Below are 72,089 nucleotides of genomic sequence, written 5' to 3'. Positions count from 1 at the left end.
TTGCGAAGTTGCCTCAAAATTGGTTCATGTTTAAATGTTTCCTATATTTTTTACTAACATTGTGTTCCACCTCAGCGCATTAGCCGACTTAAATGTAAAATCTATAAGTATTGCAGAACTCTGTACAGATCTGCTCAGATATACAGAATATATGTGTATGGATTCATATAGCATCCAACACATTGGACGGATTTGATATGGTATCGAAAATGTGGACTTACAAAGTGGTGAAGGGTGAAATAGAAAAGTCTAAAGTCGGGCCCCGCCCGACTTTAGACTTTTCTTACTTGTTATACCCTTCACCACTACTGTGGTACAGGGTATAATAAGTTTGTGCATTTGTATGTAACGCCAAGAAATAGTGGTCATAGACCCATCTTTTAGTATACCGATCGGCTTAGAATTAAATTCTTAGTCGACTTAGCGATGTCCGTCTGTCTGTCTGTCCGTCCGTCTGTCTGTCCGTCCGTCTGTCTGTATATGTAATTTTGTGCACAAAGTACAGCTCGCAATTTAAGTCCGATCGTCCTCAAATTTGGCAGAGGGCCGTTTCTTGGAACAGAGACTATCGCTATTGGTTTTGGAAAAAATCGGTTCAGATTTAGATATAGCTGCCATATATATTTATCCCCGATTTGGTCATGTTAGCGTGTTTATCAACCGATTTTCTTGAAATACCGTACATCCAAATATTTTATGAATCTCGAAAATTTTGCAAAATATCAGCCAAATCGGTTTAGATTTAGATATAGCTCCCATATATATCTTTCGCACGATATGGACTTATATGGCCCCAGAAGCCAGATTTTTGGCCGAATTTGGTTGAAATTTTGCACTAGGAGTACAATTGGTAGTATAGTCAAGTGTGCAAAATTTGATTGAAATCGGTTCAGATTTAGATATAGCTCCCATATATATCTTTCGCCCGATATGGACTAATATGGTCCTAAAGGCCAGAGTTTTGGCCCAATTTGGTTGAAATTTTGCGCAGGGAGTAGATTTAGCATTGCAGCTAAGCGTGTCAAATTTGATTGAAATCGGTTCAGATTTAGATATAGCTTCCATATATATTTTTCGCCCGATATGGACTTATATGGCCCCAGAAGCCAGAGTTTTGGCACAATTTGGTTGAAATTTTGCACTAGGAGTACAATTAGTAATATAGTCATGTGTGCCAAATTTGATTGAAATCGGTTCAGATTTAGATATAGTTCCCATATATATGTTTTTCTGATTTCGACAAAAATGGTCAAAATACCAACATTTTCCTTGTTAAATCACCACTGCTTAGTCGAAAAGTTGTAAAAATGAGTCTAATTTTCCTAAACTTCTAATACATATATATCGAGCGATAAAACATAAATAAACTTTTGCGAAGTTTCCTTAAAATTGCTTCAGATTTAAATGTTTCCCATATTTTTTTACTAAAATTGTGTTCCACCCTAGTGCATTAGCCAACTTAAATTTTGAGTCTGTCCAAGTCGAGTGATATTTAAATGTATGTATTTGGGACAAAGCTTTATATATAGGATGTGATATGGTATCGAAAATTTAGATCTACAAAGTGGTGCAGGGTATAATATAGTCGGCCCGCCCGACTTTAGACTTTCCTTACTTGCTTTTATTTGAGTTTTACTTTATTGAAGCCAATATTTCTATTTGACATCGTCAATTTTCATAGAAAATTTTGTCAAAATTTTATTTCTATAAAAAATTTTGTCAAAAATTTATTTCTATAAAAAATTTTGTCAAAATTTTATTCCAATAGAAAATTTTTTCCAAATATTATTTCTATACAATTTTTTCCCAAATTTTTCTTTTATAGAAGGTTCTTATTCAACCTAACCTAACCTAACCTATATACGTATTTAATCGGCCTTTTTTAGTTTAATATATACCACGTATGGACTATGTGGTATATATTACGGTGTTAGGAATTTTTAAGACACCTCGATTGTGGTTGACAGTCTTCAGTAGAAGTTTCTACGCAATCCATGGTGGAGGGTACATAAGCTTCGACCTAGCCGAACTTGTTTTCCATTCTTTTCACAATAACAAAAGTTGCTTCACAAAAGACGCTCTATCTCTCAAACTAATTGACTTACAGACGTCAAATTGTGACACGAATCATTTGAAGGTTGGTGATGAACTCTTCTCTACCCAGTTGAGAGTTCATGAAGTTTAGGGAGAACGCCTTTCCCAGTGAAAAAAAGAAACCAGAAGCACTTTCGTTTCTAAAGGCAAGACAACTGGCTTTATTGACGAGTTACTTATAACTAACAACAAAAGAAAACTTAAAAACTATTGACACCAGGTCATATTCAAGAAATTCATGAGAAAAAGATACATATACTAGTAAAGTTAAAGCGAATTCAAAATCTTATCGATACTTCACATCATATGAAAAATCAAACCAATTCAATTAAAAAATATAGATGATAAAAAATAAAATATTAGAAATAGAATGATCTTACATATTGTTGAATTCGGGATTCAACATATTCCCCGACTCATTGTTGGAATGGATCGCAGAGGCATCCTTCAATAACCACTCCAAATTCTGTATTTTGCACCTTCACGTGAGGGTATTTATCTAGAGGGGCTCTCTTACCCTTCAAGACCTTCCAGTACAGGTCACGACCAATTACCCCGTGTATCGGCCCGAAGTCGTGAGGCATAGGGTGTGCCCACATATCACGGACGACACCGCTGGTTTCCAAAAGGAACGGTAGAAGTTGTCGATCTACGGAAGCTGGTATATCCATCTTAAATTCGTCAACCACCGCAAAATATTGGAACCAAGACTTTCCCTTCTTGGTCTTAATTTCGAATACGCCATAGGGGACGTTTTTAACCCATTTAGCGCGATACGGTAGGGTTTCAACTATGTTGAAGCGGACATGGGAAACTTTTACATTCGGATTTAGAGCCATTGTAACCGTGATGACTTTTCCCTTTGCCTCTAAATCACATAGGACGACTGGAGCGATCACCATACAATTTGCCCCATGTGGTTTTTCGGTAGCCTGATACTCCATTGTTTTCCGCACCAGTTTTGAAGTTTGAGTCCCGACACCACTTACAACAACGGTCTCCGGGCTCACTTCGATGACCTCGTCATTGGCTTCTTTACGCTTTATAGCTTCTAAAATTTCCAGTTTGTAGCCTTGGGCGATGTTGTAAAAGTTAACCGGTTTATTGGGGGAGAACTTGGCCAGGGAAGCAATAGGGTAGCCTTTCAAATCTTTTACGGTCGGATTCTATGGCAATTCTTCCAAGGTGGAAGAGCTTGCATTTATGTCGTCATGATGAAGCATCGTGTGGTGACGGCGGCCACATATACTGCAACGATGTTGCGAGGTACACTCGACTCGCTTGTGCCAGTCAGTCAAGCAATTAAGGCAGAGATTAAATTTTTTGGCCGCCTCTCGCCGTTCCTCTGCTAACATCCATCTGAAGTCCGGGCATCTTTTAAATAGATGGTTTCGGTGACACAGTTGGCATCTTCCATTACGCTCCATTATCCTGGCGAGAAAGAAACACAAAAAAGAGAAGAGGAAAAGAAACAAGTATATGTAATGAGTAATTAGTATTCTAAAAGTTGATCGTATGCAATAAATATTTTAATTTGTGTTTGATTGTTCAGGGATATTAGTTTGTTGGGTTGGGAGTACGCATAGTTTGACGATCGGACGCGTAATAATACCGTTTTGAGTTTTAATTTCTGCAACATGAACGTTATTGTCTTTGCCGCATATCACTCTCACGACACGACCGAGCCGCCATTCCGTCGGAGGCAAGTGATCGTCTTTTACGATTACGAAGTCGTTCTCTTTTAGGTTATTTTTTGTCGACTTCCATTTATATCTTCTCTGCAATTCGGTTATATACTCAGTCTTCCACCTGCGGCTGAATGTATGTTGTAAAGTTTGTAATTTTCTCCATCTGGATAAGTACGACATATTCTCTCTTGGAGAATCTTCCGGGGCTTCCGGAGGAGCTGTTAACGGACCACCACGCAAAAAATGTCCTGGTGTTAAAGGTAGTATTTCAGAAATGTTGTCTGTTAATGGTGATAACGGCCTGGAATTCATTATGGCTTCAATGCGAACTAATAACGTACTGAACTCCTCATACGTAAAGTTGAAGTTACTAGTCTGCTTCTTAAGATGGGATTTCATAATCTTCACGGCAGATTCCCATAGCCCTCCCATGTGAGGTGCGTATGGTGGTATAAAGGACCAAGCAAACCCTTGTATACCAAAATTATCAGTTAAACATTTTCCTGATGATTTTAAAAACATATGATGTGCCTGAAGCAGTTTATTACTCGCACCGACAAAATTCTTTCCATTGTCGGAAAACATTGTTTTCGGCAAACCTCTTCTGCCGGTGAACCGCGTAAAAGCTGCTAAGAAAGCCTCTGTGGACATATCTGAGCACACTTCCAAATGCACAGCTTTTGTCGAAAAACAAACAAAAACTGCGGCGTAACCTTTTATAACTTTTGCATTTCTCAAAGTTGAAGTTTTGATGTTGAATGGACCCGCAAAGTCCACTCCGGTATACGTAAAAGGTAGGGAGTAGGTTGCTCGTTCAGGCGTCAGGGACGCCATCATCTGATGCTGAAATTTCCGTTTGAAAATGGTACAAGCCTTGCATGCTCTTATACATTTCCTTATTCCATTTTTAAGTCTAGTAATATAGAAACCTTGACGAATAGCTCTCAACATCACATTGTATTCGGCATGACATAGAATCTGATGTGTATAATTTATTAAAAGATAGGCAAAATGTGATTTCTCTGGTATGATGACAGGATGTCTTTCATCATAACTCAATCCTGAATTTTCCAGACGCCCGCCAACTCTCATGACCCCATTCTTATCAAGGAAAGGAGCTAATGCACTTATGTTGCTTTTACTATTAACGAACTTATTCCGCAGTAGGTAATCATATTCATGGGTAAAATAAATTTGTTGAGCCATCATTATTAAACGATTTTTAGTTCTTTCGATTTCCTTAGTTGAAATATCAACACTCTTGGGACGACAATTAGATTTCTGAAATACTCGTAGAATATAACTCATAACACGTAAGGCACGAGCATATGATGAAAACCTCGAAATTAGACACTCATTTGCAGTTACATGAAAGTTAGACGTTCTTTTGGTTTCAAGATCAGTTGGATCAAAAGTGCGCGTCTTTGGCCAAAGATTCTCTGGAGTTCGAATCCAAGAAGTACCAGTCCACCATAAACAGTTTTCGATCAGATCTTGTGGTAAGCTGCCACGGGTACCCAAATCTGCTGGGTTATCATCAGTTTTAATATGTTTCCAGTTTGCTATATTGGTAAATTGCTGAATCTCCGATACTCGATTTGCTACGAATGTTTTGAGTGTTTGGGGAGATTTTTGGAGCCATCCTAGCACTATCGATGAATCCGTCCATAAATGTATTTGAAATTCGCAGGTCAAAGATTCAATCACAACTTTAACTAAATTGGTGAGTAACAATGCTCCACACAGCTCAAGTTTAGGTATTGTTGCTTTCTTAATCGGTGCAACTCTGGTTTTTGTGACCAGTAAGTTGCTGGAAATATTATCTGAATCATCAATTCTCATGTATATGGCAGCACAATAGGCACGCTCTGACGCGTCGCAGAAGCCGTGGATCTGAACGCGTACACCAGGTGAAAAACATACCCATCTCGGTATTCTCAGATTTTGAAGACTCGGCAAACTCTCTCTAAACGAATTCCACTTTTCTAGTAAAAGTGGTGAGACAGCTTCATCCCAACCGACATTTGATTCCCAAAGCTGCTGCATAAGCATTTTCGCTATGATGACGATTGGACCAAGCCAACCTAGCGGATCAAAAAGGCGTGCGATAACGGAAAGGATCTGTCGTTTCGTGACAATTGGAGAATCAATAATTGGGCCAACCACATAGTAAAAGTAATCACATTTTGCATTCCAGCGAATACCTAATGTTTTGACTGCTCTAGAATCGTCGAATTTTAAAAACTCTTCATCAAGAAGATCCTCCCGGGCTATATCTTGTAGCAAAAATCTGTTGTTTGCAGTGATCTTCTTGAAGGGAAAAGATGCTGTTGACAAAATCTGTATAAGTTGTACCTGCTTCTCTTTGGCCTCATTCAATGTGTAGCCACCCGATAGAACGTCGTCGACGTAGATCTCTTTTTTCAAAATCTCTGACACCTTTGGACTCGTTTCTGCACAATCGTCACTCAACTGTTTCAATGTTCTTATGGCGAGAAACGGCGCGCAATTAATTCCAAATGTAACCGTCTTGAGCTCAAATGATTTAATTGCCTCATCAGAACGAGGTCGAAAAAGAATTCTCTGATAAGCTCGATCAGGTTTATGCACCACGATCTGGCGGTACATTGTTTCTATGTCCCCTGTGAACACAAACTCGTACTGTCGCCAGCGTAGAATAATTTTTACAATGTCTGTCTGGAGTAATGGACCAGGACACAAAACGTTGTTAAGAGAGTAACCACTACCGCTTTTCTTAGATCCATTAAAAACAACCCGCACCTTTGTTGTTTTGCTCTCTGGTTTAACGACCGCATGGTGGGGTAAATAAAAGGAGCTCATCTTCTCTTCGGAATTCTCCAAACATTTAATCTCTTCCATGTGGTCCAATTCAATGTATTCTTGTAAAACACGCTCATATTGGGCTTTCAAATCTGGCGTTTTACTTAACGTCTTCTCCATACGATGATATTGTGCAAGGGCCATATTTCGAGAAGGGCCCAGGTAAATTGTATCAAGAAAATCTTTACGGAATGGTAACCGCACAACATATCTCCCATCTGTTTGTCGATATGTTGTCTGACGATAGAATTCCTCGCAATATTCATCTTCCTCGGAGACTGATGTGGTTTCCTTAACTTCTTCGATTTCCCAAAATCGCTTAAGTTGAGCATTGAGAGCGGCATTCGCAGACTCAGTAACTAAAGTTGAAAACGTGTTAATTGTTGTCGTCGGTAAGGGGCCTGACAAATACCAGCCGAAATGTGACTCTCTGGCCTCTAATCCATTCTCACGATACGAAAGAACACCCTCCAAATTAATAAGTGGCAAAAAAGCACTTCCAATAATCATGTCAATTGCCGCCGGTCTAAAGAAATTAGGATCTGCTAATTTTATATTTTTCAAATCTGGCAAACTTTCTATCCGAATTCGTCTAGAAGGTAAAAAATGCGAAAGTTTAGATACCACAATCGCTCGAATTCGAATTTTAAATTTTGCATCAGTTGATGTCAAATCTACAAGGCACTGATGACTCGAATTTCCAACAACTGTCCCACCTAACCCTGAAATTTGTGTATGATGACAATCCGTTGGTAAAGAGAGACCTTGTTGTATCCGTTTTGTAATAAAACTTTTCTCGGATCCAGCATCCAGTAGGGCTCGTACTGTAAATATTTCTCCTGCATGGTCAATGTTAACAATTGCGGTTGGCAAAATTGTCGTTCCCTCATGTTGAGAAAAATGTGTTAGCACTGACGAAGTTATTGGATTTTCTGGTAAATTTTGTATAGGTTGGACATTTGAAGACGTCGACGACTGCTCCATTGATGATGATGGACTTCTGCGTGCCTGAGTAACATGTGATGAATTTCGATCTTTTGACTCAAGATGAAGTAGTGAATGATGTTTTTTGTTACAGTGAAAACATGAGAGCTTGCTTTGGCACTTTGATTTAAAATGGTTTGGAGATAAACAATTTACACAGAATTTATTGTTATAGACAAATTTCACCCTATCCTTAATTCCCATCGACTTAAATTTCTCGCAATTTCTCAAATTATGATCGCCGTTACATTTTCTGCATTTACCGTCAGGTTTGTTTGAATCTGTTTTGGCATGAAAGGATTGAGATTTAGTTGATGAGGTGTGATTCGATCTTCTCATATCCGAAATAGTTTCCAACATTTCGACTCTCTTTGATAGGAATTCATCCATTTGATTCCAGGTTGGGAGTGTTTTGTGGTCCGACAACGAGTCTTCCCACGCACGTAGTGTCTCCTCAGGAATTTTCGATGAACAATGATGGATCAGGATAGGATCCCAATTTTCTGTCTTTATGTCGTAGGACTTAAAAATAGCCATACTATCATTAATTGTACGTTGAATCTGGCGAACCGACTTTGCATTTTCAACTTGTGCAACCTGAATTCCAAATAATATCTTCATCTGCTGGTGTACAAGGATTCTGGGGTTCTCATACCGACTTTTGAGAGCCTCCCACGCCAGCAGAAAATTCCCATCCACCAAATCAAATCGTTTCACAATTTGGTGCGCTTCACCTCTGGTCTTATTTCTAAGATGGTACAGTTTTTGGGCCGAAGATATTTCGGAATGTGTACCAAACACTCCCCAAAAAATGTCCCTAAAAGCAGGCCATTTTGCATACCCTCCTTCAAAGGGCTGTGTGTCGCACGGAGGTAGTTTTAATGAATGAATGAACGTCGTATCACGTCTGCTTTCATCCAGCTGGGGTTGCTTTTGCGGTCTTGAACTGCTGATTTCAGTTTTACACTCAATGTAGTTAGAACACGCAGTTGTATACTCTTTTTCTGCCATTTCCAGCAAATCTTTGGCGTGTTCATTTTCATCTGCCGTCATCAACCCCTCGTAAGTATTAAGGAACTTACGCCATCTTCGTTCTAACTCCTCTTCATTGACGTCGAGACTCGCGACATTTGTACTTGCTTTGAAAGATTTACAAAAAGAATTCAGCTGATTGAGATCGAAAAGGAATTTACGTCTAGCAGCCATTTTATTTCAAATTTGAATTATTGTTTTAAATTTAGGATGAATTTTTAAACCGATTTTTAAAAAATTGATAAAATACAGATGAGAATTTAAAATCGACGATCGATACTCAACATAATTATTAACTTGAAAAGAATTGACACTGGCTACCAACGCTGCTAAAATTTATCGAGTTCCTTCCTCTTTTATAAATTCAGCTACTACTGGAACAATATGTCACTTTATAATGTAGCGAACTTTCGATATCTCCGCATGAGAATTTTTATTACACGATTTTCTGTTGTGTTTATTCGACTATCGTATATAATTTTGCAAAATAACAGCCATATAAATAAATTTGAAGTCGGCTTTCAAAATATATTTCCAAAATTTCTCGGTCGATGAATGTCCTCGCTTCACACTAAAATTTTTCAAAATTTAAATTGCCAATTTTGTAGCATCTTCATGCAAAACGACGAATTTTTATTTTTATCTGAACAATTCCACGCCAGACCATATCATTGTCCGAAATAATCTCATGATTTTGATTCAGAAATATCGTATAGATTATTCTTTAGTTATCGACAAACATTATTTAAATTTAAACAATCCTACACTCCAGAAAATTGGATTGTAAAGGGTGATTTGTTAAGAGCTTGATAACTTTTTTTAAAAAAAAAACGCATAAAATTTGCAAAACCTCATCGGTTCTTTATTTGAAACGTTAGATTGGTCCATGACATTTACTTTTTGAAGATAATTTCATTTAAATGTTGACCGCGGCTGCGTCTTAGGTGGTCCATTCGGAAAGTCCAATTTTGGGCAACTTTTTCGAGCATTTCGGCCGGAATAGCCCGAATTTCTTCGGAAATGTTGTCTTCCAAAGCTGGAATAGTTGCTGGCTTATTTCTGTAGACTTTAGACTTGACGTAGCCCCACAAAAAATAGTCTAAAGGCGTCAAATCGCATGATCTTGGTGGCCAACTTACCGGTCCATTTCTTGAGATGAATTGTTCTCCGAAGTTTTCCCTCAAAATGGCCATAGAATCGCGAGCTGTGTGGCATGTAGCGCCATCTTGTTGAAACCACATGTCAACCAAGTTCAGTTCTTCCATTTTTGGCAACAAAAAGTTTGTTAGCATCGAACGATAGCGATCGCCATTCACCGTAACGTTGCGTCCAACAGCATCTTTGAAAAAATACGGTCCAATGATTCCACCAGCGTACAAACCACACCAAACAGTGCATTTTTCGGGATGCATGGGCAGTTCTTGAACGGCTTCTGGTTGCTCTTCACTCCAAATGCGGCAATTTTGCTTATTTACGTAGCCATTCAACCAGAAATGAGCCTCATCGCTGAACAAAATTTGTCGATAAAAAAGCGGATTTTCTGCCAACTTTTCTAGGGCCCATTCACTGAAAATTCGACGTTGTGGCAGATCGTAAGTCTATTCATGATGAAATGTCAAAGCATACTGAGCATCTTTCTCTTTGACACCATGTCTGAAATCCCACGTGATCTGTCAAATACTAATGCATGAAAATCCTAACCTCAAAAGAATCACCCATCCAAATCAATTCTATTTAACACTAAATAAATTTTTGATAACTTTCTTTACCACTAACTTCCATTTAAATTTTGAAAATTGTAATGGACTTTACCGTAAATACAAAATTAAAATTATGTTCTTTCAATAACCGGATAATTTTTATCCGGTACAATACCCGGTTATGTTAATCATATCATGCTGTGAGTAGACTCGTATAATTTTGGCCAAACTCTAGTTACGTCAAGCATACTTGTCATATTCACTTGCTTTCCTACATCGATTAGAGAGATTTTTACTTCCTTCTTTATTCAGATCGTGCGTAGTAAAAATCTCAAAAGTTTTACTTTTAATCCAGTTAAAATATTATAATCCACACCATTTTTAATTAATTACATTTTAAGAAAACAAGTTTTTCCTAAATATTTTCGGTGGTAATTATATTTTCAATTGGAGACAGATATAATATTTCTAAATTTTGATTTATCTGTCCAAAAAGGAATTTGAGGATCTATATCCAGGAATATCTCCACATTTTTGTAATTCTGCGGATCGTGTCCAGAAATATACCGCAATATTTCCGCGTTGAGAATTTAATGCATATTTCTTGATATTGGCGGAAAATCAAACAAGAAAAAACACCCTTTGATTTCAGCTAAGCCGCCCATGTGGTGTAATCACGTGGGGCTTACTTGGTTTTAGGGCCAAAATTGTATATGCGAAATCAACCCCAGCATATTGGAAATATTAAGTGGACCAGATCACCAGCCACACATTTTCAATACTTTTCTTTGAAGGTATGCTAATTAAAGAAATTTCATAAATACGTTTTTCTAGTAAAAGTAAATCTGAAAACATGTCTTCCTTCAGGATTTATATTTCGGATCCACCTAACTTGTTCGATTTAACTTGGGTAGCTTCAGGCAGCAAAAAGGATAGGAGAAAGAAAATTCCATCCATATTCATTTTATGGGTCAAATCACCAATGAAAGGTTTGCTGGGTCTCCAAAAACATCCAAAAGAGAGTAGAAATCATTACAATAGCACAAAAGCAATAAGTGAAACACATCAGCCTATTAGAAACGCCAAAAAACAGCAAAGGAGAAGCAGAAATATTTTTTGGTGGTCATAGCAAAGAAGACAAAATCAAAACCAGTCTCTAAGTAAATCAACGAAAGGAACTGCTAAACAAAAATTGCATCATCTCAAAGTTCTATGATCAACAAAAAATAGAGTTAATTTTTTTCAAAAATTCGAAGTGAATATGTAAAACAATGTAGATCAAAATTTATCAGAGAGTTGTCCGAAGTGTAAACTAAATATTACCCAGGGTAAAGTAAAACAAAGTGAAAAAAGAAAGAAATTCTAAATGTTTTCTTCAATATGTAATTGTATTTGGTCATGGTTTAAAAAAATTGCGTGTTAGCATTCTTCGGATTTCAAATTGATAAATGTTGATCTATATTCAATAAGCTATTAAGTGAACATTTTGTTGTGAGTGTATAATCAGAACATTCGATTGTGGTATCTCAGATTTACCAAGATAAGACGCAGATTTCAAAGTATTTTGCGTTTTGTTGTTGTTCCTGTAACATTTTTTTTACAACTTGCAACCTCGACCCAACATCTACGAAAATTGATCAATCTTCGGCAAAAGTTGGTAAGTCCTACTATTTAATGTTAAATTTTCATAAAACGCAAAATAATTTTTTAACAGAGGTATGTTAAAGAACCACAAGAAAAAAATCATTCATTTGTCTTTATTGAATTGGATAGTCAGTCAATGTAAAATTCACAGTTTGAGTGTGACTGAGTAGTGTTATTGCAACTTAATGTAAAGCACAGGTGTCGATTTTCTCTTGTGTCTTTAACATACACACATTTATGTATACCTGCGAGTAAAGCAAAATGGTATAATCTGTTTTGTTTTGATAATGAATTTATGGAGACTACTACACTTTAATTGGTCATGTTCTGTTCATCATAATCTTAGTGAGAATGAAATTTAAATAATTAGATAGTAAATCGTTTTAAAATTCATAAAAAACCCGCAAATATTAATAGGAGTTTTTGAAACTAAAATTTTAAAAATATAAGAAAAGAATAATAAGTCAATGTACCAAATTGATCATATACACCTATTAAAAGAATTGAAGTGTTGATGTATTAACTGAAATTATAAAAAAATTTCTGACGGTTTATGTTAGTTTTCTATGTGAATTATAGTATCAAACAAGTTCTGATGAATTTCCAATCTCGTTTGTATAAATAAAGTTTTTTTTTCATGAATAAACAATAGTTGACGAATATGAATTGTTAAATTTGAACAAGAGTTCTTCTCTATGGCGGTACAGATGAATATCTAGGGGAATAATATAGTGTCTTATTATGGGGTTCTACCGAATTTAGAAAACGAAATCGCCAGTAGGACAAAGAGTTGGGCGGGTTATGAGGCGCGGCTTTCCAAATATCACCATGGAGCAGCCTAAGTTAGGACTTTGTATCAACCAATATGTTTTTCGATTACATGACAGTCGTTATAATCTGGGGCTTTGTAATCTTCTTTTCTTTTTGGTATTTTTTTGTTTTGTTTTATGTAACGACTTAATTTCACATTTTCAATTTTAGAGAAATGTAAAAAAATTATAAAGATTTAAAGGGAGTTAATAAATATTGTTGTGATGTTAGACAGAATATAGTGGAATAGGGATTTGAACTCACCCCAGCCGACTGCTCTGCTAGCTAATTCAAAACTCCCGATTTCCTTTACTATTTCGCTATTGACCCAATCAGTAGTTTGGTTTATCCAAATTATTAAAAATTGAATAATTTGCCCAAATTATTTTCACATACCTGAAAGGTTCACTACAATAATTGGCGCCCAACGTGGGGCTGAAAAGGACGTAAATCCTTTTTCTGCTCCAAAATTTTATTTTTTTTTATAATTAAAGTTCAAATACTAAGGCTTGTGGTAAAAATTTTGTGTTTTTAGATTCTAGTTCTTTCGAATAAAGTTCGTGATTTGATAGGAATTTAGCTATTTGAGGTCATTTAATTCGAATAGGCTAACCACAAATTTATATGAATTTTCTTTCGTAGTACTAGAGCAAATGCACATAATTTATACTTCGAGTTAGTCCTTGTTAGGTCATAGTTTAAGCTGCTTTTGCACTGAGTTATCAGCGCCAACAGATTTATGGATTACAGTGAACTGGCTGGCGGCAAGTCGCTGTCCGATTTCTGTTAGGGATTCCAAATGTGTATTTCGTGGGATTATGCTGGTGTGTCCAGAAGTTGTGAAATTATGTTCTTGCGATGACTCCATAGAATAAATTGGTTGTTTAAAGTCTTTTCTTCCCCAGATTTTTTTCATTTTCGTACTGTCATAGAGAGAACTTGAACTATATAAAATCGTTTTTGAAACTCATATCAATAGTGTAGATACATATTTCCACTATTGTTTTTCATTCTTTTTTAATCGTGGAATTTCTTGAACTGTTTGAGATCAATATTTGATAGATTATGTCTGTCCCAAGGACACCACCACGACAGGAAAATCCTATGGCTCTCGCCACTGGAACTGAATCGGTCAATTTATGTTCTATTTGTTCCGAGGTAATGCTCGATGAACAGGATTGTGTTATCATCAAAGAATGTAGACACATTTTCCACAAGACATGCGTAGAGACAACTCTTGCTAATAGTTCCCAATGTCCGGTCTGCAAAAGATCATGCCAATTATCAGAACTGCAAAAATATTGTTCTAAACAGAATAATAGTCGCGCTTTTGAGTCTCCACACAATGCTTTCGAGACACAAGGTCCGCCAAACGCCCCCTTCTCGAAGACTCGTGGCAAAGGCAAAGCAAGAGGGGCAAAAGCTTATCAAACGCGTAGCAAAGGTTTATTTGCAGATACTTGCATTTTGGATAACACCACTCAAGACGAACAAAGTTTTGATAATAATATGCGTAGGATCACTGAATGCGAAAATTTGGGTGTTACGGATAATAACCAGGGTGTATCGGATAACCATCAGATTACCATTGATTACGGTAGAATTGACCGGTCAATTGAGGAAACTGTAACGAGGATATTGAGTTCGTTAAATATTTCTGCTTTGGCAAGAACGAACCAAAATAATGCGTCCAATAGTAATTATGGTCTGTCAGCTAGGTACGATGTCCGAAATGACAATAATACGGCTCACCGTCATAATTCAGAACAACGCGAGACATTTTCGCCATTGGTGTCTAATTCGAATAACGATGGCCAAAATCGTTCAAATTCTTCGTCGTCTTTTCGGTTGCCTTATACGGTAGACAAAATATCGTCCATCATCCAAGGATGGAATTTACGATTCGATGGATCACCTGATGGGTTGAGTGTAGACGAATTTTTATATCGACTAGAGGCCCTAACATCCGACACCTTTGAAAGTGATTTCACTATTATTTGTAAAAATTTACAAATTTTACTTTCTGGTAGAGCCAAAGAGTGGCTTTGGCGTTACCGAAAACAGGTGACTACTATTCAGTGGGAAGAATTTCGCCATGCAATTAAATCCCAATACGGTGACTATAAAACCTCTTCTGACCTACGTGAAGAAATACGGAACAGGAAACAGAAGGCGGGTGAAACATTTGATTTATTTTTCGATGCACTTTCGGCTATCATTGATCGACTTGATACCCCTATGCCAGAAACGGAAATGGTGGAAACCATAATGCGAAATTTACGACCGGAAATCCGCCAAGATTTACTGTACGTCCCTGTTCGCTCGGTTTCACATTTACGTCAATTGGTCCATAAGAGGGAAAACTTTCTTAACGACGAACATGTTCGTAGAAATATGACAGTTCGTGCAAATAACCCCCACGTGAATCGAAGACAAATATCTGAGCTTGACCACGAAGTGCTTGAGGAATTTAATCCCCCCGAATCTGAAACTTCAATTGCAGCCCTTCGGGCAAATCCAAATAATTCCCAGTGTTGGAATTGTGATGCAAAGGGGCACCATTGGCAAGATTGCTTGCAAGACCGACAGGTATTTTGCTACGGTTGTGGAGCCAAGCGTATCTACAAGCCGAATTGTGAAAAATGCAAATCAAATGCATCAAAAAACTACATAACTTCTGTTCCGAAAAAGGAACAACTGTAGATATTTTTTCATTACCCCCTACTGAAGAAAAGCCATTGTCGAATACGAACAGCGATTCGAATATCAATGAATCGAATATTATTATTTTAAAGAAACCAGATGGAGCTATTTTCGAATCTGACATGGTACAAAAACGAGTTTTATATCCTCGTCTTCCATACCATGAAAGATTACAAAAGTATATACAAAGACGAAACCAGATTTTTGATACAGATTATATTGGAATTCAAAGCAGTGTGAAGCCTAAACGATCTACCCTACGTTTACGGAAATATTACAAACTTCACAGATTGTCTAAGAAATTTCTAGTATCAGCTATCATATCTAATCCTAAAGATATGCGTTATTACGCCAAGGTATCATTTATGAATTTTTCCGAATTAGGCCTAATTGATACCGGAGCTAATATCAGCTGTTTAGGATCGGACTTGGCTCAAACGGATTTTAAGAACTTTCCTAATTTTACTCGATGCAAAAGCTTCGTAAATACGGCTGATGGTAGACCACAGACTGTATTGGGTTGGCTGGATGTTGATGTATCCTTTAAGGATCTAGTCAAACCAATGAAGTTATTCATAATACCTTCTATTACTCAAAGGGTAATCCTTGGAGTTGACTTTTGCAAGACATTTCGATTATTTGCAAATGTAATAGGATCTTTGGATATCTTGTCCTACTCTTCGGATTATCCTCCGAAATTTTTTGACATGACCGACCAATCTGACAACTGTCTTTCAGAATTACAAAATTTCGATGACAATTGTTATCCACTTTCTGAAAGTCAGAGAACTCAATTGGACTCGATTATCTCACTATTTCCCAATTTTGAGAAGCAAGGTCTCGGTCGTACAGGATTAATTAAGCATAAAATTGAGGTGGGAGATTCACCTCCCCAAAAACAGCGTCATTATCCTGTTTCTCCAGCCATAGAAAAATTAATGTTCAAAGAAATAGACCGAATGCTTTCTCTTGGGGTAATAGAAGAGTCGTCGTCGCCATGGAGTTCTCCGATGAGACTCGTGGTGAAACCAAAGAAAGTGCGTTTATGTCTCGATGCCCGAAGGTTAAATAGCGTTACTTTAAAGGACGCTTACCCTTTACCATCGATAGAAGGCATTTTTTCGAGATTACCCAAGGCAAATCTAATTACTAAATTAGATTTAAAAGATGCGTATTGGCAGATTGCCTTGGATGATAGCTCAAAACCATTAACCGCATTCACTGTGCCGGGACGACCTTTGTATCAGTTCGCCGTGATGCCCTTCGGCTTATGTAATGCGCCGCAGACGATGTGTCGCCTTATGGACCAGATCATACCCCCGGATCTGCGTCACTGCGTGTTTGGGTATCTCGACGATCTGATCATTGTGTCTGACAGTTTCGAGTCTCATATTGAAGTTTTGGTCCGAATTGCAGCCCAATTTCGGAAAGCAAATTTGACTCTGAACGTGGGCAAAAGTCAGTTTTGCGTCAAAAAAGTGAATTATCTCGGCTATGTAATTGGAGAAGGTGGTATAACCACCGATACTGAGAAAGTTAGCGCAATCAATAATTGGCCGGTACCCAAGAACCTTCGTCAAGTCCGAGGATTCTTAGGACTTGCAGGCTGGTACCGCCGATTTATTGATAATTTCGCCACTGTTGTTTTTCCCATAACGGAAGTCGTATCGACTAAGAAAAGATTTGTTTGGACTGACGAGGCGCAATTTGCTTTTGAGCGAATTAAGGCCCTTCTAACGTCCGCCCCCGTGCTTATTAACCCGGATTTTAACAAAAAGTTTTTCGTCCATTGCGACGCCAGTGACTGTGGCATTGGAGCAGTCTTGGTGCAAATGGACGAAAACAACCAGGAGCGGCCAATAGCCTTTATGAGCAGAAAGCTTAGCTCCGCTCAGCGGAACTACAGTGTCACTGAGCGTGAATGCTTAGCTGCTCTGGAGGCTATAAAGAGATTCCGTTGTTACATAGAGATGCAGGAATTTGAGGTAATAACGGATCATGCTAGTTTGGTATGGCTTATGCGACAACCCAATCTTTCCGGAAGGTTGGCAAGATGGGCTCTTCAGCTTCAAGCTTACAAATTTAGCATAAGCCATCGCAAAGGCAAGGAAAACGTTGTACCAGATGCGCTTTCTCGAATTCCTGAGATTTCATCTCTTCAGGAAGTAACCCCAGAAATCGATCTGGATTCTCCTCATTTTCATGACAAGGGCTACGAGGATCTCAAGGCCAAGATTATGACAGATGACCAAAAATACCCCGACATGAAGGTGGTAGATAAATACGTATACATACGCACAGAGCATTACACAGGCGAGGATACTCAGGAACAGTTGGCCTGGAAGCTCTGGGTACCTGATGGTCTTAGAGACGATATGCTGAAAAGGGCTCATGATGTTCCAATTGCTTCCCATGGTGGAATATATAAAACTTTGGAGCTATTGAGGCGGTTTTTCTATTGGCCAGGAATGGTCAAAGATGTGCGGAGGTATATTCAAAGTTGCGATGTATGCAAATCATCGAAAGCACCTAACTTTGTAATGAAACCCCCAATGGGGACCCAAATCATATCTCTTCGCCCGTTCCAAAGGCTATATATAGATTTGCTAGGCCCCTATCCCCGTACAAAAGGCGGGTATATCGGTCTACTAATCATATTAGACCATCTTACCAAATTTTTTTGGGTATGTCCTTTAAGAAAATTTACTTCGAAAAATATAATATCATTTTTAAGGGGTGACATTTTCCATATTTACGGCGTTCCTGAAGTGGTGGTTAGTGATAATGGCAGTCAATTTAAAGCCAATGACTTTAATGCTTTTTTGACTGAGTACGGTATAACACACACGTACACAGCCTATTATTCCCCACAAGCCAACGCTTCAGAACGCGTAAATAGATCTCTGGTTGCGGCAATTCGATCATATCTGAAAAAGGATCACAAACTCTGGGACGCAAATTTAAGTTCGATTTGTTGTGCCTTGAGAAATTCCTACCACCAGTCGTCACAAGTATCGCCTTATAGGGCAGTGTTTGGTTTCAATATGATCACACATGGATCGTCTTACAAGTTATTACGAAACATTCAAATTTTAGACGAACCTATAGCTAGCCTACCAAGGGAGGATCAATTACAACTTCTAAGACATGATATTCGCAAGAATCTTAAAGATGCATATGAAAGAAATAAAACGCAGTATAACTTGAGAACGAGAACACCTACGTTCAATGTAGGAGATGAAGTTTTTAGGCGTAATTTTTCGCAGAGTAGCCAGGAGAAAAACTTTAACGCGAAATTGGCTCCTATGTTTATAAAAGCTAAGGTTATTCAAAGACTTGGAAACCACTATTACATTTTAGAAGATGTAGAGCAGAAGTATACAGGAACCTTCCACGCGAAGGACATCCGCTATTAAGTCCTTTTTCTAACTAATTCTCTTACTCAAAGAGTGAGAATTATTTAGTTTTGTAATGGACTTTACCGTAAATACAAAATTAAAATTATGTTCTTTCAATAACCGGATAATTTTTATCCGGTACAATACCCGGTTATGTTAATCATATCATGCTGTGAGTAGACTCGTATAATTTTGGCCAAACTCTAGTTACGTCAAGCATACTTGTCATATTCACTTGCTTTCCTACATCGATTAGAGAGATTTTTACTTCCTTCTTTATTCAGATCGTGCGTAGTAAAAATCTCAAAAGTTTTACTTTTAATCCAGTTAAAATATTATAATCCACACCATTTTTAATTAATTACATTTTAAGAAAACAAGTTTTTCCTAAATATTTTCGGTGGTAATTATATTTTCAATTGGAGACAGATATAATATTTCTAAATTTTGATTTATCTGTCCAAAAAGGAATTTGAGGATCTATATCCAGGAATATCTCCACATTTTTGTAATTCTGCGGATCGTGTCCAGAAATATACCGCAATATTTCCGCGTTGAGAATTTAATGCATATTTCTTGATATTGGCGGAAAATCAAACAAGAAAAAACACCCTTTGATTTCAGCTAAGCCGCCCATGTGGTGTAATCACGTGGGGCTTACTTGGTTTTAGGGCCAAAATTGTATATGCGAAATCAACCCCAGCATATTGGAAATATTAAGTGGACCAGATCACCAGCCACACATTTTCAATACTTTTCTTTGAAGGTATGCTAATTAAAGAAATTTCATAAATACGTTTTTCTAGTAAAAGTAAATCTGAAAACATGTCTTCCTTCAGGATTTATATTTCGGATCCACCTAACTTGTTCGATTTAACTTGGGTAGCTTCAGGCAGCAAAAAGGATAGGAGAAAGAAAATTCCATCCATATTCATTTTATGGGTCAAATCACCAATGAAAGGTTTGCTGGGTCTCCAAAAACATCCAAAAGAGAGTAGAAATCATTACAATAGCACAAAAGCAATAAGTGAAACACATCAGCCTATTAGAAACGCCAAAAAACAGCAAAGGAGAAGCAGAAATATTTTTTGGTGGTCATAGCAAAGAAGACAAAATCAAAACCAGTCTCTAAGTAAATCAACGAAAGGAACTGCTAAACAAAAATTGCATCATCTCAAAGTTCTATGATCAACAAAAAATAGAGTTAATTTTTTTCAAAAATTCGAAGTGAATATGTAAAACAATGTAGATCAAAATTTATCAGAGAGTTGTCCGAAGTGTAAACTAAATATTACCCAGGGTAAAGTAAAACAAAGTGAAAAAAGAAAGAAATTCTAAATGTTTTCTTCAATATGTAATTGTATTTGGTCATGGTTTAAAAAAATTGCGTGTTAGCATTCTTCGGATTTCAAATTGATAAATGTTGATCTATATTCAATAAGCTATTAAGTGAACATTTTGTTGTGAGTGTATAATCAGAACATTCGATTGTGGTATCTCAGATTTACCAAGATAAGACGCAGATTTCAAAGTATTTTGCGTTTTGTTGTTGTTCCTGTAACATTTTTTTTACAACTTGCAACCTCGACCCAACATCTACGAAAATTGATCAATCTTCGGCAAAAGTTGGTAAGTCCTACTATTTAATGTTAAATTTTCATAAAACGCAAAATAATTTTTTAACAGAGGTATGTTAAAGAACCACAAGAAAAAAATCATTCATTTGTCTTTATTGAATTGGATAGTCAGTCAATGTAAAATTCACAGTTTGAGTGTGACTGAGTAGTGTTATTGCAACTTAATGTAAAGCACAGGTGTCGATTTTCTCTTGTGTCTTTAACATACACACATTTATGTATACCTGCGAGTAAAGCAAAATGGTATAATCTGTTTTGTTTTGATAATGAATTTATGGAGACTACTACACTTTAATTGGTCATGTTCTGTTCATCATAATCTTAGTGAGAATGAAATTTAAATAATTAGATAGTAAATCGTTTTAAAATTCATAAAAAACCCGCAAATATTAATAGGAGTTTTTGAAACTAAAATTTTAAAAATATAAGAAAAGAATAATAAGTCAATGTACCAAATTGATCATATACACCTATTAAAAGAATTGAAGTGTTGATGTATTAACTGAAATTATAAAAAAATTTCTGACGGTTTATGTTAGTTTTCTATGTGAATTATAGTATCAAACAAGTTCTGATGAATTTCCAATCTCGTTTGTATAAATAAAGTTTTTTTTTCATGAATAAACAATAGTTGACGAATATGAATTGTTAAATTTGAACAAGAGTTCTTCTCTATGGCGGTACAGATGAATATCTAGGGGAATAATATAGTGTCTTATTATGGGGTTCTACCGAATTTAGAAAACGAAATCGCCAGTAGGACAAAGAGTTGGGCGGGTTATGAGGCGCGGCTTTCCAAATATCACCATGGAGCAGCCTAAGTTAGGACTTTGTATCAACCAATATGTTTTTCGATTACATGACAGTCGTTATAATCTGGGGCTTTGTAATCTTCTTTTCTTTTTGGTATTTTTTTGTTTTGTTTTATGTAACGACTTAATTTCACATTTTCAATTTTAGAGAAATGTAAAAAAATTATAAAGATTTAAAGGGAGTTAATAAATATTGTTGTGATGTTAGACAGAATATAGTGGAATAGGGATTTGAACTCACCCCAGCCGACTGCTCTGCTAGCTAATTCAAAACTCCCGATTTCCTTTACTATTTCGCTATTGACCCAATCAGTAGTTTGGTTTATCCAAATTATTAAAAATTGAATAATTTGCCCAAATTATTTTCACATACCTGAAAGGTTCACTACAAAATGTCCATATATGTTATTTCAAAAAAAAAAAAAAATATATATATATATATATATATATATATATATATATATATATATATATATATATATATATATATATATATATATATATATATATATATATATATATATATATATATATATATATATATATATATATATATATATATATATATATATATATATATATATATATATATATATATATATATATATATATATATATATATATATATATATATATATATATGTAATTGTAATTGTTCGTATTTAGTGCCAGTAATTTTTATACCCTCCATCATAGTATGGGGGTATATTAACTTTGTCATTCCGTTTGTAACACATCGAAATATTGCTCTAAGACCCCATAAAGTATATATATTCTGGGTCGTGGTGAAATTCTGAGTCGATCTAAGCACGTCCGTCCGTCCGTCCGTCTGTTGAAATCACGCTAACTTCCGAACGAAACAAGCTATCGACTTGAATCTTGGCACAAGTAGTTGTTATCGATGTAGGTCGGATGGTATTGAAAATGGGCCATATCGGTCCACTTTTACGTATAGCCCCCATATAAAGGGACCCTCAGATTTGGCTTGTGGAGCCTCTAACAGAAGCATATTTCATCCGATCCGGCTGAAATTTGGTACATGGTGTTGGTATATGGTCTCTAACAACCGTGCACAAATTGGTTCATATCGGTCCATAATTATATAAAGCGCCCATATAAACCGATCCCCAGATTTGGCTTGCGGAGCCTCAAAGAGAAAAAAATTTCATCCGATCCGGCTGAAATTTGGTACATGATGTTGGTATATGGTCTCTAACTACCATGCAAAAATTGGTCCATATCGGTCCTTAATTATATATAGCCCCCATATAAACCGATCCCCAGATTTGGCTTGTGAAGCCTCAAAGAGACGAAAATTTCATCCGATCCGGCTGAAATTTGGTACATGATGTTGGTATATGGTCTCTAACAACCGTGCAAAAATTGGTTCATATCGGTCCATAATTATATATAGCCCCCATATAAACCGATCCCCAGATTTGGCTTGCGGAGCCTCAAAGAGAAAAAAATTTCATCCGATCCGGCTGAAATTTGGTACATGATGTTGGTATATGGTCTCTAACTACCATGCAAAAATTGGTCCATATCGGTCCTTAATTATATATAGCCCCCATATAAACCGATCCCCAGATTTGGCTTGTGAAGCTTCTAAGAGAAGCATATTTCATCCGATCCGGCTGAAGTTTGGTACATGGTGTTGGTATATGGTCTCTAACAACCATGCAAAAATTGGTCCATATCGGTCCTTAATTATATATAGCCCCCATATAAACCGATCCCCAGATTTGGCTTGTGAAGCCTCTAAGAGAAGCATATTTCATCCGATCCGGCTGAAATTTGGTACATGGTGTTGGTATGTGGTCTCTAACAATCATACAAAGATTGGTCCACATCGGTCCATAATTATATATAGCCCCCATATAAACCGATCGCCAGATTTGGCTTGCGGAGCCTCAAAGAGAAGCAAATTTCATCCGATCCGGCTGAAATTTGGTACATGATGTTGGTATATGGTCTCTAACAACCATGCAAAAATTGGTCCACATTGGTCCATAATTATATATAGACCCCATATAAACCGATCTCCAGATTTGGCTTGCGAAGCCTCAAAGAGAAGCAAATTGCATCCGATCCGGCTGAAATTTGGTACATGGTATTGGTATATGGTCTCTAACAACCGTGCAAAAATTGGTCCACATCGGTCCATAATTATATATAGCGCCCATATAAACCGATCCCCAGATTTGGGTTGCGGAGCCTCAAAGAGAAGCAAATTTCATCCGATCCGCCTGAAATTTGGTACATGATATTGGTATATGGTCTCTAACAACCATGCAAAAATTGGTCCACATCGGTCCATAATTATATATAGCCCCCATATAAACCGATCCCCAGATTTGGCTTGCGGAGCCTCAAAGAGAAGCAAATTTCATCCGATCCGGCTGAAATTTGGTACATGGTGTTAGTATATGGTCTCTAATAACTATGCAAAAATTGGTCCACATCGGTCTATAATTATATATAACCCCCATATAAACCGATCCCCAGATTTGACCTCCGGAGTCTCTAAGAGAAGAAAATTCCATCCGATCCGGTTGAAATTTGGTACATGGTGTAAGTATGTGGTCTCTAACAACTACGCCAAAATTGCTCCACAATTATATATAGCCCCCATATAAAACGATCCGCCGATTTGGCTTACGGAGCCTCTAATAGAAGCAAATTTCATCCGATCTGGCTGAAATTTGGTACATGGTGTTAGTATATGATCTCTAATAGCCGTGCAAAAATTGGTGCACATCGGTCCATAGTTATATATAGCCCCCATATAAACCGATCCCCAGATTTGACCTTCGGAGCCTCATGGATAAGCAAAATTCATCCAATTCGGTTGAAATTTGGTACGTGGTGTTAGTTTATGGTCTCTAACAACCATGCAGGAATAGGTCCATATCGCTCCATAATTATATGTAGCCCCCATATAAACCGATCCCCAGATTTGACCGAAGCCGCTTGGAAGAGCAAAATTCACCCAATCCGGTTGAAATTTGGTATGTGGTGAAATTTGGCCCATATCGGTCTATAGTTATATATAGCCGAACCCCAAAAATAATCTACCAAAATTGTATTTCTATAGAAAAATTTGTCAAAATGTTATTTCTATAGAAAATTTTGTCAAAATTTTATTTCTATAGAAAATTTTGTAAAAATTTTATTTCTATAGAAAATTTTGTCAAAATTGTATTACTATAGAAAAATTTGTTAAAATTTTATTGCTATAGAAAGTTTTGTCAAAATTTTATTTCTATAGAAAATTTTGTCAAACTTAATTGTATACGTAATTAATCAGCCTTTTTTTGTTTAGTACACACAAAAATTTTTTTTCCATTTCAATTAAAAAATTAACTGATCCAATTAATTTTTAATTGAAATGTCTTCAATCACAAAAATAATAGTATCAATCACAGTTTTAATTGGACTTAAAAAAATACTTGATTAAAAAAATAATTGATTTCATTGGCAAATTTCAAGTAATTTTTTAATTGATTCAATTAAAAATGTAATTGATGTTGATTGCAAAACTCAATTAATTTTTGTAATTAAAAAAGGTAAATATTTTCAATTACTTTCTGAACTGTCTTAGAATGTTTATTTGGGATAACAATTGATTGTTTGAAATACATTTTTAATTATAAAATAAAAAAATGTTCATCACTTTTTATACCCTCCACCAAAGGAAGGGGGTATATTAACTTTGTCATTCCGTTTGTAACACATCGAAATATTGCTCTAAGACCCCATAAAGTATATATATTCTAGGTCGTGGTGAAATTCTGAGTCGATCTGAGCATGTCCGTCCGTCCGCCTGTTGAAATCACGCTAACTTCCGAACGAAACAAGATATCGACTTGAAACTTGGCACAAGTAGTTGTTATTGATGTAAATCGGATGGTATTGCAAATGGGCCATATCGGTTCACTTTTACGTATAGACCCCATAAAAACGGACCCCCAAATGTGGCTTGCCAATCCTGTAAGAGAAGCAAATTTCATCCGATCTGGTTGAAATTTGGTGCATGGTGTTGGTATATGGTCTCTAATAACCATGCCTAACTAGGTCCATATCGGTCTATAGTTATATATATAGCCCTCAGAAAAATCGATCCCCAATCACACAAAAATTGGTCCATATCAAGTTCAAAATTGTATATAGCCCCCATATTTCAATTCTGTCTCCCTACGTACCGTGCAAAAGTTCATATCGATTCGTAATTATTTTTAGACTTACCTACACATACCTTTTTTGTCAAATGTATACCATGTATGGACTAACTAACAATTTGGAAAACGATTTAAAATACCACAACCCAAGTAATTCGATTGTGGATGGCAGGCATTCGTTTTACACGATTTGTTTTCTTAACAATAAGAAGAAAAGAAACACAATAGTGGCAATATTTATATTATCATCACAAAAGAGCAAATTCTTTGATTGGAAATTAAAAATAACAATGCATTTTAGCATATTCGCAAATGTAACAGCCCTTGTGAGTGCAATGCATTTTTCATTTTATTTCACAATATTCTTAAATGTTATAATCATTTGAAAAATTATTTTCTTAAGGTGACTGTATTGTTTTAAAATGGAATTTTATTTATTCAGCTGCGTGGGTAATATTTCCAAACCATATTGCAGTTTATATATTCTATATTCACAAAATAAGATTTTATGTCCTTAAAATACGAATGCGAATTTTGCTTAGCAAAATAAGCAATTTCTTTTGTTGAACAATAAAAATGGGATTGAGTTTGAGTTTGACAGACGCAGTTCATATTTAACCTCCATAAGGAATTTGCACATAGTGCAATACATTTTATTTACTTTGTCTTTGTTTTAATATATTCACCAAATGTGATAGCCTTTCAAAAAAAAAATAAAACATGAAATTTGTTTTTCATATTCTTCAGTAGTATTACCAGTTTACACGTTCTGTTTTCTTAACAATAGGAAGAAATGAAAAACAATAGTGGCAATGTTTATATTGTCATCACACATGAGCAAATTCTTTGATTGGATATTAAAAATTAACATACAATGAATTTTAGCATATTCTCAAACTTAACAGCCCTTGTGAGTGCAATGTTTTTATACCCTAAACCACATAGTGGTCAGGGTATAATAAGTTTGAGCGGCCAAAAAATGTGCCTACCAGAAATATTGATTTTAGACCCCATAAAATATATACCGATCGACTCAGAATCACCTCCTGAGTCGATCTAGCGCTTGGTGTCCGTCCGTCCGTCTGTCCATGTATTTGTTGTTCACAGGATTCCGGTCGCAATTATTAACCGATTTTGATGAAATTTGGTACAGGGAGTTTTTTGGGCACAAGGACGAATGCTATTGAATTTGGAAGAAATCGGATCAAATTTAGATATAGCTCCCATATATATGTATCGCCCGATTTCGACAAATGGGGTCATGTTGCGCGTTTTTTCAAACGGATCGTCACCAAATTTGGCGAAAGGTAATCTTTTCCATCGCCCTTCAAGTCTGCAAAATTTCATCCAAATCGGTTCAGATTTAGATATAGCTCCCATATATATGTATCGCCCGATTTTCCATAAGTTGGCCACAAAACCCTTATTTATCAACCGATCTTACTCAAAGTCGGCTAAATATAATCTTCTATAGCACTACCTATATGTGCAAAAAATCATCGAAATCGGTTCAGATTTAGCTATAGCTCCCATATATATGTACCGCCCGATTTTTTTAATTTGGCCATAAAACCCTTATTTATCCACCGATCTTACTCAAATTTGGCTAAATGTAGTCTTCTATATAGCACTAACTATACGTGCAAAAAATCATCGAAATCGGTTCAGATTTAGATATAGCTCCCATATATATGTATAGCCTGATTTTCCCAAATTTGGCCATAGAACCCTTTTTTATTAACCGATCTTACTAAAAGTTGGCTAGATCCAGTCATCTATAGTACTTACTATATGTGCAAAATTTCATCGAAATCGGTTCAGATGTAGATATATCTCCCATATATGTATCACCCGATTTTGAAAAATTCGGCCCTAATAACCTTTTGTTTGACCATACAGGCCTCATTAACTGATCTTACTCAAATCTTGCACAAGGTAACCTTTTGTGGTATTAATCAAACCAGCAAAATATTATGCAAATTGGTTCAGATTTAGATATTATAAGTTTTGAAAAACTTCAATGAAAAAGTTTTGAAAAACTTAAATGACTTGGGAGTTTTGAAATTTTTTTTGGAAAAAAAAGTAGCTTTGAAATTGATTGATAGAAAAAAAAAAAAGAAAAGGACAGACAATTGAGGAGAACGAAAAATTTCTTTGTATCGAGGAGTTGAAAGAAAAAAAATTTAAGCTATAAACAATATTGAACATAAGAAAATAAATTTTTGCAAATCAAAAGGAATTTCCAAACGGAAGCATTGACTTCGCTTTTACATTTGCTGGCATCGATCAGGGGAATTCAATTTAAAAGACCAAACGGAAACATTGAATTAACCTTTCCAATCTATTAAGGAAACGGTCCTGCCGGAAAATATAGATATACATATTTTGGAAATCTTCTATATTTTTTTTCCACCGATTTGGGATACCGCCTATCAACATAGAGGATTCCTGATATCTAACCCCCTAACCGCTGACGAACAAAAAAAAAAAAAATTCAGACGAAATAATTACTCCCGCTTTTGTACTTATTTGTGCCTTGCATTTATATTCACGCAGCTGTCCATATTTGTGCCTTGCATTTATATTCTAACTCGCTTCTCGATTTCTACAGGATATTGATGTACCCGTTAAAGGAACGTGAGACGAATAATTATATACATATTCTTATTTTAGTTTTAATTCTTTTATTAATCTTTAATTTTAATTAGTTTCATTAACATCGTTATACGGAAAAACAAATATATATTAATTACAGTTACACAATTCCTTAATTTTATGAGCAAAGCTGATTTAATAACAATTAATTCAAACTTCATCCACCAAGCATCGCCATTGCGATTTCTTCATATTCCCCATCTACAGGCCTGCAGATAAGGAGGAGAATATCGGTGAGTGCCTTTTAAACTTTTGTGTTTGCTCATAAGAACCAAACATTATTATAATTACATCCTATACTTTATATGCACTAATATTAGTCCAGTTCATTTGTTCATGTAAGGGTATTACTCACAACACCATTTGTTAAATGTATTATATATCCAATTAATAATTAAATATGTTACAATGAATTTTTATAAATTTTAAGTTTTCCAATATATCACGAAAGGTGGGGAGGCCAAAAATAGAGAATCACTGCGATGGGCTGAATATTCTTCGAATTCAGCAAGGTAGGGCGGGTGCAAGAATAAATAGCCGGCTAATAACACCTTAAGTTGGTACTCTCAGTTAACTTCGCCAATTTTTATTTTTCTTTTCTCTCTCTCTATCCCTCTATCTCTTTAATACCCTTTCCCTCTTTCATCCGAGCTATCTCAGATATTCACATTTGTGTGAACGGGCTCAATCCTATATCTAACGGCAAAGAATCACTCCCACGACTGAGCACGGCTGAGGCCAGGAGATAGCCAATGCCGAAGGAAATAGGACCGAATAGGTCGTCCGTCACATAGATAAAATGGCGCCCAACGTGGGGCCTCAGCATCTCTAAGATCTGTTGGTATAAAATTGTTTGTTGAATTTCAAAACTGTAATGCTGAGGCTCCAAAAATTTTTTTGTTTTCGTCATTCGTTTTTCAATTTGGATTTTTCAAATGTTATGTACACACACAACATCTTTACCAATTGGAGTACGAGTGATAGTTTTATAGTTTTGTTCTATTTTGAGACTTTTGATTTTTAACATTTTAATTGAAAATTTTACTCAATGAAACAAACTATGAAATTCGATATTCATCGATTATATTTTCCTTATCTTATATAATCTGAACTTTTGTTGAGATCTTAAGTATTTCGTATTACGTATACTTTACCAACAAATTTGTTAAGATTTCCTTAGAGCTTTTATGATGATTTATTATTTTCGGTAAAATACCATAAATATTACCATGAATACTCTTGGTCTATAATTTTTATTATTATTATATATATATTTGTTTTGTTGTTGGCGAAGTTAATTGGTTGTAAGGATTCTCTATAATTTGGTCTCCTCTCTTAGTAGTGTGATTAATATATTTAATTTAAAAAAAAAAGAAGAAGCAGATAAAAGCAGGAAATTTACATTTATCTTAATTATTTTGGTTATTAAAATGCCTCTTGTAAGAAGTAATGAAAATTTAGTTGATTTGGGAAATAGTGATCCCTGTAATGTATCTTTCGTTATCCCGTCAGATGAGACAACATCGAGACCCCACACTAGATCGGTCTCTAGGCAAATGGCGGGAAATGCTAGATCAGCATCAACCGGAAGAGAACCTAGAGAGCTAGCAAGTGGATTTTTAGTTAATAATGACGCTCATATTCGTGAAATTATTTCAGAATCTATAACCGAACTACGCAGTGAGATAACATCCAGTGTCTCTAGAGAAATGAGAAATATTCTAAGCGAAATGAGTATTAACAGAAATGTAAGAACGGAAATATCGCCTAATTGGAATAGAAGAATGGCAGATGAAAATAATAGTCGCACGGACACTTCAAGGGATTCGGATAGAGACTTAACTATTATTCGTAATTGGCGGTTAGTATTTTCCGGTGCTAAAGAAGACATATCTGTAGATGAATTTATTTACAGAGTAAATATAATGACCACTAATACTCTGAGGGGTGATTTTGACTTGCTATGTAGATATGCACACGTGCTATTCGTTAATAAGGCTTTGGACTGGTATTGGCGATTTCACCGCCAAAACGATGAAGTCGATTGGATAGGATTATCAAATGCTCTGAAAAGACAATACAAGGATTTTACGACTGATTACGACATAAAAGAGGATATTCGGCGACGAAAACAGAGACATAATGAAAGTTTCGACGATTTCTGTGATTCTATTATGCTTCTATCCGATAGATTGCGCAATCCCTTTTCCGATGAGGAATTATGTGAGCTTTTACTTAGAAACGTAAGACCAGAAATAAGACACGAACTTCTTCATTTTGAAATATCTCATGTATCGGAGTTAAGGAAGGCGGTCCGTAGGCATGAGAAATTTACAAAAGATATACTATCGTTGAATCGGTATCGCATATATCGGGATAAAGGACAATTGGCTGAAGTTAGTAGTAAGGTGGAAGAATCGGAGGGGGCAGGTCATGAGGAAATTGCAGAGTTACAGAAAAGATTCGAGTGTTGGAATTGTTGCGAAAGTGGTCATAGTTATAAAGATTGTACAAAGGATAGAAAAATATTTTGTTATGGCTGTGGAAAGAAAGAAGTTTTCAAACCTAATTGTCCTAAATGTGGTAACCAGGGAAACGTACAACGGGATGTCCCTCGGAAAACGAGAGGGCATCCGAACAAACACTAAGGGAGAGTACAGTTAATTATTCACATTCCTCTTTTGAAGTTCCGATAGAGTTTTTTAATATATCACCATTAATAAACTTAAGGAAATATGAGTTATCGGATTTTGATCAGAAGGAAAACAAAAGCAAATTAGCGAAGAGAAGTGCTAAGAGAATGAGAAAATATTGGAAGAAAATTAAGAAATTTAAAAAGTATATTATTTCACCGATAATAACAAAGGAAAATGACACTAGACCGTATATCCCCATGACAGTTGATGGTAAATTATATTTTGCTTTAATGGATAGTGGAGCAAACAAAAGTGTCATTGGGGGGAAATTAGCACAAGACGTCAAGAATTTTCACGGATTTTCAAAATGCCATGGAAGTGTTAACACAGCCGATGGCCAGAGCCAACAAGTTGCTGGTACTATAGATTTGCCATTTTTATTTCGCGATCAAAATTGTAGATTCGAATTTCTGGTTATTCCGTCTATACAACAGGATATTATATGCGGCATAGACTTTTGGGAAAAATTCGGATTTTATGTTAACACTAGAAATGTTGTCGCGGAGATATGTTTGAATTCAGATAATCCCGAAAAATTGCCACTAAATGCCGACGAAAGAAAGCGACTCGAGTCGATTATAGAGCTATTTCCAAATGCACTAGCCTAGTTCAACACAATATTGACACAGGAGATGCCAAACCGATCAAACAGAGGTATTATCCAATTTCACCGGCTAAGGAAAAGATTTTATGTGAAGAAATAGATCGGATGATATCATTAGGGGTCATCGAGGAGTGTCCGAGTTCTCCTTGGTCATCTCCAGGAGTACTTGTAGTCAAACCGGGTAAGGTACGGTTCTGTGTTGATAGTCGGAAACTCAATTCGGTGACTATAAAGGATGCGTACCCAATCCCCAATATTGATGGAATAATTTCGAGACTACCTCCTGCATACTGCATTTCCAAGATAGACCTCAAAGATGCCTTTTGGCAAATTAAACTTGATGAGACCTCTAAGCCAAAGACAGCGTTCACGATTCCGAATAGGCCATTGTATCAATTTACTAGAATGCCATTCGGATTGTGCAACGCACCACAAACAATGTGTCGCCTTATGGATATCGTCATACCATACTATATGAAGACACATGTTTTTGTATACCTCGACGACTTGTTAGTGGTGTCTAAAAATTTTACGGATCACTTGGAACATTTAAGAGATGTGGCGAGCCAATTTAAGAAGGCAGGGTTGACAATTAACGTGAAAAAGAGCTCCTTTGCATTGACGAGTGTTAAATATCTCGGGTATATTGTAGGAAATGGTGTACTCAAGGTAGACCCAGATAAGATTAGTGCGATTTCTGAATTTCCGATACCAAAATCAGTTAAACAATTACGTCAGTTCTTAGGTATGATTGGCTGGTACCGGAGGTTTATTGACGATTTCTCTACTCTTACATTTCCTCTTACCGAGTTGTTGAGCAAGAAGAAAGTTTTCAAATGGTCAGAAGTCCCACAGCGCTCGTTCGAACTTCTGAAAAATAAGTTGTGCAATGCTCCCATTCTTGTTCATGCTGACTTTTCCAAGCCCTTTGTGTTGCAATGTGACGCAAGCACTGTAGGTGTTGGTGCAGTTCTCGCTCAAGCAGACGACGAAGGTATAGAGAGGCCAATTGCTTATATGTCCCAGAAATTAAACCGAGCGCAGAGAAATTATACGGTCACTGAATTGGAGTGCTTAGCTGTTGTTCTGGCGATTCGAAAATTTAGAGCTTATATTGAGGGCCAAGAATTTAAAGTCGTAACGGACCATGCTAGCCTTAAATGGCTTATGCAACAGAAGGATCTCTCGGGCGGGTTAGCGAGATGGGCTTTGAAGTTGCAGAGTTTCAGTTTTAGCATTGAACATCGAAAGGGTAAAGATAACGTTGTGCCAGACACACTTTCGAGGGCCTTTGAGAATTCGGTGTCCGCAGTAGAATTAGAAGTATTGCCAACGATTCATTTGGAGTCAGAATATTTCGATAAACCCGAATATTCCGAATTGCGCAATGAAATTGTGAAAACTGGATTTCCCGACTTTAAAGTTGTGGATAAACACATTTTTAAACGAACGACCTTTTCGTCCGGAATGGAAAATGATACGTATATATGGAAATTACTAGTACCGAAAGAATTACGTAGAGATGTCATATATTCGGCGCATAACACACCAAGTGCATCACATGGTGGTATGGCGAAGACCATTGAACGAATACGCAGAAGTTTCTATTGGCCGCGTCTAGTTTCAGATGTAAAAGACTATATTAATGACTGTGAGCTATGTAAGACGTCTAAAGCTCCTACTAATACCTTACGTCCTCCCATGGGCCAAATGGCCAGATCGGAAAGGCCATTTCAACGTTTATATTTGGACTTCATAGGGCCGTTTCCTCGTACCAGGAAAGGCCATATCGGAATTTTCATAGTGCTAGATCATTTCTCAAAATTTACATTTCTGAAACCCATGAAGAAATTTCTATCTAGACATGTTATAAACTATCTTGAGGAAGATATATTTAGTTGTTATGGTGTTCCAGAGGTAGTGATCACAGATAATGGATCTCAATTTAAAAGTAAGGACTTCACTTCCATGTTGACTCGATATGGGATTAGCCATCAATGTACGGCAGTGCACAGTCCACAATCAAATGCAAGTGAGAGGGTCAACCGTTCCATAAATGAGGCTCTGAGATCATATATTCGAGGAGATCAGAGACAATGGGATGTATATTTGGGAAGTGTGAACTCAGCATTGAGGAACAGTGTACACCAGTCTACTGGAATGTCCCCCTATAAAATAATATTTGGACAGAATATGATTACTCATGGAAAAGACTATGAGATTTTGCGCAAACTAAAATTATTGGAAGAAAGTGATGTAGAAATATCCAGATCCGACAAGTTTGATATGATGAGAAGTTCAATACAAGAAAAGTTGAAACGGGCATATGAGAAGTACGAAAGGAACTATAATTTAAGATCACGACCGCGAGTAATAGAGATAGGTCAAGTAGTATATAGAAGAAATTTCGCCCAGAGTTCACTTATTACACATTTTAACTCAAAATTAGCCCCCATAGGTGTGAAAGCAGTAGTTGTGCAACGTATAGGCAATACAAATTATGAATTAAGAGATTGCGATACAGGTAAAATGGGGATTTAGCATCTGAAGGATATTTGGACGTAGTTTAATTTTTTTTTTGTTTTTTTGCGTGGTGTTATAAGTTTTGAAAAACTTCAATGAAAAAGTTTTGAAAAACTTAAATGACTTGGGAGTTTTGAAATTTTTTTGGAAAAAAAAGTAGCTTTGAAATTGATTGATAGAAAAAAAAGAAAAGGACAGACAATTGAGGAGAACGAAAAATTTCTTTGTATCGAGGAGTTGAAAGAAACAAAAATTTAAGCTATAAACAATATTGAACATAAGAAAATAAATTTTTGCAAATCAAAATGAATTTCCAAACGGAAGCATTGACTTCGCTTTTACATTTGCTGGCATCGATCAGGGGAATTCAATTTAAAAGACCAAACGGAAAACATTGAATTAACCTTTCCAATCGTATTAAGGAAACGGTCCTGCCGGAAAATATAGATATACATATTTTGGAAATCTTCTATATTTTTTTTCCACCGATTTGGGATACCGCCTATCAACATAGAGGATTCCTGATATCTAACCCCCTAACCGCTGACGAACAAAAAAAAAAAAAAAAATTCAGACGAAATAATTAATCCCGCTTTTGTACTTATTTGTGCCTTGCATTTATATTCACGCAGCTGTCCATATTTGTGCCTTGCATTTATATTCTAACTCGCTTCTCGAATTCTACAGGATATTGATGTACCCGTTAAAGGAACGTGAGACGAATAATTATATACATATTCTTATTTTAGTTTTAATTCTTTTATTAATCTTTAATTTTAATTAGTTTCATTAACATCGTTATACGGAAAAACAAATATATATTAATTACAGTTACACAATTCCTTAATTTTATGAGCAAAGCTGATTTAATAACAATTAATTCAAACTTCATCCACCAAGCATCGCCATTGCGATTTCTTCATATTCCCCATCTACAGGCCTGCAGATAAGGAGGAGAATATCGGTGAGTGCCTTTTAAACTTTTGTGTTTGCTCATAAGAACCAAACATTATTATAATTACATCCTATACTTTATATGCACTAATATTAGTCCAGTTCATTTGTTCATGTAAGGGTATTACTCACAACACCATTTGTTAAATGTATTATATATCCAATTAATAATTAAATATGTTACAATGAATTTTTATAAATTTTAAGTTTTCCAATATATCACGAAAGGTGGGGAGGCCAAAAATAGAGAATCACTGCGATGGACTGAATATTCTTCGAATTCAGCAAGGTAGGGCGGGTGCAAGAATAAATAGCCGGCTAATAACACCTTAAGTTGGTACTCTCAGTTAACTTCGCCAATTTTTATTTTTCTTTTCTCTCTCTATCCCTCTATCTCTTTAATACCCTTTCCCTCTTTCATCCGAGCTATCTCAGATATTCACATTTGTGTGAACGGGCTCAATCCTATATCTAACGGCAAAGAATCACTCCCACGACTGAGCACGGCTGAGGCCAGGAGATAGCCAATGCCGAAGGAAATAGGACCGAATAGGTCGTCCGTCACAATATAGCTTCCATATATATGCATCGCTCGATTTTCCCAAATTCGTCTATAGTACTCTTATTTATTACACAATGTTATTCAAATTTCAAATTTTGATGTACTAGCCGATCGTTCTTATGCGTACTTGTAGCTCTTACATAAGAATATTGCTCGATTTTTACAAATTTGTATTTATTACCCACACTAATTTAACGATTTTCTCTTTTTTAATAATGGGCTCAATATTAGTGGCATACTAACTCCGTAGGTGCAATATCAATACAGCCAGTGTTGCTAGAAGTAGGGGAAATTTCCTATATGTAGGGTTTTTCTAATATTTAGCGTCTTGTAGGGACGTAGGGCCACAATGTAGATCATTTTCACTCAACACAATTTGCAATAATTTTTACATTTTGGTGGCTCTAGAGGAGGAAATTAGAAGCCGCCAAGGCTTGATCTTTAACAATGTGTGGTAAACTTTATTCCAGTAGAAAATTTTGTCAACATTTTATTTGTATAGAACATTTGGTCGAAATTGTATTTCTATAGAAATTTTTTTTCAAAATATTATTTCCATAAAAAATTTTCTCAAAATTTTATTTCTGTGGAATTTTTTCTCAAAATTTTATTTCTATAGAATTTATTGTCAAAATTTTATTTCTATAGAAAAATTTCTCACAAAAATTTGTTTATAGAAACTTTTTCCAAAATTTTATTTTTATAGAGATTTAACAAAAAAGATTACTAATTTGGGTAGAATTCTACCAACTGTGGCAACCGTGGTCGTAATACAAATTTGTATTCTAAGTTATATACGTTGCATATTCATGTTTTATGATAATAAAGTACTTAGAACCATTTTTGTTTTGTAAAATTTAACGAAAAATATAGTAGGGAAAATTTTTTGGGAATGTATAGGAAAGTAGGGAACTTTTTTTTGTCCTTGTAGGGTAAAGCGAACATTTTCCCTTGCAACATTGACTATGAGCTATAGTCAGATTGACACAAAGCACCCATAGACATGTACCCCTTAATTTTCTTAAATATGCAACTGCGGTTTATCTCCCAGACCTATATGTTACCCCACAAATGCTTATGATTACTAATTCTGTAATGGTGGTTTAGGGTATGATATAGTCGGCCCCGCCCGACTTTCTACTTTACTTACTTGTTACAATTAGGTCGTGTACACGTCAAATTGCCCTATTAATGGATATAAGCCGACTGTCAAAAATATGTGGCCTAGAGGAAATTGTGTTTACTTCGAAAACGGGGATTCCGAGGATTTCTTCCCAGCAACAAAAGGTAAAATCATGTAAAACTTTGAAATATTTTCGAAACTTTGAAATGAATAGATGTTTGTATTACAGAAGAGCAGGATGCCTAAACAAATCGCATATAAATGAGGAAGATTTGGGAAATTCCAGCAGGTGGTACAGATAATTCAAAAACTGTTTTTTCTTTGTGAGTTAGCCTGTTAAATACGTCGTTTATAATGAATATTTTGTATTTTTCTACCAAACATGTACTTCGCTGTATTTTCAATTATACATATTTTCAGAATTTCTTTTTTATAATAAAAAGCATAAAACCTTTTTTCAGAGTGTATTTGTATAATTTTCTTAAATTAATATAGATTATATAGTACAAGGATTGTATTGATTAACATTGTAATAAACACAATTACGATAGTAATTGTATAGGTTACAAAATTCTATAAACATTGTACTCAGTTCAATTACGACTGTAATTGGAAACACTTTATATACTTCAAATACTAATGTATTTGGATGGAGTACTATGTCATTTGAATATTTTGACAAATTCCAATTACATTTATACTCAACGCAAATATTACTTCATTTGAAAATAGTTTTATGGTAACCTTACAATTTGGGTAATGGATTTACAATTTTCGTCATAAGCTGAAAATCAAATACAAAAATAATTGAATTCACAATTTTTGTATTTGATTCAATTATTCACTTTTTTCTGTGTTATAATTAAGTGATTTGACTTAATAATGGGTATCATAACATAAAAGAAAAAATGTGTGGGCTAAGGTCCACTTGACTTTAATAATACAGAAAAATTCTTTAAATTTAATGAAATTGTCTTTAAATTTGTTGTCTTTTTGCATCTTGACTACAAAGCAAAACATCGTTCAAATATAGGACATGTTTTTCAACACTTTATTTTAAAGACGTTTTTTACTTGAAACATAGCATAATTTGTACTGGAAGTCGTGTCTGAATTTGGAAAATTAAGTTGTCCTTAACTTGTTTTAACGGACTTTGATAGCTAAAATTTGCTTCGTAGAGTCAAGTACACAAAACCCAAATTTAAAAGAGAATTGTGTCTTAAAAGCAACCAAGTCCTCTAATGAAATTTATGATATAGATATTAATGATTTCAATGAGAGTATTGTTACCCTAATATATCGGCTGCAGATGATACACTTATAGATTTTTCAGTCATGGAACAATATGAAGGGTTTTCATTTAGGGCAGTGGATTGTGATGAAGTGTATGAATCTTTAATGCCAATTAAATCTGAGACTACAGGTCCTGATGGAATTGCGATGAGTTTTTAAGAATCATATTTCCTGAAATTTCCTACTTGTCTTACTCATATTTTAAATTCGGTGATTACTACACCGAAAAAAAAGTTTACTATTTTTTATGAAAAATGAACTAACCCATAGTAAGAATGACCATGATTTGGCGCCAAAGATTTTTTTCATCTAGATAAGTTCATGATTTTCTTATAAATTAGTTCATGTATTACATCGTATTTTAGTTCATTATTACTATGCTGTGGGAAGAATATAGTTAAACTCATTCAAAATATTCCTGCTATCCGGAAAAATGAACAATTTTTTTGGAAACCTGTATTAAGAAATTGGTTTGAAATAAACTGTTTGTCAGTATAATTTTCAAAAAAGTAGAGAAATTGAGGAATCAAAGGTACAACAAGCCTGTATACAACTAAGAAATTTTTCGTACAAAACAAGTCAATTTTCTATAACCACCAGTATTTTATTTCAAAGAATTATTATTATATTACACAAAACTATGGCTTATGATATACAATAAAGGAAATATTTTTATTAGTACGTTGGACGCATTTACTTGTCGGTAGTTAGTAATTGCTTCTTCAAAAGAGTAATATTCTATGTTATTAGGACTCAACTAATTAATTTAAATTTCCATGTTTTCTATCCATATGAAAGATATATGTGGCATAAGTTGCTATATTCAATTGAATTGTCCAATTTCATCGATTTTGGCTAACTTTTGTTGGGCGGATTTGGCTTATAAGCATCTGAAATTGCAAAGTTATACAAAATATAAGAAAAATATAATTAATTAATTAATTCTATCGTTCATATTGATTTTTAACTTACGGTTTTCAAGAGTATTTCCTAGAGCCAATAGGGATATCAGCTTAATTAGTATTAAACAGTAAGAATATTCAAAAAATTACCATTACGAGACCTGTCTACCTGCAAGTGAAAAACATAATTTTTAATAAATTGAAAATTTGGTTTTATTAAAAACGGACAAAATACCGTTTATAGAAAAACTTACCTCATTGAAAAATCCATCCAGTATGTACATTATTGGAATCATATCCATGGACAAATGGGACGTTATTGAAATTATTCTCAGAATATATTTGAAATAAAAAAAAAAACTATAAAATTAGACATAATTTCCACTTGTCACTATAGCATTTAGTATTTAAGGTGGATATTAAGTTCGAGTTTAGCGGCTAAAATTGCAATTTCCATGATAAGTTTTCTTTAATAATCCATTATAAAAAATAATCTTTATAAAAAACTTGATTTGGGCTATTCTCCATCAAGTTATATTTAAATTTGTATCGAAGACGTATAATTTTATACTTTGCTTAGTGATTTATTTTTAATTTTAGCGGCTAAACTCGAACTTAGTACTCATCTGTAGGAATTGCTGTAACATAAAAAATATAGATTCAAAAAAATGGTTGCTTCTCAACCTGTGATCCAGATGTAGAATAAATATAAATCATCCTATTACCACTCATGTTGTATATTTTTTATGTAAATCAATTAAAAATCCGCACTAATTTTAAACTAACATATTAACAGAAATATACAGTTCCTTAATCTGTTATTTATCAATAAAAAGCGTTTTTGATTCCTCTAACATCACATCATTCACTTCTCAGTTTCTAAAATGTTTCGAAATAAATGTATTTTCATTAATAAACACCAATACCGCACGTACAATTTTGCAAAATTAAATCCACGTGTGCACTTCATAAATGCATCAACATAACTGAATGCAACAATAAAACTCAAAGGCACAAATAGTCATAAGGGATACATACCTGCCGTAATGAAAAACAACTCCACACACACACACGATCCCTTTCTGATCTCGCTATTGCAAAAAAACAACTCTCACCACAAAAGATACCAACAACACACAAGGAACATTCCATTGTCTCTAGAATCAAAACAACCAACAACAGCATAAATGACGCAATAACAAACACAAACAATCATACGAGATATACACAAAATGTCTCTAAAAACTCCCTCACATGATGCACTCACATTTTCCAGTAGCACGTTTATTGATTAGTTGGAATTATATCTATAAGTTAAGGTAAAATATATACCAAATCTAGGAGGAATCTATAAAAATTATATACACCTGTCAAGGATTATATTAACTAATTTTTATTCTGTTTTAACTAAAATTTTCAATGTGAGTAAAAACACTCCAACATATAATAAAAAGGGAAATAATCTGTAGGTAGTCATTGTCCGAATCGGTAATGTCGTTAAGTTAATTTTTACTACAAAAATTTTTTTCTGTACAAAATTTTTTCTTAGTAAATTGTCCACATTTCGTAGTAAGATTTTTATATTGCCCATGTATTTTTATAATAGAATCAACGATGCATTAACTACTGTGTTGGAATTTTTTTTAAGGAAAAATCCTTCCCATTTCGTAGTTAGTGAACTAAAAACCATTTACTGAATTTTTATAAGTTTTCCTTTAGCTAAGTTAATTTTCGTTGTGGTTACGAAAAATGAACTATATTACAGTAAATTTGTTGAACTATGTGGAAGTCAAAATGGTCCTTAAATTTACAAGACACTTTTTTTTCTGTGTACATCGTGTTTTCCAAGGCAGTGTAAGGTAGAGAGATTGCTACCGATACCCAAGAAGAAGAATCCTAGGGACGTATCGGATTATCGGCTAATTTGTATTGTGAATCCTTTCTCTAAAATACTTGAAAGTAACTCACAAAAATTCATTTTTAGACAACGAAAATCTTATTTCTAAATTTCAGTTTGGCTATCGGAAGGGTTTCAGTTTTACAACGCAGACTATTGACGTTATACACTGAAAAAAATATTGTCGTGAGGTCAAAGATTTCATGTCTTTAAAATACGAATACAAATTTTGCTTAGCATAGAAGACGCATTTCTCTAAAATAAAGTTATTTTCCTTGTCCAAAAGTCGATAAACTTTTCAATGAAGTCGTATTGTCCTTATAATTAAGTGATTTGACTTAAAAATGGGTATCTTAATATGAAAGAAAAAATTTATAGGCTAAGGTCAACTTGACTTTAATAATTCAGAAAAATTCTTTAAATTTAATGAAATTGTCTTTAAATTTGTTGTCTTTTTGCATCTTGACTACAAAGCAAAAAATCGTTCAAATATAGGACATGTTTTTCAAAACTTTATTTTAAAGAAGTTTTTTACTTCAAACATAGCATAATTTCTACTGGAAGTCGAGTCTAAATTTGGAAAATAAAGTTGCCGTTAACTCGGTTTTAAAGGACTTTGATAGCATATGAAGAAAAAAAGCTGAGAAAGCGAAAAATTAAAATTTGATTCCTAGAAGCAAGTACACAAAACCTAAATATAAAAGAGAATTGTGTCTTAAAAGTATCCTTACTTGTATTCTCCGCTTCTTTGGCTCGGAATCAATACCAAATTTTTTAAAGTAAAGACAAAATCTTTGGAACCGAGTATGCTTTTTTTTTAGTGTAGAAAACATAAGAAGTAATATGGACGGGAATCATTCTTCGATATTAATTTTTCTCGATTTTAGCAAGGCCTTTGACTCTATAAGTCATAATGTTTTAGTGAGGAAACTTTATGAGCAGTATACTTTCAGTTCAACTGCTTGTAAGCTTATTTATTCATTTTTGAGTGAAAGATTCCAGTATGTTGAGAAAGGTGTTGCTAGATCAAGAGTTCTACGGATTTATAGGGGTGTTCCTCAAGGGTCGGTTATCATAAGCGTAGGAAGGCCTCTGGGGAGGGGGCTTAGACCCCCCCAGAAAAATTTTAGCCCCCCCCAGAATTTGAAAACCTATTTACGATTTTACAATGCACAATCGAATTACATGGGTTTAGTTGAATAAAAAATATTAATTGATATTAAAACTATTCTTTCATAAATTAATATCTTAATAATGCTGCTAAAAAGCGTCTCCAAAAAAGAAGTGAAAATGTTCTTTTTGGGTCTGGAAGTGGTACAAAATTGGCGGAGAAGCGATGAATGTAATATGAGCTTGTCATAGAACGAATGTCCACCGTTTCAACAAATTTAATGTTTTGAATGTGAATTAAAAATTTTGTGATATTTTCCCAAATAAATAATTTTTATACTTTTTTATGATTTTTGTGAAGACCTAACGGCTAACGGTTGTGAAGACCTTTTTGGAAGTGCTTTTAAAGTTGTGCCTTTAGAACAACTCCCAATTTTTTGCTGGGAAAAGATCAATGGATCAACCACAGAACTGGTACAGGACTAGTCCCTTGCGTGTATGGACCAGTCCCAGGTCTGATCAAAACGTATGGAAGGGACCGTCCACTTTAACATGGGTTTGTCATTGACGGAGTAAACTTACATTTTAGGACGCGTCTTGGACTCATCCCAAAGGACACGTCCTGGGACAATTTAGCAGGAGCAACCCATAAACAGGTCCTCAGGAACCAGTCTCGGACAAACTCTTAGAAATCTCTTTCAATTTGGGCTCCTAATCGAACACGAAATGAAAAAAACAAAAGGTTATTCTGATAATTTTATTTCACTAAATGTGAAAATTGCAACTAACTGGAGCACAGGTACCAGTTCTGTGATAGGTCCGTCAGTGGCAATTTGCACCAATTTCCCGTAGGGTACTTTTAGTTACTTTATTATAAATTGATTGTCGAGTTATTTTGATGTCTATTTCTTTATTCAATTTTATTAAATAAAACATTAGTTGAACCTATAAGTTCAGTCTATAATTTTTTAGCTAGGGGGGCTATAGCCCCCCTAGGAAAATTGTCTAGCTACGCTAATGTCGGTTATAGGGCCTTTAATATTTATGATGTATGTGAATGATATTTTTAGGTGTATTTCTTTCATGAAATGTTACATTTATGCAGATGATTCCCAGTTACTTACAGAGGACAGAAATACGGATGACTGGGAAGTTGATATCAATAGGGATTTGGAAAATGTTAACATATGGTCATGACAGAATTTTTGGAGTCTGTATCCAGTGAAAACTAAGGCTATGTTTTTTTTTTCAAGGAATCGGTCAATGAATTCAAATATGTTGAATATAAAACTAAATAATAATTCTATAGAATTTGTAGACAGTTATAAAAGTATTGGTTTTTATTTGGATTCTAAGCTAGATTTTAGTATTCATATAAGTCACATTTTATCTACAGTGACTGTTACGTTACGAAAGTTGTATGCCGTTGGAAGCAATCTCCCTCACGCAATTAGGACATACTCAAAAAAAAAGTGAATTCTCTATTTCGCTAAAGCCAATTTAACTTTATTTTAGTTCATGGAATTATTATGTTTGGAGAAAGTTTGCTTTACTCTAATAATTTTTTGTGTACGCTAGTTAAATTAACTAAAACCGAGGAAAGAAAATATACTCAAATGAAGCATAAAGATTAACTAAATTCGTGTCTTCCACAAAATAGTTCAGAATTTCTTGAAATTTGTAAATTTTACCAAAAATGCGTCCATCATGAACTTCGTATGTCACTAAAGACATTTTTGCAATTTTGAACTCCAAGTTTTTCCTTCAAACTACAAAATTTTCTTTAACAAGTGAAAAAACTTAGTTATGTCTAATAAATTTTCTTGAATTTGTCGAAAAATTTTTTCTTATTTTTAGGACATCGGCGTGATGCCAAGGTTTGTAATACTGTTTAGTTAAAATTTTCTACAAATATTCAAAATTTTCTAAAATTAACCGAAAGTTTTCTTCCTGGTGGGTTCACTGTTTTTTCAGTGCAAGAGTTGCTAAGGCTGTTTGCCTTACTTTATTCCTCTATGGTTTCGAAGTATTTACTGGGACTTCCCAGAGAAATTTGATCAGGCTTCAGCGGAGTTTTGATAGTGTTATACGTCATGCTTACGGTTTGGGCTATCATGAACATGTTTCAGAATATTGTAAGATTTTTTGGGATGTAACTTCAGAAATTTTATTGTTGTTAGAAGTATGCTTATGTTTTACAAAGTAATGTGCAACAGGATTCCGGAATACTTAGTAGAACGATTTGTTTTTGGGAATTCGTCAAGGACAACTTCTATTTTAATACCACCTTTTTCGACGCTCATAATGGCAAATTCGTTTCTGGTTGGAATCGCGCGAATTTGGAATAATTTAATTTCCTACAATAATCGACGGTTTTCGTATGATGTAAACCAATGTAAGAAAATAGTACTAGAAAGCTTAGAAGCATAATTGGAACAAGTATATACGGCCGTAAGTTCGGCCAGGCCGAATCTTATGTACCCTTCACCATGGATTGCATAGAAACTTGTATTAAAGACTATCATCCACAATCGAATTAATTTTCTATTTTTCTACAGAAATAAAATTTTAACAAAATTTTCTATAGAAATAACATTTTCACAAAATTTTCTATAAAAATAAAAATTTTCACAAAATTTTCTATAGAAAGAAAATTTTGACAAAAATGTCTACAGAAATAAAATTTTAACAAAATTTTCTATAGAAATAAAATCTTGGTAGATTATTTTCGGCTCGAGTGGCAACCATGATTATGAACCGATATGGACCAATTTTTGTGTGATTGGACCAATTGGACCACACCCAGAAAAAAGTGCCTTCGAAACTAAAGGAAAAAATTTTCATCAATATAGTTTATCCATTTTATTTCCATTAAGGTAAATTTTTGTGAAAAATAATAAAATTTACTCGTTTCAGTAAAAAAATCCTAAACTGTAAGCAGTTAGGAATAGTTCATTAACTATAATAAGGCATGGAATTTTACTCATACTATTTTCTTCGCTGGGTATAAGAATTTACTACTGAAAAAGAAAATTTTATTCACCGATAACAAAGCATTCGTAAAAATAAACAAAAACCGAACTAAAACCAAGTTTCCTCAAAATTAGTAAAATTTCTTATAAAATGATAATTGCGACTTCCTTTATAATAGAAAGTTTTTCATACATACGAACAACACTTGGCATAGAAAAATATTTTAGTTCATTCGTACTAAGAAGTATGCAATCCTTTCAAAACTTAAGGAAACACACTTGTTAGAATATAGGAAATTTTCCTAAATTTCTATTGTCTACCTGTAATCGATACCTGTCATCGTAATCGATGTGTTTGCGCGTGGGTGTAATCGATATATTTGCGCGTCGGTTGTTTTTTTAGTTGGAATCGCGTTGTTTTGGTATACGGAGAGATTGTTAAAAAATAATATGGTAAAATAATATAATAAATAACAAATAAAATATATAAAATATTTGTTATTTTAAATTAGTGAGAAAAATTTTCGTTTTTTTAAATAAATCTATCAATGTTCGTGATAGTGTATAAAGAAAGAAAACACCAGCAGAATAACAACCCTTTCATTTGTCTTCATTTTGGAATCTTCAATTATCAGGTAATATTCAGTGACGCTAACCTTTTGCAACAAAAATGTTTTATGATTTTTTATATTTGTAGGTATTGAAATTGTAAAAGGAGGACAAAATCGTTAGGCAGCAACTTATTAAAAGTGAAAAGTACAAGAAGAAGAAAAAGTGCCTTTTTTAGTTGATAATATCACACGGAAATTGGAAATAGTGGAATAATAAACTAATATTTCAAAGAGATTCGATGCTGTTGATTCTTAATAAATATATTCAATATATTAATAAAACATGTCTTTTATTGAAGATAAAATTGCTTATAGAAATAAATAAAATTGTATTTAAAAACGAAGGTAAGCAGTTCTAATTATGAAGTAAAAGTTTTACCACAAATGTGTAAGATTTGTCGAAATGAATGAAAAAATGTCAATAAAATCATTCCATATATGAATTCAAATTAGTTAAATTTTTTCATTCTGTAGTATAGTGGTATATAAATATAGGAAAATGTTAACTAATATATGGAATGCATTATTCCTAATTTCTACGAAAATCACATCGTTCAAACAAATAAAAATGTCTTTGGCGCTATACGAAGTTCAACTTTCTTCACAATAAGTTCATTTTAACTTAAAGAAGGGGTCACTTTTTTCTGGGTGCACATTCCTAATTTGAACCGGATCGGATGAATTTTGCTCCTCCAAGAGGCTCCGGAGGTCAAATCTGGAGAACGTTTTATATGGGGGCTATATATAATTATGGACCGATATGGACCAATTTGCACGGTTGCTAGAGACCATATACCAATACCATGTACCAAATTTCAGCCGGATCGGATGAAATTTGCTTCTCTTAGAGGCTCCGCAACCCAAATCTGGGGATCGGTTTATATGTGCGCTATATATAATTATGGACCGATGTGGACCAATTTTTGCACGGTTGCTAGAGACCATATACCAATACCATGTACCAAATGTCAGCTGTATCGGATGCAATTTACTTCTCTTTGAGGCTTCGCAAGCCAAATCTGGAGATCGGTTTATATGGAGGCTATATATAATTATGGACCGATATGGACCAATTTTTGCATGGTTGTTAGAGACCATACACCAACACCATGTACCAAATTTCAGCCGGATCGGATGAAATATGCTTCTCTTAGAGGCTCCACAAACCAAATCTGGGGATCGGTTTATATGGGGGCTATATATAATTATGGACCGATGTGGACCAATTTTTGCATGGTTGTTAGAGACCATATACCAACAACATGTACCAAATTTCAGCCGGATCGGATGAAATTTGCTTCTCTTTGAGGCTCCGCAAGCCAAATCTGGGGATCGGTTTATATGGGGGCTATATATAATTATGGACCGATGTCGACCAATTTTTGCATGATTGTTAGAGACCATATACTAACACCATGTACCAAATTACAGCCGGATCGGATTAAATATGCTTATCTTAGAGGCTCCACAAGCCAAATCTGGGGATCGGTTTATATGGGGGCTATATATAATTATGAACCGATATGGACCAATTTTTGCATGGTTGTTAGAGACCATATATCAACACCATGTACCAAATTTCAGCCGGATCGGATGAAATATGCTTCTGTTAGAGGCTCCACAACCCAAATCTGAGGGTCCCTTTATATGGGGGCTATACGTAAAAGTGGACCGATATGGCCCATTTTCAATACCATCCGACCTACATCGATAACAACTACTTGTGCCAAGTTTCAAGTCGATAGCTTGTTTCGTTCGGAAGTTAGCGTGATTTCAACAGACGGACGGACGGACGGACATGCTTAGATCGACTCAGAATTTCACCACGACCCAGAATATATATACTTTATGGGGTCTTAGAGCAATACTTCGATGTGTTACAAACGGAATGACAAAGTTAATATACCCCCATCCTATGATGGAGGGTATAAAAAAAAATCTTATATATAGTGTAAATTAATACTAAAAACTTGTAGTACTCACAAATATTTAATCCATTCGCTGGGTCGACAAGCGCTTGTTGACAATTACAGCTTCCAAATTTTAAAAATTTATAGGTTAATATAATAAAACTAAATCATATACTATATATAGATGTCCAACTTGGGGTTTCCAAAATTATTTGTTTGATACAGTTGCGTCATCAAGTTGTAAAGATCAAAATTGAAAATTAGGGTCCAAGCAATGTGCTAAATTCAGGGTCCATAATCTTAGTTAATCATGTTCAAGTATTTAATTTATTTTCTCTTCGAGCGATGAGTTTCTATTATCTTTTCCGGGAGATGAGTTTTTATTATTATTATTTTTTTTTTTCGACGTAAAAAGGGACTTTGGTTTTGGTCAATTCTGTGTGCAACACATTTTCGTTTTCATTCGAATCGAATTTAAGCTGTGGGATAAAAGTCCCACAGCAAGGTCCAAATTAAAATCTTTTATATTTTGTTCCAGGTTATTGTGTTCCAACAGATTAATATGTTCCTACGGATTACAAAATTCTTGTCAAAAATCAACTTGAATATCCTCTCCGCTTATGTCGAAATGCAATTTTTTCGCCCTTTTTCAGATATTCAAAGGAAATTACCTAATTCTTTCTCTCTTTTTTTTCAATGACACAATTTCCTTTCAGTTGAAATTAGAAATGAATAGATTTTTTTTCTAATGACTTAAAATGAAATTGACTAAAACTACTTCGGTAGTTGAAAAAACTATACTAAAATCTACAATTACAAGAATCAGGTACTCACACAAGGTATCTTAAAACTTCTTAACACCGTCTTCTCTATTGTAAATTAGTCCATACGGGGTATATATTAAACAAAAACAAGTATATATGTCCGTAAGTTCGGCCAGGCCGAATCTTATGTACCCTCTACCATAGATTGCGTAGAAACTTCTACGAAAGACTGTCATCCACAATCGAATTACTTGGGTTGTGGTATCTTAAAACTTCTTGTGATATCTTAAAACTTCATTTCTAAATTGTGAGTTAGTCCATGCGTGGAATATACTAGACAAAAAAGGTATACATACCTTAGACTTAAAGGTAAGTCTAGAAATAATTACGAATCGATATGGACTTTTGCACGGTACATAGAGGCCAAGAATTGAAATATGGGGGTCGCTTATATGGGGGCTATATACAATTATGAACTTGATACGGACCAACTTTTACGTGATTGGGGATCGATTTATCTGAGGGCTAAATTGTAAGGGCCGATGTAGAATGTGAACCACGCCTAAACGCCAAGTTTTTTTTCCGAATTTTAATTGGCATTTCTCTATTTCAGACTTACTCAATTTGAACCATGGAGAGATACACAATCCAACAACGTGTTAAAGTTATTCAGACTTATTATGAAAATGGGCGTTCAAATCAAAATGCATATCGTGCACTTCGTGATTTTTTGGTCAATTTGATCGTCCAAATGTGCGTACAATCGCAAAAACTTCGAGCAAACCGGGTCTGTAGAAGATGTGACAACACCAGTGCATGCTCGTACAGCTCGTACTGCAGAAGATATTGCTGCTGTTCGCGATAGTGTGGCTGAAGAGCCGTCCACGTCAACTCGTCGTCGTGCCCAACAATTGCACCTCTCACGCTCGTCGTTGATGAACATTATGCATAAAGACTTGCGCTTACAAGGTGCAATTGGCTCAAGAACTAAAGCTTCTTGACCATTCCAAACGTCGTGAATGGGCAGAATGGTTCCACGAAATTGCAACAGTGGATGATCAATTTTCGAAAAAAATCATCTTCAGTGATGAGGCACATTTTCACCTCAGTGGATTTGTCAATAAACAGAATTGCCGCATTTGGGCGAATGAGAATCCAAGAGTGATTGTCGAAAACCAATGCACCCACAAAGAGTAACTGTTTGGTGCGGTTTATGGGCTGGCGGCATCATGGGGCCGTATTTTTTCCAAAATTAGGCCGGTCAGGCAGTTACTGTGAATGGTGTTCGTTATCGTGAGATGATAACGAACTTTTTATGGCCCGAATTGGAAGATATGGATGTGGACGATATGTGGTTTCAGCAGGACGGTGCCACTTGCCACACAGATAACGAAACAATGGCTCTTTTGCGCAACAAATTCAATGGCCGTGTTATCTCACGTAATGGCGATGTCAATTGGCCGCCAAGATCATGTGATTTGACACCGTTGGACTTTTTTTCTTTGGGGTTATTTGAAAGAAAAGGTGTAAGCCAGCAACAACTCAAGAGCTAAAGGATGAGATAATTCGGCACATTAACGGGCATAGAACCTCCATTATGCCTCAGCGTCATCGAAAATTTGGACCATCGGATGAAGGTGTGCCACGAAGGTCACGGCGCCCATTTGGCCGATATTTTGTCCCACACATAATTGAGTAATACCAATATATCATAATAAAATAAAATTACAATAATTTCCTAAATAGTTTCTGTTTTATTCAAAATCAACATCGGCCCTTGAAATTTAACAACTATAGACCGATATGGACCTAGTTAGGCATGGTTGGTAACAGCTATATACTAGCACAATGTACCAAATTTCAACTGACTCGGATGAAATTTGCTCCTCCAAGGAGCTCCAAAACCAAATCTCGGTATCGGATTATATGGGGCTATATACGATTATGGACTGATATGGACCACTTTTGGAATGGTTGCTAAATATCATATACTACCACCACGTACCAAATTTCAACCCGATCGGATGAATTTTGCTCTTCCAAAAGGCACCGGAGGTCAAATCTGGGGATCGGTTTATATGGGGGGCTGTATATAAATATGGACTGATATGAACCAATTCCGGCATGGTTGTTGGACAGCATATATATCACGTACCAAATTTCAACCAAATCGGATAAATTTTGCTCTTTCAAGGGGCTCCGGAGGTCAAATCTGGGGATCGGTTTATATGGGGGCTATATATAATTATGAACCGATTTCGACCAATTTTTGCATGGGTGTTTGAGGCTATATATTAACACCACGTGCCACATTTCAACTAATCAGATGAATTTTGGTCTTCCAAGAGGCTGAGGAGGTCAAATCTGGTGATCTGTTTATATGGGGGGCTATATATAATTATGGACCAATGTGAACCAATTTGTGCATGGTCATTAGATACCATATACTACCACCATGTACCAAATTTCAGCCGGATCGGATGAAATTTGCTTCTCTTAGAGGCTCCGCAAGCCAAATCGGGGGATCGGTTTATATGGGGGCTACATATAATTATGAACAAATGTGGACCAATTTTTGCATGGTTGTTAGAGACCATATACTAACACCATGTACCAAATTTCAGCCGGATCGGATGAAATTTGCTTCTCTTAGAGGGTTTGCAAGCCAAATTTGGGGGTCCGTTTATATGGGGGCTATACGTAAAAGTGGACCGATATGGCCCATTTGCAATACCATCCGACCTACGTCAATAACAACTACTTGTGCCAAATTTCAAGTCGATAGCTGGTTTCGTTCGGAAGTTAGCGTGATTTCAACAGACGGACGAACGGACGGACATACTCAGATCGACTCAGAATTTCACCACGACCCAATATATATATATATATATATATATATATATATATATATATATATATATATATATATATATATATATATATATATATATATATATATATATATATATATATATATATATATATATATATATATATATATATATATATATATATATACTATGGGGTATGGGCAATATTTCGATGTGTTACAAATGGAATGACAAAGTTAAAATAACCCCATCCTATGGTGGAGGGTATAAAAATATGGAAGTTTGCTTTTACTTTATTTTGTCCGAGCTCATTCCAAAATCACACTTTTGTATGTCATATTAATGTCTGCATTTGCAGGGAATTTTCCATGCCTGTCAAATGAGGCATTATAATAGTGTTCTCTTTGCAGTATATTATTCCGCCCTACTATGAGAAGCGTAAGAGGGGACCTCCTCCCCAATGACACGCCGTGTACATCTGAAAGCGAGTACGTATGCGCTTTGCATGCCTACTGCAAGTGTTGGGAGGCATTATGAAACGACTGTGTACGCCTATTTCCGCTGCTGGGCTCTAAACGAGATGGCTGAGCAGTACAATATTCACCTAATATGGGTGCCTGGCCATAGGAACATACCGGGGAACTGCGAGGCAAATGAGTTAGCAAGGCTAGGAACTACCTTACATAAAGGGTGATACGGTCAAAATTTGACCAATATAAACTTGACGTATTTCTTTCAATTTTGCATTTAAAAAACCTGAACACCCCTCATTTTGAAGGTGTGTGTGTGTAGAATGTTGCTTCTATTTTGATTTTGGAATTTACTCTTCAGTTGTCGCTAAATCCCTAAAAGTTGCCAAATAAACCGTTACAAATGTAATTAAAGTGTTTGGGGAACTTTTGTCGACAGCCAGGAAGTCTGGATCGGGGGGAAATCGAAAACCGGAAGCCGCTGAGACGACAAAGAGAGTTGCCGGTAGTTTCAAGCGAAACCCTAACCTCTCTCTCCGAGATGCCGCAAATAAGCTGGGTGTATCGTCTACAACCGTGTATCGAGCCAAAAAACGAGCCGGACTATCGACTTACAAGAAGGTAGTGACTCCAAATCGCGATGATAAAAAAAATACGAAGGCCAAAGCGCAATCCCGGAGGCTGTACACGACGATGCTGACGAAGTTTGACTGCGTGGTAATGGACGACGAAACCTACGTCAAAGCCGACTACAAGCAGCTTCCGGGACAGGAGTTTTATACGGCAAAAGGAAGGGGAAAGTAGCAGATATTTTCAAGCACATAAAACTGTCAAAGTTCGCAAAGAAATATCTGGTTTGGCAAGCCATCTGTACCTGTGGCTTGAAAAGCAGCATTTTTATAGCTTCCGGGACTGTCAACCAAGAAATTTACGTGAAAGAGTGTTTGAATAAACTTCTGCTGCCTTTCCTGAGGAAACACGGTTGTTCCGTACTGTTTTGGCCGGATTTGGCATCTTGCCATTACGGTAAAAAGGCCATGGAGTGGTACGCCGCCAACAACGTGCAGGTGGTTCCCAAGAACAAGAACCCTCCCAACACGCCAGAGCTCCGCCCAATTGAGAAATACTGGGCTATTGTTAAGCGGAACCTAAAGAAGACCAAAAAACTGCTAAGGACGAGGAGCAGTTCAAGGCAAACTGGGTTTCTGCGGTGAATAAGGTGGACAAGGTGGCTGTACAAAATCTGAGGGCAGGTGTCAAGCGTGAGGCCCGGCAATTCGGATTTGGAAAAGCGAAAGCCTAACTGAATATTTTTCCTGAATTTTATACTAATTGAACTTGAAAAAGAAATTTAATTTGAGTTTTTAAATAAACGATTTTACCGATTTACACGCGTTTTCCCTTGACCAAATTTTGACCGTATCACCCTTTATTCCAGGGGAACTAGAATCTGTTGGTATATCTCTGGCTACCTGCAAACTCTTACTGGTTGAGAAGGCTGTCATGATGGCAAATGTTCGATTTGAAAATGGCAAGGGTTGGAACGACACCAAGCAAATATGGCCCCATTTAAACTTGATCCGCACACTACATATGCTAGAGTTCTCAAGACGTCAGATATCTCTCCTGATATCTGCTATAACGGGTCGCTGCCTGATAGGTGAATTTGTAAAAACTATTGGTGTGAAGTATAATGACTACTGTATGAGCTGTCATGATGCGGAGGAAGAGGAATCAATTAAACACCTCTTGTGTGAGTGTCCTGCATTTTGTGTAAGGCGTAAGCGAATTTTAGGGGCATATAGCTTTAGGTTACTGGCGGACCTGGAAAACGTTAACTTAAGCAGTCTGTTAATGTTTTTGGAACAATCTGGTGGGTCCAACAAAAGAAAATAATAGAGAAGGTTCAGTGTTTAAAGCTAGAAGTGCCCATATGTAATATGTACTTTTAGTTAAGTGTGGTATCACAATGGACTGAATAGTCTAAGTGAGCCTCAAACTTAATCGGGCTGCCACTTTAACCTAACCTAACCTCTGTCCCACAACTTGTTACACACCTAAATAAAAAACGAACTTTTCTACATACATCTCGTCTTCAACTCATTTATCCAGGACAATTGTGATGGCGACTATGGTTGCTAGGTGTAACACTGGAAATACATAACAGAGAGATGGTCTTCTACTTCGATAAGTTTGTTCTAGAGAAACAATGCAATATTTCCCAATTAAATCAAGGTAAATCATTTTTGGCAACATTGAAAACAAGTTAAAGATGAGATGAGACCTGACGGGACGAGGATCATATAACCTTCCCAACAACGATTTATAGTTAAACTATATTGTAAAATATGTTTACGAATGGACAAAAAGTCTAAGATATATCCGTAGCCGAATAGAAATGTGAACCATATTTCAATCAAAAATTTGCATTTTCTGCATTCACATGATTGCATTATAAACTAAATTAAATGGAAGAAGTTCGGCCGGGCCGAATCTTAAATACACACCACGTTGACTTTGGCCACTGTTAAAACACTCTTGTGCGCTGGTGCGTTGTCTTGATGAAAAATTATTTTTTTGTGTTGTTAGCCAGGACGTTTTTCTCGAATTTTGATCCAAAAGGTTGCAATAGTACTCTGAATTTATTGTTTTACCCTTTTGCAGATGGTCAATCAATAAAATACCTTTGAAGTCCCAAAAAACCCGTTGCCATAACCTTACCAGCCGATTGAATTGTTTTTGCCTTCTTTGGGGCACTTCCTCCAGCTTCAGTACATTGTTTGGATTGTTCTTTTGTCTCTGGAGTATAGTGGTGGATCCATGTCTCATCAACAGTTATGAAACGACGCTTAAAATCCATTTTATTTCGCTTAAAACGATCCAAACAAGCTTGAGCAATTTTCATTCTTTGATCGACTGTTAACAAATGCGGCACCCATCTTGCAGAAAGCTTTTTCATCTGTAATTCTTCATGCAAAATTAAATGGACTCGATCATTTGAGATGCCCATGATATTAGCAATTTCACGCATTTTTATTCGTCCATCATTTAATACCATATCATGCACTTTGGCTACAATTTCTGTTGTTGTTGCTGTTTTTGAACGTCCACTACGTGTTTCATCTTCAATGCTTGTACGACCACGTTTAACTTCAGCAACCCAATTTTTACTGTTGCATATGAAGGAGCACTTTCACCTAACACAGTCACCATATCACTATGAATTTATTGTCCCGATAAACCTTTTTTATGTAAATATTTAATGATGTTTGGGTATAACAGAGTACGGTTGGAATCAGCGGGGGTGAGCGGGGATTACCTTTACCTGTGTGAGATGAACCGAGTGATCATGGATCTCTCATGAGCCGAAGATAAACCAAAAGCTTTATGACAAATCAATTGGTTTATCGCTCCCAGAAAAGATGACGATAAAACCATGGATAAAATTAAATGAAACAGCAATTAGGGAATGGACTGTATTTAGAGATTGTGTTTTATTTTCTTTGGTCGACTTCTTACCAGTAGGTGTTCGTAGTTACAGGGATGAAAAGCAAGTGACTTATAAAGGAAATACTATTTTCAAAATGGCTTAGTGATTTTATGGATAAAACTTAATTTAATTATCTGATTACTCATCTACCAATGCGACACTGTAGACAGAAATTCATTTGGGGATTTTTATACTAATCTAGGAATTCATGTATTAATTAGGGTTTTCGTTTCAACGTAAACATTCTGCCCACCTTGCAGTACTACTAAAATAAAATAGGAGAAAATAAATTGTTGATACAAATTCGTGTTGTACTCTTCTTCGGTTAGTACTGCTTATTTTCTATTAAATGATACTTAAATCTAAGATAATTTTTTTTGGTTGTTAATTCAATTTTAGGTTCATAATAAGATTTGATACAAATGATATATAAATGTTTATATTCAATTTTTGTCCATTAGATAGAAAAGTTTCCATATAAAATAATTCCAAAGCTGGTATTCTGTGCTGTTGGTAGACCTGTACGAACAAAAATTCCATCCCGGACTACTCGTGAAAAAACGTCGACTCCCAATATGATGTCAATTGTGGACGCTTTATAGAAATGTTTATCAGCCAGTTTCAGGTTGTTAAAGTTGGTGAGGATGGATTCTGGAAGTGATTTCTTGGGTGTTATGGTACCGATTCGGTTGTTTACTCGCAAAATAGTTTCAATTTGAAAATTAGAGTCGACATATGACCAGAGAGTGATTGGACATATTATTTCATTATCTAGCTCTAAAGTAGTCAACCCTAATTTATCCACAAATTGTTTGGAGATGCAGCTCATTTTTGAAGCTGTGTCAAACAAGCACCTGGCACTATGTTTGCCGTCCTTTGAACTTATTTTTACCAAAGCTGTAGGTAGAAGAGTGGCAGCATTTTGTTTGAGAATTGCGGTGAGGGATGTTGTGGTGGGTACTGTGTCAGTGACTGAAGATTGTTTTGTTTTTAAAGAACTGGTGGAGGATGATGGGTTTTGTTCTTTCGCCGATGATTGCTGCTTTAACTTATTGGATTTGTTGGATTCTAGCAATCTGGTATGTATGTGCAGCAATGAGTGGTGGCGCTTACGGCAATACCCGCAACCTGTCTTGGTAAAACAGGACCCATCCGAGTGCGAGTGTGCCAAACAATTGACACAGTATCCAAATTTTTCTACAGCTTTCATTCGTTCTGTAGAATTCATTCTTCTAAATTTCCAGCAAGATTTTAAGGCATGAACTTTCCGACAAACTCTACAAATAAATGGACCTTTGTTCTTGATAAGCTGAGTTTTTGTGGTCGAATGCATTTTTCTGTAAAATAGAAGAAATTATATTTTGGATTGTGAGAAAAAATAAACGAGAAATTAGGGTAGGTGAAGTCATCGAAAATTTTAAAGGATTATACACTTTCGTGGGGCAGAACAACGAGTTTTGTTATTGGCCTTGTTATCGTGCCTCGTTCTGTTCTTACGTCGGCCACCCGAACTCTTCCGTCGCTTCCCATGTAGATTCGAGAGATTCTTCCCAGTCGCCAACTATTAGGAGGCAAATTTTCTTCCTTTACGACGACTAACATGTCCTCTTGGAGATTGGAGTCGGGTGTTTTCCACTTATGTCGTTTTTGAAGCTCCTTTAAGTATTCGTTCTTCCAACGGGTGCAAAATTGCTGGTAAAGTGCTTTGATTTTTTGCCATCGGTTTTGAATAGATATTGGAGATTGATTGGATTCAGGTTCCAGCGGAACCAAAATAGGACATCCAATTAAGAAGTGACCTGGAGTTAGAGCTGCAAGATCGGAAGGTTCTTGGGAACTTGGAGATATTGGTCTAGAGTTTAAACATGCTTCTATCTTGGATAATAAAGTTTGGAATTCCTCGAATGTATATTTATGGACACCCGCCACCTTTCTGAAATGTAACTTGAAACTTTTCACACCGGCCTCCCATAGACCACCCATATGTGGGGCACCGGGGGGTATGAAGTGCCAAGTAACATTCTGGTGAGCGTAATTTGAGGTCACTGCTTGTCGTGATGTTTGGATAAACTCTTTAGCCAAAACCTTGGAAGCACCAATGAAAGTGGTTCCGTTGTCGGAATGTATATGAAGTGGACATCCTCGCCGTGATACAAATCGGCTAAATGCAGCAAGAAAAGCGGACGATGACAAATCAGTTGTAGCTTCGAGGTGTATCGCCCGAGTTGAAAAACAAATGAACACACACACATAGCCCTTTGAAATACGGCAGCATCTTCCCGCAAAGCTTTTCAGCTCAAAGGGACCAGCAAAGTCGATTCCGGTATGAGCAAATGGACGTGAAATTTCACATCTCTCAGGAGGTAAAGCGGCCATTAACTGTTTCTGACATCTTTTCTTATATAAAATACATGGCTTGCAATTATGGATAATAGCCTTGATTAGGTTCTGCACTTTTGGAATCCAGTATTGCGTACGGACAAGTCTAAGTACTAGTTGATTACCACCATGTAAACTAATTTGATGGGTGAAATGTACAAGCAACCTAGAATACTGACAATTGTACGGCAGAATAATCGGATGACGTTCTTGGTACGACAGGGTTGTTGATGATTCCAATCTCCCACAAATGCGCATTATGCCTTCTGAATCCATGAAAGGATTCAAACATAGTATGGGACTAGAAGACGATATGGATTTTTTGCTAGAAAGAGTCAGGTATTCGTTTGCATAATAGGCTTTTTGGGTCACGATAATAAGTTTCTTACGAACAAAAAGAATTTCTGCAGCAGTAATGGATGCTGAATCTCTTTTATAATTTGATCGATATTTTGGATGGGTACCCAGATAGAATCTGTAGACGTAAGAAATTACTCTCATAGCTCTTGGAAATGAAGAAAAACGATGTAGTATGTCGAGAAAATCCTTAAAATATGAAAAATGAACTTGCACAGATTTCCTTTCACAATCTGTATCGCCGACAACTTCCTTCGGGATTTTTGGCCATGTTCTTGAAGATTCAGAAAGCCAAGTTGGCCCTTCCCACCAAAGCTTACATCTCGAAAGCTCTTGGGGGCTAGTGCCTCGACTGGCTATATCAGCTGGATTTTCTTCCGAGTTAACATGAAACCATCGTGATGGATCCACTACGTGCGTTATTTTCGAGACTCGATTTGCCACGAAAGTTGTCCAAACACAAGGTGGTTTTGCCAACCATGACAGTACAATCGTTGAGTCTGTCCAACAGTATATTGTATATTTTTGGATATCAAAGTGTGGAATTAGATTATCGATCATTTCCGCCAAAAGTGAGGCTCCGCATAGCTCCAATCGAGGAATTGACAAAGTCTTTAATGGAGCAACCTTGGTCTTGGATGATATTAAACGTGTGGATATTGCATTGGGATAAGTCATGCGTATGTAAAGTGCAGCAGAATATGCCTTCTCTGAGGCATCCGAAAAACCGTGGAATTCAATGTCTGCCTCGGGTGAAAAGCTCACCCATCTCGGAATTCTAATCTTTTCTATAAGTGGATAGTCACCCTGAAAATTTTTCCACATTGTTTGGGTCTCTGTGGAAATTAAGGAATCCCAGTCTGTTCTTTCCATCCAGATTTTCTGCATTATTATTTTTGCCGTGATAACTATAGGAGATAACCATCCTGCAGGATCAAATATTTTGGATATTTGAGATAACACTTCTCGTTTCGTGTAAGGCAGATGTTCCGGAAGTGGTATAGCTGTGAAGTAGAATTCGTCAGATAGAGCGTTCCAACGGATTCCTAAGGTCTTTGCTGAACTGCGATCTTCGAATTCCAAAAAATCGCTGTACAAAAGGCTATCTTCAGGAAGCCCGTGAAGAATGGCTTTTCGATTCGAAATCCATTTGCGTATTGAAAATCCTGCAGAATTCAAAGCCTGAATGAGTTGATCCCTAGTAGCAATGGCTATTGGAATGGAATGAGCGCCAATTAACGCATCATCCACATACATACACGATTTTAAAATATGACTAGCTAAGGGATACTTATCCTGAACATCATTCGCCAACTGAATCATGGTACGAATGGCTAAATAAGGAGCACAATTCAAGCCAAACGTCACAGTCTTCAATTCAAAGTCCTGGATTGGATCATCCTGTGATTTACGAAATAAAATTCGTTGAAAGGGAGTATCGGACGAATCTACCAGGATTTGTCGGTACATTTGCTGTATGTCACCATTCAAAACAAATCGATAGAAACGCCATCGTAAGATTAAAATGGTCAGGTCATTCTGAAGTACTGGACCCGTGTGAAGAACGTCATTTAGGCTTACCCCAGTTGACGTTGGACATGATGCATTGAAGACGACTCGAATCTTAGTCGTTGCCCTTTCAGGCTTGACCACTGCATGATGGGGTAAGTAATAGTTGGGCTCAGCCATTAATGCATTCGGAGAAGTCACTGGGAACATATGTCCCAATATACGATATTCATCAAGAGCCTTATCATATTCGGATTTCAAATAAGCATCCTTAAGAAGACGCGTTTCATTACGGAGAAACTGTGCCATTGCACTCTTTCGTGAAACTCCGAGGCATGATTTGTCTGGATTGGATTCTTTGAATGGGAGAACAACAACATATCTGCCCTCGGGATTCCGTCTTGTCGTTTTCCTATACAAATCCTCGCAGTATTTATCATCCCGTGAGGGAAATCGTTTTCGTGGTATGTTCTCCACTTCCCAGAACCGGGAAATCTTTTGATCCAAAGAGATATCACAAAAGTATGAAACACAAGTATTGAAACAGGAGGAATTTCGATGAGCAATAGGTCCCGTAAGAATCCATCCAAAGACAGTTTCTTGAGCCATTAGAGTGCCACAAATCTGATGAAGGTTCCTGGGCAACAGGATTGAAGGAAGAACATCAGCGCCTAAGAGAATATCAATTTTGGCACTCTCATAAAATCTGGGATCGGCCAAATCTAGTCGAGGCAAATTCGAGAACGATTCAACATGGATAGTTTTGGACGGTAGATTATTGGAGAGGTGTGGTACTATTAAAGCCGACACTGTTAGTTCGAAATCGGGCACCACGTCCGAAACCAACATAAAAGAACATTCCTTGTGTACGGAAGCAGAAACCGAACTATTCAAACCGGAAATAATGGCGGAAGTTCGACGGACTGGAAGTTTCAATAAGTTAGCAAGATTCTCCGATATGAAAGAACCTTCGGAGCCTGTATCCAACAACGCCCGAACTTTATATACTTCCCCTTGATGTAAAAGATTTACCATCGCTGTCCCTAATAAAATCCCACTAGAACTGGCAGCAAAACAGGTCTGTATAACTTCACTGGAAGAGTTATTAGGCTGACCCTTGGATGTGGATGGTTGGTAGGACAACATGGAAGCATTTTCCGGCCTTGAGGTCGGGACAGGATTATCTAAACGGGTATCGTCCGAGACTCGCTTCACAGACCCCGATTCTCTATGCAACATAGTATTATGTTTTCCCTTACATTTGGCGCAGACGTTTTTACTCCTACAACTTTTAACTGAGTGAGAGCCCGAAAAACAGTTTAAACATAAATTGCTGCTCTTTATCTCAGTTAGCCTTTGATCATAATCCATCGCAATAAATCGGGGACACTTTCTAATAATGTGAAATTCCTTAGGACATAGCCGACATTTAATCCTATTGATCCCGGTTTGGAAGGCGTGAACTTTACTAGAAGAATGCTTTGGGTTCACATTACCTCTCTGTTTCACATTAGTCGGCTTCGCTTCGCTTAAACACTTCAGTGCAGTAACCGATTCAAGGGTCCTATGTCTATTTGTTAGAAACGCATTTAGCTCAGACCACTCTGGAATAGTCGTTTTGTCACTTAACGTTTGCTCCCATAGAGTGAGGGTCGTCTCGGGGAGACAATTCGAACAGAGGTAAATAAAAATAGGATTCCAACTATTAATATCGATTTTGTAGAGTTTCAATGTGTCTATACAGGAGTTTATGTCACCCTGTAACTTCTTCAAAGCAGTGGAAGACTCAGCATGAATAGCCGAAAGATTAAACAAAGTTTTAAGTTGAGCATTAATAAGAATTCGTTTGTTCTCATACCGAGAACACAAGTTGGACCAAGCTGACGTGAACCCTTCATTTGTCAGTGGGCTCTTGGACACGATATGGTGAGGCTCGCCCTTGGTCTTTTGAGATAAATAAAAAAGCTTTTCGACTGGACTTAATTTGGAATTATGAAGACATAAAGCGGTAAACATGTCCCGAAATGTTGGCCAGGACTTGTAATCACCATGGAAAATTCCCAATTCTATGGGGGGCAAGTTAATAGTATGGTCGCGTGACATAGAATTCGAGGCAACAGCGGGAGGTGACAGCCTTTGTAGAAACTCCGTAAGTTTCGAAATACATCTACAATACGTGGAGTACGTACTCTTATATTTCTCCCGTATCATGTCCATTGGACTTGCGACCTCGTCTTTGGCATTATTGTCGTCCTCCTCGTCGTCCGAAAGCTCAGCCAAACAGCTGTCATATACATCCTTAAAACCCGACCAATTAGATCTGACCTCATTTATGTGTGTCTCTAACAAGCAAGAAGAGTCAATAGGCAATTCATTTGAGTTCAATGCAGCCTCGAATTCAACGAGCCTGTCTGCCAGTCGGATAAACCTGTCAAGTGACATAATTGGTCGAGAGCTCCCAAATAAAATGACAATCAACGACAACGATAATATTGGAAACCCCGGATAATTTTATCTCTCACCCGATATCGCTACAATTGGTGAGAGTTCGACTCAAATATTTAATCAATGAAAACCCAGTAAATATATCCGCTCCGATATAACCAACAAAGACAAAACTATTTAAATTATTCGACAAAGATATTCGATCAAGATTGATGTGGTCAAAACTAATATATTATCAATTAATGCGATAAGGGGTAAACACAGATATTCCAAAGTTCAATACAATCGTGTATAAAATTCCCAAGATCTCGATTGTAAAACAAAACAAATATCTTTTGGATTTCATTCCCACAATTCCTCCACTACTTCATAGATACGTATCTTTTACATATATCGCCATATCAATTATGTTGCTCCTTCCATGACAAGGACAAAGAAAATCATAAACAAAGGGAATTTACTAAATTGGCGTTTATCACACTTGTTTTGATCATGAATGCGAAATTCCCCCTTACACCACAATTATTGCGGCAAGAACCTCAGTGAGTCAGAAAAGAACAGACATATACTATTTTGAAGGGATAAAACAAATAAAGAAGAAATCTCGGGTAAAATGAAATAACACTTATCACTTTTGTTTTGACTTTCAACTTTATTTTCTATATTTGGATTCCCCTCCAGTTCTATTCCAGTAGAAAGGGACACTCCAATGATATCACGGTAAGAATCTTTAGGAGTCGGAAAAGGATAGAAATATATTCCCGAATGGATAAAAAATAAAGAAAACTCTTGTTCTGATAATGAATTTTATCTTACACTTCAATTAGCTCAGGGCAAGTGGTTTAATTAGTCGGAAAGGAACAGAAAAGGTTATTTTAAATAAATAAAAAGAAGGTTAAAATGAAATTATTCTGATAACTTTCGTTTTGACTCTCATGTTCATAATAGTAGAGTAGAAGAGGGACATTCAGCAATAAATTGTATGAGTCGGAATTCCAAATAAATAAGAGGTTACGTTAAAATGAAAGTACACTAATTACTTCTGTTTTGATCGTCAGGTTCATGATGTTTTTGTGGAAAGGGACACTCCAATATGCCTCCGCAAGAAATCTTATGAGTCGGAGAAGAATAGAAATATATTTTGTAATGGATAAAACAGAATGAAAAATCTACTCCGATTAGTCTAGGATCATTAATCGAAAGAGTGGCATAAGAATAGAAATATATTTTCGAATAAATAAGAAAAATAGGTTAACATGAAATAACATTTATAACCTTTATCTGGATCTTTAAAATCCCTCTTCTAATTTTACTCTAGTGAGAAGAGACATTCCACTTTTATTATGGCAAAAATATTAACAAGTGGGGAAAAACAGAAATATAATTTTCAAACGGTAAAAAATAAAGAAGAATTCCCGTATAAAGTGATCATAGTCCCGACTATGGACTCTAAAATATGTTTGTATTATCTTTTAATTGAATATTTTGTGAAATTTCATTGAATAAGTGGGAAAAGGTAAATATATCAAATTTTGAGTGCATAAGAAATAAAGGAGAACTCTGATCAAAAAAATGGAATTTCATTTATTGCTTTTTTCGTTGTCTTTAGAGTTATATTTTGTCGGTATACTTTTCCAATTTCTTTTCCTAGTAGAAAAGGACAGAGACTTGAATATTGGAAAGGGACAAATATTATTCTGTAGAAGGTAAAAAATATTAAAGACCAAAAAGCCAATATTGACGAAAGAGCGATCAATTACAAAAGCACGATATGTCTCTCCCACAGAGAGAAATGATAATCTCTGAGAATGTTCAAAAGCTTCTTTTGAGAGAAATATTTAGTACAGCGCATTGGCGCCAAAAATGTTGTCAAATGAAATCCGAGGAATGAAACGATGGTGAGTGTTTGTCATTTGCAAAGAGGTAGCACGAAATTATTACGTAACTATGACCTTAACGATTGCAATATTAAGGGGAAGGCATCCGCGTTGTCATGATACATCTTCCAAAGGCAGTTCTTTTTTTTTTTTTTCACTGACTTTTATAAGGAAGTATTGAAATGTCGCAGTTTATATACAAATATAGGATTCGAAAAAAGACTTACACGTTTTCCTCGAAAATCTGCTTTTCCTAAATGAAGATAAAATGTCTTTTACACGACCAGGTTAGGTACTTTCATAAACATTAGTAAATATTACACTTCTTTGAAATCGTCTACCGGCCACGTATAAGAAACTTGCGGCAAATATCGCAGGTTGATATATATTTCGATTTAATACATTTCATTAAATAATATCATCGATATTCTGTCGATATTTTTCCTTAAACAGATTTATATATTTTCACAAAATCCACGTGTTTAATATGGGATAATCGAAAATTAATTAAAGCACGGAGATCTGCTTGTATAACCCGTAGACGAATAAAACCACACTGAATAGTAGGAACAATTGAAATGCAAACATACCTGTACTGTAGAAAGAGCTGAAATCTCTGAGAGAACGCTGATAATCCGGCTCGATTGGGACCAAATGTTTGGGTATAACAGAGTACGGTTGGAATCAGCGGGGGTGAGCGGGGATTACCTTTACCTGTGTGAGATGAACCGAGTGATCATGGATCTCTCATGAGCCGAAGATAAACCAAAAGCTTTATGACAAATCAATTGGTTTATCGCTCCCAGAAAAGATGACCAAAGATGACGATAAAACCATGGATAAAATTAAATGAAACAGCAATTAGGGAATGGACTGTATTTAGAGATTGTGTTTTATTTTCTTTGGTCGACTTCTTACCAGTAGGTGTTCGTAGTTACAGGGATGAAAAGCAAGTGACTTATAAAGGAAATACTATTTTCAAAATGGCTTAGTGATTTTATGGATAAAACTTAATTTAATTATCTGATTACTCATCTACCAATGCGACACTGTAGACAGAAATTCATTTGGGGATTTTTATACTAATCTAGGAATTCATGTATTAATTAGGGTTTTCGTTTCAACGTAAACAAATGACAACACGCATTTATAATTTTTCCATTGTAAAAAATTACGGATGCGTCTTTTTTGAACACCTGTTTCTATATGAAGGAGTTGCCAGATCGAAACAAAATTTAACATGTGTTCATAACAGAGATGGAAGTTTCAAATTTCAACTGAATGGGATAAAATTTTCTGCTCTGAAAGGCTCCGGAGGAAATTTGGTCCATAATTATATATAGCCCCCATATAAACCGATCTCCAGATTTGAACTCCGGAGCCTCTTGGAAGAGCAAACTTCCTCCGATCCGGTTGAAACTTGGTACGTGGTGTTAGTATATAGTCTTTAATAACAATGCAAAAATTGGTCCATATCGGTCCATAATTGTATATAGCCCCCATATAAACCCTTCCCCAGATTTGACCTCCGGATCTTCTTGGAGGAGCAAAATTCATCTGATCCGGTTGAAAGTTGGATCGTTGAGTTTGTATATGGCCGCTAAAAACCATGTCAAAACTGGTCCATATTGGTCTATAGTTATATATAGTCGATCCCCAATCACACAAAAATTGGTCCATATCGGTTCATAATCATGGGAGCCATTCAAGCCAAAAATAATCTACCAAATTGTATGGTTCTGTCTACGAAAATGTTATGGTTCTGTTCTTTTCCTCTGTTCGTTAAGCTATTCTTGTAGTTTAGTCAACGCAATGGTTTTTAAGCTGAGATCAAAACAACAAATATGAGTGAAGTACAAACCAACAATAACAAAACAAAATTTTATTTCTATAGAAAATTTTGTCAATATTTTATTTATATAGAAAATTTCATAATAGCAAAAATGTTTTCTTAAACAGCAGTTTTTGTTTGCCAAAAAAAGTTGTTTCAGCAACACACAAAAAAAATTTTTTTCTGATTCAATCACGAAGTTAATTGATCCAATTAATTTTTTAATTGAAATGTCTTCAATCACAGAAATGATAATATCATTTAAAAAATTAATTGATCTAATTAAAAAATTAATTGATACTATTAATTTGTGTGGTTGATTTTTGTTTCAATTAAAAAATTTGTTGAATCAATTAAATTTTTAATTGAAGATTTCTTAAAACTCAATTAAGATTTTAATTGGAAAAATTTTGGTGAAATTTTTTTCTGTGAAACATTCGTTAGTTGAAACAGTTCACATTTTTATACCCTCCACCATAGGATGGGGGTATATTAACTTTGTCATTCCGTTTGTAAAACATCGAAATAGTGCTCTAAGACCCCATAAAGTATATATATTCTGGGTCTTGGTGAAATTCTGAGTCGATCTGAGCATGTCCGTCCGTCCGCCCGTCCGTCTGTTGAAATCACGCTAACTTCCGAACGAAACCAGCTATCGACTTGAAACTTGGCACAAGTAGCTGTTATTGATGCAGGTCGGATGGTATTGCAAATGGGCCATACCGGTCCACTTTTACGTATAGCCCCCATATAAACCGACGCTTAGATTTGACTTGCGGAGCCTCTTGGGGGAGCAAAATTCATCAGATTCGGTTGAAATTTGGTACATGGTGTTAGTATATGGTCTCTAACAACCATGCAAAAATATGTCCATGTCGGTCCAATTATATATAGCCCCCATATAAACCTATCCCCCGATCTAAGGGAAGCAAATTTCATCCGATCCGGCTGAAATTTGGTACATGGTGCTAGTATATGGTCTCTAATAATCATGCAAAAATTAGTCCACATCGATCCATAATTATATATAGCCCCCATATAAACTGATCACCAGATTTGACCTCCGGAGCCTCTTGGAAGACCAAAATTCATCTAATTCAGATGAAATTTGGTACGTGGTGTTAATATATGGCCTCAAACACCAATGCAAAAATTGGTCGAAATTGGTCCATAATTATATATAGCCCCCCATATAAACCGATCCCCAGATTTGACCTCCGGTGCCTTTTGGAGAAGCAAAATTCATACGATCTGGTTGAAGTTTGGTACGTGGTGGTAGTATATGATATTTAACAACCATGCCAAAAGTGGTCCATATCAGTTCATAATCATATATAGCCCCCATATAAACCGATCCCGAGATTTGGTTTTGGAGCTTCTTGGAGGAGCAAATTTCATCCGAGTCAGTTGAAATTTGGTACATTGTGGTAGTATATGGTCGTTAACAACCATGCCTAACTAGGTCCATATCGGTCTTTAGTTATGTATAGCCCTCAGATAAATTGATCCCCAATAACACAAAAATTGGTCCATATCAAGTTCATAATTGTATATAGCCCCCATATAAGCGACCTCCATATTTCTGGCTCTCTACGTACCTATACATACTTTTTCTTAATATATACGTATGGACTAACTCACAATTTAGAAAACGATGTTAAGAAGATAGCACAACCCATGTAATTCGATTGTGGATGACAGTCTTTCGTAGAAGTTTCTACGCAATCCACACCGAAAGAATTCTCTTAGTTAATTTTACGAAAAATTCTTCATTAACTATTCTTCGTGAATTCTTCATTAAAATAACGAAAATTTTCATTCATTTTCGTAAAATTTACGAAAACATATACGAAACTTCTACGAAATATTCTCCATTAACTTTTCTTCGTAAAATGTTCGTACTTTTAACGAAACTTTCTTCAAATTTTATGAATTTTGTGAAGAAGTTTTTACGAATATTTTACGAAACATTCTGCGTTAAAATTTCTCCATAAAAAGTACGAAACAATATCTTTGAAATAACGAAGAAGTTTCATTGAAGTTGTAAAATTTCCGTTCGCGGCATTAAATTGTCTTTTATAATGTCCTTGGGTGTATTCCTTTATTCTATTTTTTTATGCGAGTCTATGCTACTTCTCATTTGGGTGATAGCGCGTTATGAATAAAAGTGAACCAATAAAACTAAAAATTATTCAAAAACTTAAGATGTAAAGTATTGATGCCATTTTTCACACTTGTAACTACAACCAAATGCACCTTCGACTATAATTTTTTTTCTAAAAGTTCGAACATTTTTGCAAAAAAAAAGTACGAAAGTTTTTCATAAAAAGTGCGAATATTTTTCATAAAAACTACGAAAATTTGTCATAAAAAGTACGAAAAATGTTCATAAAAAGAACGAAATTATTTCATAAAAAAGTACGAAGATTTTTCATAAAAAGTACGAAGATTCTTCATAAAAAGTACGAATTTTTTTCTTACAAACTACGAAAATTTTGAAAGAACTTTTCTTCGTAAAAAGTACGAAATATTTCATACTTTTAATGAAAAGTTTCTTTGGTTGTAAAACAATGACAAATTTCGTACTTTTAACAAAATTTTTCGTTCTTTTTACGAAGAAAATTTTTCGGTGCATGGTGGAGGGTACATAAGATTCGGCCTGGCCGAACATACAGCCGTATATACTTGTTTTAGTTTAATGTATACCACGTATGGACATACTTACAATATTGAAGACGGTGTTAGGAAGTTTAAGGATAACTTGCCATCGGCAAGTGTTACCGCAACCCAAGTAATTCGATTGATGATGACAGTCTTTAGTAGAAGTTTCTACGCAATCCATGGTGGAGGGTACATAAGCTTCGGCCTGACCGAACTTACGGCCGTATATACTTGTTATTAGATCGAATTGAATTTTTTTAATGCAGCGCAACAAAATTGCAGAGTCACAAACTCTCTCACACGTACATACATATGTCAATGGCATAAACACAGAAACATGTACACATACTAGTGTGGGCGATTGTACAATGTGTTGATGGCGTATTTACCACTGAGTTTACGCGGGCACATCAATTTATGATATCCGTAATAAAACCCTACATCTTTGGAGTGTATTGTATACACTTTGTCGCAATGATGCATTGGTGGTTTAATGTACGGTTCCCACAGGACAAAAAAAAAACGGAGCAAGAAAAATATATTCAGATATGTACAAAATACACGCAAATGACATAGATGCTGATAAAATAGCATAAATAAAATCACGCGATTAGAGATCGACATTCGACAGCCCAATTTACTCAATGGAAAACATTTGTATGTCGTTGCATATACACAAAGTCACCATGTGGGTCAAAATTTTCCGGATCAAATTTCGATATATGTAAGGCATACCTGAGGTGTGGAGGCGAGGCAAATAATACTGGTGTTATATTTCTACCAGTGTACTATGGGGCCAACGACCGGATTTTGAGGCAAAAACTACAAAAATGCACATATAGGTTTCAAATTTGAAACACATCACAGCAAAAACGAATTGGAAGTTCTTTTTAAGGCACAACTTTAAAAGCACTTCCACAAATGTCTTCCCAAAGATGTTCTTTATTTTAACTGTAGAGGAAGTTCAATTGAGTCAACTTTTTTATAACTCGTTTTTTTTTCATATTTTTAATAGGAAATTTAAAGTACTGCAATCACTATCCAGCGTGTAGGACTCCCTTATTTCTAGTTCACTACAATAGATTCCGCTGCCCGTTCATTCCTCCATCTTTGACCCGTCCGTGTACGTGTTCAGGGTTCCGAAGGGTATCCTCCTGTCCTCCCACTCCTCTATACTTGGTATAAGGTATGTCGGTTTGTTATGATAAACATGCTCCGTGGCCATATGGTCCGTCTCTCTATATTGCCCGGCCAGAATCTCAGTATGCCTGCAGGCTGCCCTCTCCAGCGTGTTCAAGCTCTTAAGTCTCAGAAGTGTCAGATCCGCCGTCTTCCTTACGTGTCAATCGAGTGGGATAACTCCCATCAGTACCTCCAAAGCGGCAGTGGCTGTGGTCCTCATAGCGCCTGTCATATAAATAATTGGAGTCCTATTTATCATATTTATTCTCGACATATGATTTTGGTGTTTCACGATTGTCCACCAAACATGACAACCATATGTGGCCACAGGTCTTACAACCGCGGTATAAAGCCAGCCAAAAAGGGAAGGCCTCATTTCCCATCTCTGCCCTACCAATTTCTGGCACGAGCATATGCCCTCTTTATGCAATCCGCAGTATTCTCCATCCAGTTAAGTTTGGAATCCAAAAGAACTCCCAGGTACCTTGCTGATTTCGAGACAACCTTTCTCCTCCTGGTGAACAGTACCACTTCCGTCTTTCCAGGGTTCACCCCTAATCCGCATCATAGTGTCCTAGCACATCCGAAATTGAGTCCAGGAATTTTCCCGATACCATTATCACAATGTCATCCGCGTATGTCACTACCTTGATACCCCTACTGGTCAGCCCTCGTTCACCACTAGTAGCCATAGTAAAGATGATATTACCCCTCCCTGTGGCAATCCTCTAATGGTCCTAGCCCTCCTTGTGGAGTTCGCTAGATCGACCACCATGTCCCTGCTTAGCAGCATCACCTCGATCCACTTTATAACAAATTTCTCGACACCATTCTTTTCTAATGCCTGTACTACATTATCAATTTCGTATAATTAAAAGCACCTTTAATGTCCAGAAACGCCGCCAATGTATATTCGCCATATATCATGGATCTTTCTATGTGATGCAGCCCTGATCCAGTATCCTCTCCATCGTCTTTAGCAAGAAGGATGATAAACTTGTTGGTCTAAAATCCTTCGCCGTTCCATGTGATCTCTTCCCCGCTTTAGGAATGAAGATTACCTTAACCTTCCGCCAAGCCCTTGGTATATATCCAAGACGCAATGAGGCTCTCATCAACTCCACATAAGATTAAGCCATGAGATCGAAAGACTCCTGAAGCATACGTTGGTAAAGGGTGATACTGTCAAAATTTGGACAATATAAACTTGACGTATTTCTTTCAATTTTGCATCTAAAAAACCTGAACACCCCTCATTTTGAAGGTGTGTGTGTGTGTGTAGAATGTTGTTTGGGGAACGTTTGTCGACAGCCAGGAAGTCTGGATCGGGGGGAAATCGAAAACCGGAAGCCGCTGAGACGACAAAGAGAGTTGCCGGTAGTTTCAAGCGAAACCCTAACCTCTCTCTCCGAGATGCCGCAAATAAGCTGGGTGTATCGTCTATAACCGTGCATCGAGCCAAAAAACGAGCCGGACAATCGACTTACAAGAAGGTAGTGACTCCAAACCGCGATGATAAACAAAATACGACGGCCAAAGCGCGATCCCGGAGGCTGTACACGACGATGCTGACGAAGTTTGACTGCGTGGTAATGGACGACGAAACCTACGTCAAAGCCGACTACAAGCAGCTTCCGGGACAGGAGTTTTATACGGCAAAAGGAAAGGGAAAGGTAGCAGATATTTTCAAGCACATAAAACTGTCAAAGTTCGCAAAGAAATATCTGGTTTGGCAAGCCATCTGTACCTGTGGGTTGAAAAGCAGCATTTTCATAGCTTCCGGGACTGTCAACCAAGAAATTTACGTGAAAGAGTGTTTGAATAAACGTCTGCTGCCTTCCCTGAAGAAACACGGTTGTTCCGTACTGTTTTGGCCGGATTTGGCATCTTGCCATTACGGTAAAAAGGCCATGGAGTGTTACGCCGCCAACAACGTACAGGTGGTTCCCAAGGACAAGAACCCTCCCAACACGTCAGAGCTCCGCCCAATTGAGAAATACTGGGCTATTGTCAAGCGGAACCTAAAGAAGACCAAAAAAACTGCTAAGGACGAGCAGCAGTTCAAGGCAAACTGGCTTTCTGCGGCGAAGAAGGTGGACAAGGTGACTGTACAAATCTGATGGCAGGTGTCAAGCGTGAGGCCCGGCAATTCGGATTTGGAAAAGCGAAAGCCTAACTGAATATTTTTCCTGAATTTTATACTAATTGAACTTGAAAAATAAATTTAATTTGATTTTTTAAATAAACGATTTCACCGATTTACACGCGTTTTCCCTTGACCGTATCACCCTTTATATCCCGTATAAGCCTGGAGATTTATATTGACCGATGGTCACAAAACCTAATATATCCTTCTCCGCTCCTCTATGGTCCATAGAATTACGAATATCCGTTGTATCTCTGATCTCACACTCTGGGAAGTGCGTTTCCAATAACAGATCTATAGTCTCATCCGGTGATTCAGTCCATTTCCCATTGCCGTTCTGCAAGTTACCACTGAACTTAGATTTCTTGGAGAAAAACTAACGTAGTCTTGCCGTATCCTTAATAGTAGAAAGTTGCTCTATCACGCGGATAAAGTCCATTCTTTTAGCCTTCCTTGTATCTTTTTTAAAAAATTTCAGGCAGTCTCTGTATTCATTCCACAGCTGCTCGATACCATGCCTACTTGCCTCATTATATAGCCTCCTAGACTTCCTCATTAAATCCATTAATTCCTTGCTCCTTAAATCCATTAATTTGCTTGCTTAGGCATACACTGGTAGAAAAAATTTTAATGAAATTTTCTTTGTGTATATTACGAACTTTCTGTAAATTATGAAATCTTTTTTGAATTCCGTGTTTGTAAAAATTTTCGGAAATTAACTATTTTTGTGTGTGATGATGGTGGTGAGGGAATAATAAGATTTTCATTAAGTTTGTTAATATTTTCTTGATCAGGGAGAAATTCTAAGACG

General features: G+C 36.0%; 2 protein-coding genes and 2 long non-coding RNA genes across 4 annotated transcripts; 1 reads left to right on the top strand and 3 right to left on the bottom strand.

Annotated features, from left to right (window-relative positions):
- Positions 1-3,623: 3,623 nt before the first annotated feature.
- LOC142235692 (uncharacterized) lies at positions 3,624-8,813 on the bottom strand. Its single transcript, XM_075306952.1, has one exon. It carries the CDS (start codon positions 8,811-8,813, stop codon positions 3,624-3,626), a length of 5,190 nt encoding a protein of 1,729 aa, XP_075163067.1.
- Positions 8,814-38,513: 29,700 nt separating this feature from the next.
- LOC142236645 (uncharacterized) lies at positions 38,514-39,298 on the bottom strand. Its single transcript, XR_012722135.1, has 3 exons — positions 39,091-39,298; positions 38,907-39,005; positions 38,514-38,824 (listed from the first exon to the last, which is right to left on the bottom strand). It is a non-coding gene; the product is annotated as an uncharacterized LOC142236645 (long non-coding RNA).
- A 5,961-nt stretch (positions 39,299-45,259) lies between these two features.
- On the top strand, positions 45,260-45,708 carry LOC142233659 (uncharacterized). Its single transcript, XR_012721460.1, has 2 exons — positions 45,260-45,450; positions 45,513-45,708. It is a non-coding gene; the product is annotated as an uncharacterized LOC142233659 (long non-coding RNA).
- Positions 45,709-56,316: 10,608 nt separating this feature from the next.
- LOC142235691 (uncharacterized) lies at positions 56,317-61,578 on the bottom strand. Its single transcript, XM_075306950.1, has one exon. It carries the CDS (start codon positions 61,576-61,578, stop codon positions 56,317-56,319), a length of 5,262 nt encoding a protein of 1,753 aa, XP_075163065.1.
- Positions 61,579-72,089: the final 10,511 nt, after the last annotated feature.

This window comes from Haematobia irritans, chromosome 4 (assembly GCF_050003625.1).
Source record: "Haematobia irritans isolate KBUSLIRL chromosome 4, ASM5000362v1, whole genome shotgun sequence".
NCBI classification, from domain to species: Eukaryota; Metazoa; Arthropoda; class Insecta; order Diptera; family Muscidae; genus Haematobia; species Haematobia irritans.
This window is presented reverse-complemented; position numbering and strand designations above follow the sequence as displayed.

Coding starts and splice junctions, on each gene's coding strand:
- LOC142235692 (XM_075306952.1), bottom strand. CDS start 8,813: ATGGCTGCTAGACGTAAATTCCTTTTCGATCTCAATCAGCTGAATTCT.
- LOC142235691 (XM_075306950.1), bottom strand. CDS start 61,578: ATGTCACTTGACAGGTTTATCCGACTGGCAGACAGGCTCGTTGAATTC.